We start from the raw sequence: 72,089 nt of genomic DNA on the forward strand, positions 1-72,089 counted from the left end.
CGTACTCTGTTTGGATCAAATGTGAATGTTTAATGAGTATCGGTGTTTCAGATTTGCATCAGTCCTGACAAGGCTGTCATAGTTCCTACATAATATAAGTGAATTAAATGTCCCTGTAATCAGTGAAGTATAGTTTTTATGTTCACTGGCTGCCTGACTTTTTTTTCTCTTTCTCTTTCTCACCCACCCCGCTTGTCGGTATAAATAAAAAGGTGATTTATGCTATATAGAACCTCTTTTTGCAAGGGTTTTAAGTATAAAGGTGTAATCTTGCCGTTATAAATGAAAACCCATGAGTATTTACTGGACAAATTATAAACCTTTCTGTACACAATAAAGAACTTGTTTTGTGTTTGCGTTGATATCGGCATTGCTTTTGCACTCTGAACACAAGAACTGAGGTTTAGACCTGTTTAGTTGTGATCAAATTTCAAGTTGACCTTCTTCCTGATATCGACAGTACTTGCACGTGACAGGTTAAAAGTGGAACTTTGATGTCCGGTATATAGTTCTCATGTGATATAGATTGTGAACAAATTATAGATTTTTGAACTGTAGCATTACTTTGTTGCGTTGCAAGTATGATATCCTTGGGTTGACAAAACTACATGATTTTGGATACTAGAACATGTTTCATTTTATGTTATGGATCCAACTTACAGTCCTTGTAATGTTCCACATTAAATCATAATCGTTTTGCATTGTTTTTCTGATAAGATATAGACTACAAAGCAACAAAGAAGACCAGTCATAATATGTTCAAGCCTTGTGACGCAAGAAACTCAAAATTGAGCACTAAATCCAAAATTGATATTATGCATGGAGGAAATCAACGTCATCGAAATTTTGCGGGCTACTAGACGAACCGAAGTTTAGAAAGGTCCTGAAAGTTCTGCGAGTTTTACTGCATTTTAATCAAAGTTAAAATACATCTAAGTTTTCTGATTCTGAACTTGAACTTCAAACGTTTCAAGAATTTAAGTATGCAATACTTGCAGTCATATTTTAGTAATATGCTATCCAAGAGTAATCTGTAATCTTTCCAGTTCAAATGATTATTGAGTTTCATTTTTTTTTTTGTTCAATGTCAACATATTGTTCAAGTGCAAATCATTTTAATACGTTTGATACATTTCCCATATCCAGCCGTATTTGCAGTTTTGATTAACGTACAAACAAAGTAATTCATTTCAACGTTATATCTGAACTATTGTATAAAACGGGATTGAGCAATATGAAGTGTGTTGTTTCCTCTTCTAGTACTATTAATATGCAAAACATTATATATATTTCCAGAAATTATTTGTTAAGATATAATGTTTAAAATGATCAATTATTATGGTCCTATCTATTGCAAATTAAATATACAACGAATATGTAACGGTAAGCTGGTGTTTCTTTGACTTACTATCTCCGTGTTCGAGCACCTCTGTAAGTGCAGAAATTAATTTTAGCGCACTCTAAATCACCAGTATAAAATGATATTACTTTCGGACCGATGAAATGCGACTCAATGAAATCAATAAACAGGTACAGACAGGTACAGTAATGATTTGGACAAGGAAGACAAAATAAATCCACATTACTCAGCCAGTTTTAAATCAAAAGAGGGCTTGGGTCTTATATTAGAATGTGTGTGTGTGTGTGTGTGTGTGTGTGTGTGTATGTGTGTGTGTGTGTTTTTTTTGCCACACAATTACGGACTGATTTTGTAAACATCGCATCTTTCATTCCAGGAACAAGGTGAAAAGCCCCAATATGCATGAACAGAAAGTGTCAATGAGAACAATGTAAAATATTAACCATGTATATATATTTTTTTCATATCTTCTTAAGACATGGTCTCCATAACAGCCAATGCGTGAACAAAAATGGTATGTGAGATATTAAATCAAACCTCTCATGCCTGTAATATACATCATGCGAACAAAATCATAGTGGGGCAGAATACGGCATTTATTCAGTTTAGTCATTCAATGCGTGTGTGTGTTGGATTGTTAACGTAGTTTTAATAATTCTTTATTCATATCTGCAGTGAAACAACGTCTATCACTTGGGCAACATGCCTCAGATATGTAGCATCATGTCCAACCCAATCACATTATCCATATACTAGACTGGCCATTCCAAACACTAATTTCTTAATGCTGAACGCCAAGCGAGGCTGGCTGCTAGGACCATTTTTAAAGTCATTGCTTTGGTATGACTCGGCCGGGGCTATTAACACTAGTCCACCTTAACGGTCTCATGTAATGTAGAATTGCAAGATATATATATATATATATATATATATATATATATATATATATATATATATATATATATATATATATATAAATGGCATATTACGTATGACATTGAAAATCTGAAATTAATCAAATGTTTATATACGAAATCTATTGGACTGATTGTGGCAGTCAACCCATGCGCTGCATCTTTTCAAAACTGACTAAATATTTAGTTACAGGAAATAATATCTCGAAGGTATAAGCGTTTCCTATAGGGCTTGTTCAAACAGTCACGTTCAGTCAGTGTATATCATTGTTTGAAAGTTGATGACAAAATTTACGAATACATGAAAATATTGCCTCGCGTATATAGAAGAGCGATATTTTTGAAGCCTGTGATTGTTCACAACAAATGAAATATGCGTATGTTTAATCTCTATGTATATAGGTTGTTACTGCCACGTTACTACGAAGACACAAAAGACGATGTCTGCTTGCGTATGCCATTTGGACCGAAATGCCCAGAAACATAGCACGGCTCTTTCCAGCAACATGAAGTGGTTTTTATTCGAGCCAGTTTCAGAAATAAAATGTAGTATATGGGTGCACTGTCTTTATTATTCAAACGCAGTATTTTCTGTCGACTCTTTAGAGAAAAACACTATGGTCAATACAGAATATGCACTGCTCGTCCTCGTATAGTAAAACAAAATTATGAAAATAAGTTAGACCGCCCATTACCACGATACAAAAAATTATTACGTTTTCTGGTTGACTATTTTCTCGTTTCTCTTTAAAAAGTTTTTATGGTATAAATTTATAGTTTTCTCTCCAATTCTGTTTCTGATCAATAGAATCTGACTGGACAATTCCATCAATCACTATTCATTAGTATGTAACTTAAAATATATTGGTAATATGCGCTTTATGTGCAACGTGTATTCTTTATGCAACAAAGGTACAACGGGCAAAATATTCGCCGGGCTAGAAATACATGAATAATAAGACAATTAATGATAACGTACAAATCACAAAGTCATTATTCGGATTATTTGCAAAATTAATAAGTTAGTGGCAATCTAATGAAGGAAGTAACATCACACATTTAAAGAGCATAACAAAACAATTGAGTTAGTCTGAAAGCTAATAGGTTACGGCGTTGCCCTTTCTATTGCATATGCTCAGGCGCTTAAACGCAAAGTCTGACTATTGCAACCCCATACGCAATGCCCAGTGGCGCAATTACCATGTTGGTGGCGAAACACACTATTTTGATTCCGTTCTGACTCATTCGGTGGAGGGTCCAGACATTCTCAGGTTAGAAATTAACTCAGATTGCTAACTTTTTTCAGACAAAACTAGCAAACAAATGAAAATAATAATTAGAACGAACCGTTTGCGTGAAGTAGTCACCAACAACATGAAAATAGAAGACAACTTAAAGTCCTAATTTCACCAAGATCCTCGCTGTTGCTCGAAATTATGGCATAACACAAGTCCCATTTCCCATGAGTATTTTGGATATACACGTTCTATATATATATATATATATATATATATATATATATATATATATATATATATATATATATATATATATATATATATAATTTTCAGCAGTCTAAGAACATGGAAATACCATTGGTAGTAGGAGGTATAATGTTGGACGTGAGCTGCGACCCGTGGAATAGAACCTGCTAGTGGAGTAAAGCGGAGACCCATAAATGGCTCCCCGATGCAATAGACTGCTTTGGTCTTCTATAATCATAAACTAAGTAAGGCCAAGAAGCAAAGCCATACTGTTTTCGAAAGCATATCAAACAATTTTATTATCAATATCATAAAACGAAAATTTAAGAGGAAGTTAATATATTATGAATTGAGTCCAAATAATACAATTAAGGTTCCATTAAGGTCTAAAAGAATGAAAAAGTCCTAATACATTTCAGATCCACGAATATACTGGTTCGCCTACAATCCTGACGTGTCAAAATAGCGTTGCCAAGAACTCTTTTGAATAATTAACAATAGTCCCAGAATAATATTATAATCCAATGAGCGAAAGAATGAGAGCATTGTCCAGTACTAGTAATTTGTATACAGGTTAAAGTTAATCACGCATTATGGCACAGCTCCTACGTGACAAATTGCAAATTTACAACATCACAAAAGAACTTTACAAGATATAACCACTCCAAAAGGAAATAACTTAATTCTTATGTGAGCACACCCGTCCAACCTGTCCAGGTGGGAATGGCCCGAAACGTATATGCACTAATAATTATATTATTATAAGTAACTGTAAACAAGTACTTAAGCATTATTTATAGATCCTACACAAAGTTATGTTCATAATATATTAAAATAGAACCAATACACCTATGAAACTTAAACTAAAGTTAATCACTATAATTTCCGGCCATGAACAAAATGTACAGATATTAGATATATAACACTTCTTCTAGAGGAGAGGTTGTGAATGACCCAGTCTGTATAAACGGTCGGTAAGACCATCACGCTAACTGAGATTTCTGGAAACAAGAAAAGGAAATTCAGAATGTTAAAGAAATCTCAAATATCCCCTTTACAAAGGTCAGAAAGATAGTAAACTCTAAAACATCCCTGCATAGACCAACATTGCCAGGTAAAGTAGAGACCAGTCGAAAGGTAACAAGGGATGCACGAACCCAAACGAGTCAACTTGATGCAGTAATTCCTTCAAATATCCTCTATAATCAACCTTTCAACTCTTTGAAAAACACAATCTCCATACAGACAAAAGTTAATAATACTCCAAATCGGACATCACAAAAGTGCCAAAAGCAAACAGAATACGGACAGGCAGTACAAGGGTTATGATGACCCTACAAAAGTTGCATAACAGTTCTGGTGACTTTGAATACATTATTGCAGAAGAAACTGCTCCAAATATTCAAGGAGGCCCCGGACCCGCAAACAAAGTATTTAACCCCGTACCTCCTCGTAATAAAAAAGCCTATCGTAGTGTTCTGTTCTGAAAGGTCTAAATAATTGCTGCACAATCTCTACTTTAATACATAAGGAAAAACATTACCTAACAGTGGAATTCTCTTAAACTAATTGCAATGATATTTTTCTGTTCTTTTCTTTACATATGCATGATTCTGCAGTTCCGTATCTGCAGGGAACCTTTATAAAAGAAAAAGAAAAATTCATTTTTTTATAGTATCTCCTCTCAAAATGTTTATAACGTACCAGGAGGAGTTTCCGTTGTTGAAAACATTATGGCTCCTCATCATGCTATTCCTTCAAAAACAAATTTACAAGCCATTGCTATAAGCTTCCCTCTTCAATGAGATTTTACATTTTGTTAAATTAATATACCATCAAACACCATATTACAACCAAATTAATAATATAACGTTGATTAATGGCTGCATACTTCATATGTTATATCAACCATCAAAATTATTGGCAGCACTTTGTACGGGCCAGCACTTTCCTGCTGGTATATTTCAGCAGCAAATCAAAAGGCGAATTCACGTACGTTGCAGATACCTACACCGTTTCTTTTCTCCCTATCTGACATTCTCGACGCCGAAGAGGACACACCTACCGGAGCCTGGAAAGGAACATAGTTTACTTTAAGTACATCTTTCATCAGATGACAGTGCCCTAAATTATCTATGCTGCGTTCGATGCTTTTAGCGTGTTTGTGAAAAGGAAAGAGTGTGACCCCACGTACAACGATATCGGTACGAACCCTAGCCATCCTCCCCATGATTTCTACCCAAGTGGTATACAGAGATTGATAGATTGATTGTTTGTTTTTAACGGCGCATCAGCACTTTTAGGCTATTTAGCGTCAAACAAAGTGTTACTTGTATAATCTTTTAAAACTTATAAAAGGTTCTATATCGACCAGCGATATAAAAGAACAAATGGTTGAAATTAAAAACGGTAAGATGGTAACGGTGCAAAATAAAGCTTCCCGATCAACGGGAGATGTAAAAAAGATGAATAGGTATTAAAATGGGACGGTATATATATTGCATAAAACTGCACAAGGTGATAGCATAAAAGTCAGAGTTTAGAGTAAATATTTACGGCTTTCAAGAACTCGATAATACGAGTGATGTTTATATTATCAAAAAGTTCTTTCATGTCATGCACAACGTAATAACGATCGCGCGTAGGTTGTAGGTCAAAGCACTCTATCATAAAGTGCTTGACAGTGAATGGTTCATTGCAAGAAACGCACTCTGGTGGGTCTTCACCTTTTAGTATGTGGGTGTGGGTGATATAAGTATGACCAATTCGGATTCTTGCAATGACTACCTCCTCCCTACGAATGCTTCTGTAGGAAGGAGTCCATTCTCCTAGAGTTGGTTTGATTGCATGAAGTTTGTTATTTACAGCATCATTCCATGATGCCTGCCACTTCTGACGTAAGAACTGTATGATACAAGGTTTAAAATCAGTATATGGTATTTTAAAATCAGATGGTTCTTGAGAAAGGGCCATTTTAGCAGAGCGATCTGCTTTTTCGTTACCTTTAATACCAATGTGGCTAGGTAACCAACAGTATATTATATTGTGGGAGACACTCAGCTCCGTATTTTTTACGAGTATGCTTTTCAATAATGGGTTCTCCAGTTTTCTATTGTGTAGTGAATGGAGTACTGATAGCGAGTCGGAGAAGATAATACTGTTTAAAATACAGTTCTTTTCTATATGTTGCAGAGCAAGGTCTATTGCTCTGATTTCGGCTGTAAAAATTGATGCTCCATTTGGTAAGCGAACTTGCGTTGTGTCATTTCCACAAACAAAGGCTGCAGCAGCCTTTTCCTCATCCTTTGATCCATCAGTGTAAATTCTGGTATAGTTTTTAAATTCGGTGAGGAGTTCATGGTAAGAGTTGTGGAAGATAGAAGGGTTTGTTTCGGACTTTTTCCCATCGTGTAGCGTAAAACGTACTTTTGGTTGTTTAATTAGCCAGGGTGGTGTTTCGGAGATGGATGTTTTCTGAATTTTTGAAAGATCTATATTTGCATTGTCAAGGCTGGATGATATTCTAATGCCAAAGGAAGGTATGGCGTTTGGTTTATTTTCGTATAAAGTTTTGTATTTGGGTTGAAAAACAGCCGAAAAAGCAGGATTCAGAGGGTTTGATTTTAATTTGAGAGCATACTGTGCGGAAAGCATTTCTCTACGATGCGATAACGGTGGTTCATTCGCCTCAGTTAGAAGGCTTTCACAGGGGGATGTTTTAAATGCTCCCAGAGCCAGTCTTATTCCCTGATGATGAATTGGATCAAGCATTTTAAGATACGATTTTCTGGCAGAACCATACACAACGCAACCATAGTCTAGTTTGGAGCGAATAAACGTTCTGTATAAATTTAGGATGACTTTTCTATCAGCACCCCAGTCAGTGTGCGCTACTACTTTAAGTAGGTTAAGTGCTTTGAAGCATTTAGCTTTTAAGTTCTTTAGGTGTGGAATAAAGGTCAGTTTTCTGTCAAAGATTATACCTAAAAATTTGGTTTCCTCAACAACTGGAATAGGTGTTCCATCCAGTGTGAGGTTCGGTTCATCGTGATGTTTTCGTAACTGACAGAAATGCATGCATACCGTTTTTGATTTCGAGAATTTGAAACCGTTTGCATTGGCCCAATTTTGAATTTTGTTTATATTTTGCTGCAGTTGTCTTTCAATTGTATGCATGTGCTTTGACCGATAACATATTAGAAAATCATCAACGTATAACGAACAATCCACACCAGGAGTCAAACACTTGGTGATGCTATTAATTTTGATGTTAAAGAGCGTCACAGATAAAATACTGCCCTGGGGCACACCCATCTCTTGCTCGTGCAGATCTGAGAGGGTAGAGGCCACTCGTACTTTGAATTCTCTGTCGGAGAGAAAGTTGGATATGAAAGAGGGCAGACGGCCTTTTAGACCTAGATCGTTCAGGTCATTTAGTATCCCGTACTTCCATGTCGTGTCATAGGCCTTTTCTAAATCAAAGAAAACCGCTACTAAATGTTCTTTCTTAATAAATGCATCGCGAATGAATGTTTCTAGTCTAACCAGATGATCATTGGTGCTCCGGCCATATCGAAAGCCACTTTGGAAAGGAGATATTAAATTGTTAGTTTCCAAATACCAGACAAGCCGAGAATTGATCATTCGTTCCATTGTTTTGCACACACAGCTTGTGAGTGCAATTGGTCGATAGCTGTTGGGGTCTTCGCTATCTTTACCGGGTTTAGGGACTGGTATTACAGTTGCTTCTTTCCAGATTTTTGGTACATTACCAGTAATCCATAAATCATTGAAGAGTTTCAAAAGAGATGTTAATGATGATTCTGGAAGGTGTTTCAGAAACTGGTAATGTATCTCGTCAGGCCCAGCGGATGTATCATGGGCCTTATCTAAAGCCTCCCTAAGCTCCGATAGTGAGAACAATTGATTATAACTTTCCGAGTTGTTGGATGTGAATTTTAAACGTGACTTTTCTTTTTGAGTTTTAAGTTTTTGGAAGGCTTCTGAATAATTAGATGATGAGGAATTTTTCGAGAAACTGTCAGCAAGAATATTTGCAATGTCACGTTTCGAACTAAAGTTCTTATTGTTCAGTGTCAGATGTCGGAGAGGGTTTTGCTTTCTCTTTCCGTTTATTTTGCGTATAGTGTCCCAAACTTTTTTAACAGAGGAACGAGAGTTTAAAGAAGAAACATACTTCTTCCATGATGCTCTTTTACTTTCTTTGATTATGCGGCGAGCTTTGGCCCGGGTAATGCGATATATATTTAAGTTTTCGGGCGTCGGTTGATTATTAAATTTCCTTAATGCTTCTCGGCGTAGTTTAATGGCTTCCTTACATTCCTTAGTGACCCAAGGTTTTTGGGTTATTTTACAATATGGCGAGGACTTGGGAACGGATTCTTCTGCAATCTCTATTAAAATAGATGTAAAATGCTGAATGGTGTCGTCAACATTGAAAACTGTATCCTCATTCAGCCTAGTTTTACACAGTGTTTCAAACTTGGCCCAGTCGGCCTTCTTTAAATTCCAATGTGGAATTACTTCATCGCCTGTAGAGTTAAGATTTACAAGAAAGATTGGGAAGTGATCGCTGCTGTGAAGGTCATCAGCGACCTTCCATTCATAGTCCAAAAGCAGAGAAGGAGAACAAATTGTCAAATCGATGCTTGTGTATGTACCCGTGCCTGGGTGTAAATATGTAGGTGTTTTGGTATTATATAGACACAGATCGTGTCTAGAAATAAAGTCTTCAACTTTGTGAGCTCTGTCACTTATATGATTTGATCCCCATAAAATGTTATGGGCATTAAAATCCCCGAGTAAAACAAAGGGTGCGGGAAGCTGTTGAACAAGATTGTCGAGTTCGTTTGGTATTAGGTTAGTGTTTGGTGGTAAATAAATAGAGCAAAATGTAATCACTCGATGTAGAGTGACGCTTACAGCAATGGCTTGTAAATTGGTGTTTAAATGAATGAAGCTATGAGGAGCTCTGTTGTTTACAATAACAGAAACTCCTCCTGATGCCCTATCAACATTTGGAGAGCAGGTGTTAAACAGGGAGTAGTTTTTAAATGTGATATTGTCTGTATCTTTCAAGAATGTTTCTTGAAGGCATAGTACCGCAGGATCATGTTCGTTTAAAAGCAGGAGAATATCATTGTAATTTGCTTTAAGTCCTCGACAATTCCATTGTATGATAGTGTTTTTCATTATAAATTTAAATTAAAGATTGTGGAGCTAGGTTAGACCTTTCGCAGAGGGAATTTGTTTTGTTATTTCTCTGGAGGAATTGATTGATTGTTTTTTTTTAACGGCGCATCAGCACTCTTAGGCTATTTAGCGCCAAACAAAGTGTTACTTGTATAATCTTTTCAAACTTATAAAAGGTTCTACATCGACCAGCGATATAAAAGAACAAATGGTTGAAATTAAAAACGGTAAGATGGCAACGGTGCAAAATAAAGCTTCCCGATCAACGGGAGATGTAAAAAAGATGAATAGGTATTAAAATGGGACGGAATGTATATTGCATAAAACTGCACAAGGTGATAGCATAAAAGTCAGAGTTTAGAGTAAATATTTACGGCTTTCAAGAACTCGATAATACGAGTGATGTTTATATTATCAAAAAGTTCTTTCATATCATGCACAACGTAATAACGATCGCGCGTAGGTTGTAGGTCAAAGCACTCTATCATAAAGTGCTTGACAGTGAATGGTTCATTGCAAGAAACGCACTCTGGTGGGTCTTCACCTTTTAGTATGTGGGTGTGGGTGATATAAGTATGACCAATTCGGATTCTTGCAATGACTACCTCCTCCCTACGAATGCTTCTGTAGGAAGGAGTCCATTCTCCTAGAGTTGGTTTGATTGCATGAAGTTTGTTATTTACAGCATCATTCCATGATGCCTGCCACTTCTGACGTAAGAACTGTATGATACAAGGTTTAAAATCAGTATATGGTATTTTAAAATCAGATGGTTCTTGAGAAAGGGCCATTTTAGCAGAGCGATCTGCTTTTTCGTTACCTTTAATACCAATGTGGCTAGGTAACCAACAGTATATTATATTGTGGGAGACACTCAGCTCCGTATTTTTTACGAGTATGCTTTTCAATAATGGGTTCTCCAGTTTTCTATTGTGTAGTGACTGAAGTACTGATAGCGAGTCGGAGAAGATGATACAGTTTGAAATACGATTCTTTTCTATATGTTGCAGAGCAAGGTCTATTGCTCTGATTTCGGCTGTAAAAATTGATGCTCCATTTGGTAAGCGAACTTGCGTTGTGTCATTTCCACAAACAAAGGCTGCAGCAGCCTTTTCCTCATCCTTTGATCCATCAGTGTAAATTCTCGTGTAGTTTTTAAATTCGGTGAGGAGTTCATGGTAAGAGTTGTGGAAGATAGAAGGGTTTGTTTCGGATTTTTTTCCATCGTGTAGCGTAAAACGTACTTTTGGTTGTTTAATTAGCCAGGGTGGTGTTTCGGAGATGGATGTTTTCTGAATTTTTGAAAGATCTATATTTGTAGTGTCAAGGCTGGATGATATTCTAATGCCAAAGGAAGGTATGGCGTTTGGTTTATTTTCGTATAAAGTTTTGTATTTGGGTTGAAAAACAGCCGAAAAAGCAGGATTCAGAGGGTTTGATTTTAATTTGAGAGCATACTGTGCTGAAAGCATTTCTCTACGATGCGATAACGGTGGTTCATCCGCCTCAGCTAGAAGGCTTTCACACGGGGATGTTTTAAATGCTCCCAGAGCCAGTCTTATTCCCTGATGATGAATTGGATCAAGCATTTTAAGATACGATTTTCTGGCAGAACCATACACAACGCAACCATAGTCTAGTTTGGAGCGAATAAACGTTCTATATAAATTCAGGATGACTTTTCTATCAGCACCCCAGTCAGTGTGTGCTACTACTTTAAGTAGGTCAAGTGCTTTTAAGCATTTGGCTTTCAAGTTTTTTAGGTGTGGAATAAAGGTCAGTTTTCTGTCAAAGATAATACCCAAAAATTTTGTTTCCTCAACAACTGGAATAGGTGTTCCGTCCAGCGTGAGTTTAGGTTCATCGTGGTGTCGTCGTAATTGACAGAAATGCATACATACCGTTTTTGATTTCGAGAATTTGAAACCGTTCGTACTAGACCAATTTTGAATCTTGTTGATATTTTGCTGTAGTTGTCTTTCAATTGTATGCATGTGCTTTGACCGATAACATATGAGAAAATCATCAACATATAGTGAGCAATCCACACCAGGAGTCAAACACTTGGTGATGTTATTAATTTTAATATTGAAAAGTGTCACAGATAAAATACTGCCCTGGGGCACACCCATCTCTTGCTCGTGCAAATCTGAGAGAGTACAGCCCACTCGTACCTTGAATTCTCTGTCGGAGAGGAAGTTGGATATGAAAGAGGGCAGACGGCCTTTAAGACCTAGATCGTGCAGGTCTTTTAGTATCCCGTACTTCCATGTTGTGTCATAGGCCTTTTCTAAATCAAAGAAAACCGCTACTAAATGTTCTTTCTTGATAAATGCATCGCGAATTAATGTTTCTAGTCTAACCAGATGATCGTTGGTGCTCCGTCCATAACGAAAGCCACTTTGGAAAGGAGATATTAAATTGTTAGTTTCCAGGTACCATACAAGCCGAGAATTGATCATTCGTTCCATTGTTTTGCACATGCAGCTTGTGAGTGCAATAGGTCGATAGTTGGTAGGATCTTCACTATCTTTACCGGGTTTGGGAAATGGTATTACTGTTGCTTCTTTCCATATTTTAGGTAGGTTACCAGTAATCCATAAATCATTGAAGAGTTTTAAAAGAGATGTTAAAGATGATTCTGGAAGATGTTTTAAAAACTGGTAATGTATTTTGTCAGGCCCAGCGGAAGTATCATGGGCCTTGTCTAAAGCCTCCATAAGTTCTGATAGTGAAAACAGCTGGTTGTAGCTTTCCGAGTTGTTGGATGTGAATTTTAAACGTGACTTTTCTTTTTGAGTTTTCAATTTTTGGAAGGCTTCGGAATAATTAGATGATGACGAATTTTTAGAGAATGTATCAGCAAGAACATTTGCTATGTCACGTTTTGAGCTAAGATTGTTATTGTTCACTTTTAGATGTCGGAAAGAATTGTGTTTTCTCTTTCCGTTTATTTTTCGGATCGTGTCCCAAACTTTCTTAATTGAGGAACGAGAGTTTAAAGAGGAAACATATTTCATCCATGATTCTCGTTTACTTTCTTTGATTGTGCGGCGAGCTTTGGCCCGGAGAATACGATATTTACTTAAATTCTCGGGCGTCGGATGATTGTTAAATTTTTTCAAGGCTTCTCGGCGTTGCCGTATGGCTTCCTTACATTCCTTAGTGAGCCAAGCTTTTAGGGTTCTTTTACAGTTTGCTGAGGACTTGGGGATAGATTCTTCTGCAATGTCGGTTAAAATAGATGTAAAATGCTGAATGGGGTCGTTAACATTGAAAACTGTATCCTCATTCAGCCTGCTTTTACAGAGTGTTTCGAATTTGGCCCAGTCAGCCTTCTTTAAATTCCATTGTGGAATTACTTCATCAATTGTAGAGTTATGATTTACAAGGTTGATTGGGAAGTGATCGCTGCTGTGAAGGTCATCAGCGACCTTCCATTCATAGTCCAAAAGCAGCGAAGGAGAACAAATTGTCAAATCGATGCATGTGTATGTACCCGTGCCTGGGTGTAAATATGTAGGTGTTCTGGTATTATATAGACACAGATCGTGTCTAGAAATAAAGTCTTCAACTTTGTGACCTCTGTCACTTACATGATTCGATCCCCATAAAATGTTATGGGCATTAAAATCCCCGAGTAAAACAAAGGGTGCGGGAAGCTGTTGAACAAGATTATCGAGTTCGTTTGGTACTAGGTTAGTGTTTGGTGGTAAATAAATAGAGCAAAATGTAATCACTCGATGTAGAGTGACGCTTACAGCAATGGCTTGTAAATTGGTGTTTAAAGTAATGAAACTATGAGGAGCTCTGTTGTTCACAATAACAGAAACTCCTCCTGATGCCCTATCAACATTTGGAGAGCAGGTGTTAAACAGGGAGTAGTTTTTAAATGTGATATTGTCTGTATCTTTCAAGAATGTTTCTTGAAGGCATAGTACCGCAGGATCATGTTCGTTTAAAATCAGGAGAATATCATTGTAATTTGCTTTAAGTCCTCGACAATTCCATTGTATGATAGTGTTTTTCATTATAAATTTAAATTAAAGAGTGTGGAGCTAGGTTAGACCTTTCGCAGACGGAATTTGTTTTGTTATTTCTCTGGAGGAAGTACGGGGGTGAATTTTTTGTTTGTAGGTCTGGAGTTCCCTTGGGCGCATGGAGCAGATTCTTCTGCATCCATGCTCTCGATGTCTCCAAACCTGTTATAAAGTTTGATGGGGTCATCTGACCCCTTTTGTTGCCTGTTTCCGTGAGATTTTTTATTCTTTGGTGATTTAGGTTGTTGGGTATTATTAAATGTAGTCTGAGTAGATGCCGTGTTTTTCTGTGCTTGGTAATGGGGGGTGTTTCAATTTGGTGTTGAATCGGGTGCTTCTGTTTGTGTTTGAGCGTCCTTCGTTGTTTTAGGATTGCTCTTCACTACAGTGGAGAAGGATGGGCCAGGATGGGCTGTTTTTGCCTGTACAATTTTTCTGGCTTCTGGATAGGGAATATTATTTGTGTATTTTACCCTCTGAATTTCCTTCTCCTGTTTCCAGGTATCGCAATCCTTGGAATTTGCGTGGTGCTCTTTTCCGCAGTTGACACAATGCGGAGTTGCTCTACAATCAGATTCCTGATGAGCATTGTCTCCGCATCGGCCACATATTTGGCTCTTGGAGCAGCGGTCTTCGTGATGGCCGTATTTTTGACACTTATAACACCGAAGGGGGTTGGGAATGTAAATCTCTACCTTTACTTGCAAAAAGCCAACTTTCACCACTTTGGGTACAGTTGGCCTGTTGAAGGTGAGTACAATGGTGTTGGTGTCCTGCAGATTGTTATTACGTTTAATACGTATTCGTCGGACTGCAGTGACACCTTCATCTTTCATTCCTTCGATGATGTCAGCGTCGGTGACTCCAGCCAAGTCACGGCAGCGAATCACGCCTTTGGACGTATTCAGTGTGGTGTGAGCGAATGAGGTTACTGGGATATCAAAGAACGTTTTCATTTTCCTGATATTGTCTGATTGACCTCGTCGCTCACACTCAATAAGAAGACAACCCGATTTCAACTTTTTAACACTTTTAGGTGTGCCAATCGATCCTGTGATAGTCTTTTCGATGACAAATGGAGATAGTGCGGCAAGCGGTTTCGTGGCATCTTTTGACTGTATGACCATGAAGCGTGGAAATGACTCCACACTAAATGGTTCATCGTCAGACTCTGATAAGGGTTTCGATCTTTTATTTTGATTTTTTTTGGAATTATCCATGATGGCTAGATTAAAAATTCAGCACCCGTGCTCCCCACCCACCAAGGAGCCCAACAAGGGGACACTTTTCAAGTGTCAGGGATACACAGATGCCATACTCAGTTGATAAAATTACCTTTGAATGACCCTGAAGTCGCCAATTTCTAAGGTCGGTAAAATTACCCCCCGATTGACCCGTTAAGCCACCGCCTTCTAAGACTTGGAAAAGGGAAATATAAAGGAAAAGAATATAGGGGCAACGGTGGTATCAAGAGAGATACAAGGAGAGAGAGAAAGAAGGTGAGAAAGTTAATAAAGACCTCCTAGGGCTCGGCGTGACCAGCCGATTTGTCGGAACCGGGCCCATCCCGACCACCCGTCTAAGAGAAGTAGAGGCAAAAGTAGTGTATTGCAGGGAAAGCGACTGCTCAACTACCAGGATCCTTTCCTCCCCCGACACGGGACGCAACCCACGGCAAACAGGTTGCCTCTACTTAGTCGCCTTTTACGACACGTAGCGAGGCACGTCGGGCCAATTCTACAACCCCGGACCCGCAGGTAAGACGCCGTAGTCCAAATGACTAAAAGCCTGGATGAAAAGATGACAAGTCTCTGAGACTGAGAAGGTATTGCTCACCGCCAACACCGCAACCTTTAGAGCGGCTATGTTGTGTCACATCCACCGAAACGACATGGGTGGTGACAAGGTGAGAAATCCATGCGGCGCGGCTGCGTTTATGAGGACCTTTTGACTCATTCTGCCTGCTCCGGCTCGCATATTCCCTGAAGCAGATCATGGGCTCTATACGCGGGACGAGCTGGAATGCCTGCCAACAGGCACGGGACAAGGGTTGTTAACCTCGACCACTCGAAGAAGCCATGGGTTAACTGGATAACGTTCCGAAAACAGCCTATCCGGAAGCTCTACTTTACTCCTATGCCGCCAGAGCTCGTTTAGACACTCAATGGACCCTTTCGGAAACATATTCGATCATCCCTGTCCAGAAAAAATGGTAAAGCATCCATCAAGGTTCTGAAAGCTCTGAATCCTCCGGTTTGCTTAGAAAAAAAAATCAGCTGTAGCCATATGCATCATGCCAGTAGACATCTTAGGTTGTTCACAGATGGACAAAGCGGTATTTTTGGCTCGCGTGAACACCGCCCCGTTTGTCACCAGGGACCACCTGGATATTGCCTATATGAACTGCGATGGCACCTCCGACCACAACGTCCAGATTGTGTCCACTGACAATGTCGGGAACCTGAAAGTCTTCGGCGTGGACCTCTCCTTATTGTTGACTCACCTGGCTATTGTAGAGGTAGCAGACATCCTCATCGACTTCCAGGCCGATGACATGTAGACCGGGGAGGCTGCCATGAGAGCTCTTCGCAACACAGCTGACACATTCGACCCGAAAATATCACCACAAAGCGATATGTCGACCACTAAAGGAATGCAGATGACACGGACATGATTCGAAAACAACACCTCGACGCCAGGATTGCGCGGATGATCAAAATGGCCTCCTGTGGGGCCAAGCATGGTGACACCGGTGATTTAAACGTGGCGGCAAAGAGAATTACAAGCTTAGCCTCCTCTACGAGGAACGAAGACGCAGTGATACAATAGCACATAGGTGCAGCAGATACCAACTTAGAGATTATGCAAGCCTTCAAAAAGAGGGTAAAGTCACCAGCATGACTGGAGGATTGAATATGGGTATATATAAAATTACATCCATAACAGTCCCCTGAGACACACACACAAGACTCGGCAACGAAACTGTACATTGACTATTCCACCAACAATCAGTTTTGTTGTGGATGCACCTATTCAGAGCTTTCTAAACGTTTAATGCGAATAAAATTGTCCTGTTGGCAAATCCACCTGAGGCTAAAGAATCAGCAAATAAAGACTTATTTGTTGTCAAACGCCTGAACTGGTTCTTTCTAAGCTCTCCAAATCTGGCGATATCATGGTGCTCATCTTAAACATAAGCAACAACAAAATCGTTGGTATTGGAGAGCCTTTCAGACCAAAGACGCTGCTACCGTAGCGTATGTTGATAGAGTTGGTGCCCCAATCTCGTTGAATCCTATATTGCCACCCCATATGAAAAGGAATAAAATAGTGGGTGTTTGATTGTCAACCGTTCCTCAAGACGCGCCAAGGAATGCATCGATCGTCGATGTCGATGTACGCCCTACGAACTTCACTATATTTGTAACTTTGGTTTCCGGTTTCACATTGTGTCTGAAGCAATCTGAAGGTGGTAGGCCTCATCCTACTTGTTCTTGCTGGAACCCCAGTATAAAAAAATGTTAATGGTCCCAATGTTCCCTTGCGAGGAGAGAGTGGGGGATGAGGTTGGGTGACTTTGATTCAGGATGGGCTCCTGATAATGAATTTTACATCTCCTCTGTGCGGAGACAAGAGAGTGACGATCCCCGAAAATTTGTAACTCGATTTACTATGAAGCAAAAGCCAGTTATACAGTTCATATGACTGTAACTGAAGCCTCAGGCCCTTCCTAAGTATTTAAACTGGTTATAGAAGAGATCACATAAATGACTTAAACAAGTCAGGTTGTATCTCAGGCTTACATGTATAACTCAAGAAAAGAGTCCGCATACCTTTCGGCTGAAAAAGATTAATCATCGACAGACACTCTGCAAACGTATGGGCGAGCTGTTAACATTTTCTACAGTATGACACTGAAGCCATATGCCTCAGGATCGTTTGTGTGGTGTGGCTCGCTTTTCTGAGATTGCCTCTCTTGCTATAACGCTGTTAGGTGTATTACTCGTGTTTGTACTGCTCCCGCTGGTATGAATGCATACAATCGTACACCTCAGCATCCAGACTCTAAAGCACGATCAAGATTCGGGTTATGGTATATAGAAGCTCACCTCTATAACATAATTAATTTCAAAATTTTCAGAGGCTGACTTTGGAAGAGAAGAACAATTATTTGACCCTGAAGAATGACATAGGTCATCTGTTTGAACTGCCCGTGTCGCGGTAGCCAATATTAATCATGAAAATGCATTATTAGCTCATGAAACTCATATGTGAGGGTGCACCCTAAGGTCCGCCATATATTCTTCCTTTGGCCTATCCGACCTCCCCTAGCAGAGCACTCGTTCGGATTATGAGGCTTAGCTAACCAGGTGGGCGTCTCTTTTGAACTGGATCGATTTATAAGGGTCCTTGAGTCTATCTACATGTTCTCTAAATTCTTCCTCCGGGGCGCCAAAGAAACGTTCATGCAGGGTAGCTATAGGAGGAAGTGTCATGTAATATCCCTACAGAATAAGGTATGTCCATGGGTAAAAAGGTAACGGATAAGATCCATGATACCCGGCGAGAAAGGTTAATTTTGACAGCCATTCAGTACATCTTCTCAAATATGCTGATTGGTTCTATGTAGTCATCAACAGCATCTTCATGACAACAAAATGCAATTTCGTCATCGCTTGCCTCCCTCAATATCTTCCCGCTTACGTTAGAGGCTGTCCTGATTGGTATCCCATAGACACTATACGTCTCTAATTTGTGTGTTATTCATTGTCATTCACCTGTTGCTATGCTACTATAACTGCCAGATGTTCGTCTTAAACCCACCCAACAACATCTTCGGGGGCTTAGTAAACAAGTTGCTGCTCTGTAACTTAGCATACAGTAATGCAAAGAACGCCACATCATTGTTGCCCAACTTTGCTGTTCCTTGTCTTGTATTTTGTTACTACTACAGAATGAATTACAGCAATCCATTAAGGCCATAATTTCATCAATTCATGTTTCAGCTTGGTCGATGAACAATCTCGTTATTATCTTTGTATAAAGTCATTCATATGCAAGGCTTATCGCTTAATATTGATCAAGCACAAATGATGTTTAGATAACTAGTAGCATCAAAATGTTACAGATTTGTATATAGTTATATTGTCCATACAGACCACAGATCGTAGGGAAAAAGAAACAAAAAACAATAACGGAAAGACTACTCCTTTATTAATTAATTCTCATATTAATTAATTCTCAATGACTTTCTTAAAGCAAAAAGAGAGGAAAAGTAAAGCATTTTTCAAGCGCTTAATTTTGATATCACCTGAAACATGGGAACAAATGCCTTGATCGTGAATACATTTGATTGCTTTCTTCTTCAGTGTAAAGTCCAAATCCCTTTTCAAACAGCTGTCACTTCTAATTACCGTACTAAGGGGAAATAGAGTTAAACATTCCACTCAGTGTCCAAGTTTCCTTAGAAAATTTTCGCAGGTGAAAAAACGCTTCATGGTCGATATTCATACATACAAACAACGTGTGTGTGCACACACAAGCACAACCAGGCTCTAAATTTCAAAATCAAATCGACCTGCACAACAAAAGAGTGTTTTTGTGAACGCAGTAGTATCTATGTGTGCGTATGAACGTGAGAAAGAGAGAGAGAGAGAAGAGAAGAAAAGTTAGGCGTTCATGATTGCATGTTTTTGGTTAGGTTAATGGTTGTAATTGCAGAGATAATTGCAAAATCGTATATATATTTACGTAACCGATATATTTCAAAGCATGAAAGCTTTAAATAAATGCTTTTGATTTGATGATTGCGAGTTTACCTATCGGTTATGTGTTCCTGAATTTCTTTATTGTTGCATTCAAACGTTAACCATATTTCCCTTCGGAAGGTCATAGTCTATTTTGATAACAGACGCTGAACCCATATTTTACATGTCACTTCGTTCCGGTTTGTAATCAAGACACGTCTATCACTGATTTATTCATAGTTCACGAACATGATTATGATTGGGATGAGAGTTAACATCGCTACATAAGCAATGTATTACTGTATTTAATGAAGAGCTTTCCTTTTAAATATTTTTACTGTTTGTCGTACAGTGATAGGTACTTTCTTACTGAATACATAAATAAATGCAATATTATAGTCTTCAAGGATTTCAATAGCGGTTCATCCTGAGACAGATAGATATGGGTGAAAGGATTGAATTAGAAACAAAGGCCTAAACATGGAAATACATGTTTGAATAATATACATTATGGTATATATATTTCCTACTAAGAGAAGAAAGTATTTCTAAAGCTGATGTGACCACTTTGTCGATGAAAGAGCTATAGACATTTTACTGATATCAATTTTTCCCACTGACACATTTTAATATCTCATTTTAGAATATTCACTAATGTACTCTACATGACTATGTCGATATTATTTAATAATTTAATGTCCTATTTATAAGTTGTCAATGTATTACAAATGTCTGTCTTTAATCGTATATGCTTGAGAGGACATTGACAATGAAAGGACCGGATGTAATTTTAACATTCATCTTTGTCTCCTCCCAAGGGATCCTGCACCAGATACGTCTCTTCGTCCGATTCGTTACTGTTACCCACGGAGGACAAAATATTGGAGAAAGTCTTGTGTTAGGTTTGAGACAACGCTTTGTAATAATAATAATAATAGTAATAATAGTTATTATTATTACTATGAATACAAATATTTATATTATACCTTTGCTAATATACAATGGTAATTAATGGATTAAATAATGTTCAAATATTGTAGAAACATATAATGCAAGCCATCTCTAAATCCTGTACTGTCTTATATTTATTTCAGAGCAACAGTTTTCCTATTGTTATCTTTGTGTATGTCTTGCAAAACTAAGGCTTAGTAAATACGTGCCATCATATGCTAATACCTTACATGAACTATTAACGGCGAGGAGAACAAGCATAGAGGTTTCTATTCAACTTTTGGTTCTACCTTGTACATATATGAAGAGTCCAAGGATCTGGAACGTAATATGTATACCCAAATAAAATCTTTGAGAAATTAAGCTGTTATTATATAATATGAAACGGATAGTTGCAATCTCGACTTTAAGAACAGTTGTGTCATTTACTTCAGAGTATTTATGTGTTATTTGACATATCAAATCAAAGGACCAATCTGAAAACAACCTAGCCGATGTTATAAGAATTATCATTAACATTAACTGTTTGAATCATTGAATGTTCCCAATGCGTTCCAGGTTTTTGATGCAGCTAATTTTACGATGCAAGATCTACATAGTCGCATAAAATGTTTCTACAGAGAAATTTTAATTAGGCCAAACTCTCGTACACGTTGTTAATCCGTCATCGCTAAACTTTCTTATAATCAACCCTTCTTCTGTGCTTTTACCTTTGCTTTTTTCCTTCGTAATTCGTTTATGTCGTGTTATAGCTGTTTTGACTTCAAAGATGTTAAGTGCAGTTTTCAAAGTTTTTATACCGGACTACGAAATGTGGTCAGGGTTATATATACGTAATCTTCAAACTGTATAGTAACCACTCTATTGGTTGAGCAACTTATGAGATCTCTTTGGTCTATTGATGAATTGTTACTGAGATGCAAACTGCTTAACTAGCAACTTCTTCGCATTTCTTTGCAGCAAACATTTAAGGTTTCTCAGGAATGCAGCTTAGGACAATGTAAGAAAATAAACATTTAAACATGAGTATTATGTAAAACTAGGATTATTTACATTATCTTTCATCAACAGAAAAAAGAAAGAAGGAAATAAAATGCAGACAAATTGTCCAGATTATTTTAATTTATGACAATACTCAATTTCTGTTTTCTAACCTGTTGTGAGAGAAGAGGAATTCATTTTTTCCCCAGATAATTTTCCAGCATCACAAAACACCATATGTTTATAACATGACACTAGGCGGAATATATTAAATTTTCTATATTTTTACTTTGCCTTATGTCACTGTAAACAATTTATTGGGATATTTCAAGACTACTGGCGTCATAGCAAAGTAGCTAGTTTGCAATGAATCTTCTGATCAATATATGCGTCTGACCATCTGTAAAAAGGATAATTAAAATATTCCAGACACTTAACAGATGCCTTAAGGCATCAACATATCCATAGTAACTGGAATATTCCAGACCATAAGTGATTCATACCACAGCATCAGGACAAAATGAATACTCCAACACATAGATACATCGTTAAAAGCACAACCATTAAAAAATGCAAACATAAACAAGAATACAGAATACAATATAACGTGCTAATTGTTGTATGTGTCCAGTTTGTTTCAAAATTTGTGTTACACTTCTAGCTCTAATAGGATATTTAACAATCGGATATAGCGGCGGATGTAGATCACACTCAAATGATAAATGTCCCAAGAGAGTTGGAGTATTAACAACACACATACAATCTGACAGACGTTGTACATGATCTATTGAACACATTTGTCTTCTATTTAGGAATCATGTGTTAATACCTTGCGATATTAAAATTATTTTTTGGGAATTTGTTAGAATTATATTGTTTTAAATATTATACGAAACTTTTTTTCAGGCGTCCTGATATGCGTTTACGACCCAAATTATTGTTTTTTGTATAAGACGATTGATTGATTGATTGATTGATTTATTTTTAACGGCGCATCAGCACTTTTAGGCTATTTAGCGCCAAACAAAGTGTTATTTTGTATAAGACGAAGCAGAGAAGCAAACTTTAACAGTGTCAACGGCACTGGGGTTTCTTTTTGTTCTTGTTTTTTTTTTTTTTTTCCTTCTCTTTCAAAATGAGCTTCGTTTGAAGCAATAATTAAAGTCTAGTGTAAGACATTTTCGCACTATACCTTACACCACTCCTTAAAAAATCCATACAATTATCTGCCCTTTGGCATCGGTACAGATTTGATAATCCCAGGCTGATAGCTGGTATGATATGAAAGCGCTATATTATCCCCTATTGTGGACATTAGGAAATGATTTTGCTGTGTAAAACAGAACGTCCTATGGACACCATTTCTTGCTTTGTTTCTTCGTTTCTCGTGATCTTTTGCGAATATCCGTCTAATGTAGGAACATTTAATGTTTTTATTGTTTCCTTTAACGTCATTGTTTGGTACATGAGACATTATTACGCTAACGAATAATTTCACAGATTTTTACCATTATTTTTATTTATGCAGGCACTATGAATACTGTCTGATACTTTCACACCATTTTCATAACACATTTTACAATGAAAAGGACAATTTTAAAGATATATATACACATAAAAGTTAAGTAACCGCAAAAACCTCAATAAATCCACTTTTATAAACACCAGATTAAAATGTATATACTCATGGAAACAAAATTTACCGTTAGTTATAGTGTATTCTTCAAATTGTCGGTAACCTGTCAAATTTGGTTTCTCTTATTAATGTGTCTAATTATTGAGACACGAATAAAACATTTCAGTAATTATTCCAGTTACGTTGGAGAAGCGTTCACATACCACCATAACTTTAGCTTAATACAGTTTCTGACTCTTTAGCGTTGAAAGCAATGATCTGTGTATACGGTATTTTGATATTTTGTGTAGTCATGAAATCTAATTGAGTTAAGAGCTTTATCACAAGAAGATATAAAGACGATATCACACCAGTGTGGTGTTATTAAGTTAGCAACAAGTTGGTGTAGATGGATGTACCTTGGATTATTGTATCCCTTATTGTAGGGGCGTGCTTGTTGAAAGGATTCCCTGATGCAGAAGGTAAGGTATTCTTGACAAATATGTTAACTGATCAAAATAGAAACGTATTATACAAAGATGGAAGCGAAAAGAGGATAACAACTACTGCTTTGTGTGCAGCGGTGCACGATTGATAAATGGCTGGGCTACACATATATGAAGATAAGTGCTTGAATGGCACCCCCTTCATCATTTTTGTAGCTGAAGCTTGAACGTTTTAAAATGTAAATTGCTATTGTGGAAAATGTAATCAGTATAATAACAAGTTCCTGACTGTAGTTGGGTCAGAGAAAACAAAATAGACAATTTTCATGGTATAAGACACGATAGACTGAAATATATTTATTTACATTTACTCATTAAAAACAAAATAAACTATAGCTAGACAGTGACAATGTCGTAAATTCTCATTTTGTATTATTGTCGTAGCTGCGCAGAACAAAAAAGTGTTTTCAACATAATATATCAGTACATTCGCTTAAATATCTTAATTATTATTATTCAAATGTTTCCACAAGTGTATTTCTAACAAATTAACCATCGGTCCCTTATTTTCATTAGACACAGATTGTACCGATTGTAATATCATGATGAATTTATAAAATACAAATTGAGACATAAACATGATGCTAGTACAGGATGTAGCCATCTTTCCCTTGCAACTCAAATTACATAGTCGGGATCTAATTGTTTGTTTGTTTGTTTGTTTGTTTGTTTGTTTTTTAACGGCGCATCAGCACTTTTAGGCTATCTATCTAATTGTCTCAAACTTATTATTATATCAAAAGAGCAAACTAATATTTCCTTAGAATCAATAAACTTATAAAACATCTCATAAACAGTCATATTAACACCAAAATGTCATGTCACAAGAATTATATGTTGCACTGCGACAACAACACTTAGAAATTATTAAGTAAAAATTTTTGGTACAAACTCTCTGGGATCATAACCTAGGTGACCGATATATATTACTTCAATTTAATATGTTTTACCTCTAAGTATATGATAACATATATACTGCTCTTGTTACCGTCATCTTCATAAAATTATAATTTATTTAAATATTTCCTTTTCGGGGAGGCGGCGGGGCGAAGATCGTTTAAAATATACAAACATTTTTTTAAGAGATTTTTTATTAAATAAAGTATGCATTTTATCTCAGTTTCTTTATATTTGTAACATCTGATTGTATTTTTATAATTTACTAAAAGAACGAGTAAGCAATAGCTTTTACCTTATCATATACCACGCAGGTTATTCATAATATCAGTATATCTCTATTTCACCGTTTTGTTTTAATACCAGAAATGTTTACATATATATCAGTAATTCAAACTCCGTGTAACTAAGTTTGCATAATGTTGTGCATTTGGAGTAGCTCATTTTAATTTTATTATAATGTCAAAGGAAGATACTTGATACTTGATCTTGGTAGATCTTTATTAAAAAAGAATTATAACTTCTTTTAAATCCATAACAACCCTGGGGTTATTATAGTGAATTATTCTTCATTTTTATCAAGGATGACATTGTTTTCGTCAGAGTTTCAAATTTTCGTAAACCATTTGGATGTGAGAGTATGTGAGTCAAATTAGCAGAACTCTCCGTGTGATATCATCATCATAATCCTTCTTCCCTAAACAGATTTGATATACTTTGGTTTATTTGTGTCTTCTAAAGTTTGTCGTCTTATTGGAAAATATTTTTTCTGATCCATTTAATCTCCTGCTTACCGCTATACAATAGTTTAATTAAAGGTTTGAGACGTGGGCAAAAAGCAGAACCTTATACTGTGTATTGCATATGCCTTTCCTTTTAGAGTGTACGGAGAACACCTGTTTCTTTATTTTTACAGGATGCCGTTCTCCTTCAAGAGACGTAATGCTCCTTGTTGATTCATCTGATGCCATCAGATCAAGGTCTTTTAATAGCGAGAAGACGTTCCTTGGTTATATGGTAGATCATCTAATGGATTCCAGCGACAATGTCAGGATTGGCATTGCTACGTTTACCGATACGGCTCACATACAGATTATGATGAATCAGTATCAGTCAAAGTCTGTGTATCTGGAAGACATTAAAGATATGTGGTATAGCATTGGTATGGCTGATTTAGGTACATCTCTTTCAGCTGTACTGGATATCGGATTTGACAATTTGGCTGGATCAAGACCTGGAAACTTGGATGCCATCATAGTAGTAACACATGTTGCGGTCAGCGATGTTCAACTCACAGAAAGCATTAAGCGCCAATTGGCCAATTATCATATAGAGCTTTACGTTATAAGCGTTGGTTCCTTTAACACTCTCTCACAATTTGCTATGTTGACATCTTCCGAAAGGGTACTCAACATCAAAAGCGTCGACGAACTGTCAGTAGTTCAAGACGATCTTATATCGATTATATGTAAAGGTAATATACTTGATTCGAAATATTTAAATTAAATTATATTACTGATCAGGTTACTCGTGTTACACATTATTAAAGGCTATAACCATTATAATGTTACGCATAACCATGCAATATGATTATTGAGTATATTTGACAACTTGTGTTGTTAATATTATGTAAGTTACATTACGTTATTCATGAGATTTATGCTTTCGGCGGATTCTTGATTACAGTTTGAATAATATAGCAGTGCATTATCCTTGTCAAATCTTTCGTTTTTGCTGTAACCTCTACCTTGAAACACGAATTAAGACAAACACAATATCTAATTATGAATGATTGCTCAGGTACAGGAAAAGGCATTCTGGGTCAGTGGGGCCAATGGTCAGCATGTGGAGTGACCTGTGGTCAAGGGTTTCAAGAACGCTACAGAAACTGCACGAAATATCACGCGGACGATGATGACTGCGACGGCCCTATGGTTGGCCGACAACAATGTAAAGAAGCCGACTGTAAAGGTATAATAATTATCATTGACAGTCGTGACACAATTTCAGGGGCCCTCACTATTATTACTAAATATGTGTGTGTGCTATTAGGATTTGTAACGTAGCGTTAACAATTTTTCAGTCATATCGCTACGATGTCTACAGTGTGGCAGTGTATAGTGATGTTTAGCACGGGGGCATCATGACGCAGACATGTAGTATGATGTCCCACCCATTCACATTATCCTAACACCAAGCCGACCAGTCCTAACACTAACCTCTTAATGCTGAGTGCCTAGCGAAGCAGCTGTTAGTACTATTTTTGTAAGTCTTTGATATGACTCGTCCGGGTTCGAACTCACGACCTCCCGCTTCCGAGGCGGACGCTCTTACCACTAAGCCACAAGAGCGGTTAAATGCAAATATTATGACTCCAATGGTAACTTCGGTCAAAAAAGAACCGTATCATTTTTTGATCTATGCAAATAATGAGTGCATATTGTAACTTGACACAGCCAATTTGATGTGTTTCATATTTAAGTTTATCTTATTTTCGCTAACACAACTTAAGGTGATCTTATTTTCGCTAACACAACTTAAGGTGTCAAAAAGGCAACAAAATGAAGATCAACGTTTTTACCGTTCTATACATATCAGAGGATGGCAAACCTAATAAGATAACATATACTGCTCATAATTGAGAGTATGGATACTTTTGTCCACATTACTGCAACATATATATGTTTATGTTTAAATAACTTGTATTATCAAGTAATTATATGAAATATCCTATCATGAAACCATTTATATATTATTCCTACTTTTTCCTACAAGTTTTGCTATCGTTATGTCAGTTTTACTTGAGTTTGATAAATCTTTCCTCCCCAGAGAAAAGGATGAATAATTAATTACCTTCTAACATGAACATCTAGAGTTTGCCGGGATTGTAAATGATAGCGCGTTAGTGGGAATATTTTGAGTTACCTTTAACGCTTCTAAATTAAAGTGTATTGATCCACAAGTATCACGATTTGCTTCTCTATATCCTAAAGTAAAACTGTATGCCTGTCTCTTGTCCATGTGTATATCCATCCATACCGGGATAGCTGGTTATCAATATTGAAAATACGCTGGACTTATAAAAATGAAATTTTTTATACTTGTTTTCGCACATGTAGAAGAAAGATTTTAATAGGTTTTTTTTTTTTTCATTTCATGTAGACAGTGCTATCATTTTTAAATCATTTGTTTCTTCTTTCGGCTTCGATATTTTGGTAACAGTCTTATGAGCAATATTACACTAAAACATTGGGGTAGATAAATGATATGCAGAAAATATATTCCAATTCAAGTGTGTATGACTTGATTAATTTTGGACAAAACAGGAATTATTATTAAACTTTTATAACTGTTTAAGGCAGTTTGAACCACAGGTCCTCTAGATATACGTGTTCTGCGAACACAGTTTGTTGATAGAATCGATATTGCAGGATACATTATTGCTTGGTCTGTAAGACCAGCTTAAGATCTCCAAATTAATTTTATATACTGCAATTGTATTATTAGTATTGTTCCCTCTGGACCAGTTCTGCTCCATTGTCTATCATTGGACTGTTACAAGTTATGTTAGTGTGCGTTGATGCCAAATCAAATGTCATGATTAGCTAAAACAAATCATATCAGAATATGAAAAACATCATAGTACCATTGATCAGGTGAATTTGCCAGTTTATTTATAACAGTAGTTTAATATGCCTGACATCCATAAAAAAATACTAGATCACTGATCAAAACAGATGATTGGGAATTGATACACCAACAACAATATATTCCAGAACCACGTTCTTTGTTTAATATTCAATGCCTCTGATGTACGATCATGCACACAGATTGGTAAAATCAAGCGGGACTTCAGCATATTGTCATGATGCCCTAAAAGCCTTTCTGCATCAACCATTACCAGATTTAATAATCCTTACAAGTTTTAGCTACATCTTTGAAGACTGTTCAGACTGTGTCCAGATATATAGTGTATAATATTAATCCCTGTCAGTACGTGCTAGTGTTTGCATATAACGGGTACCTTATAATTCGAGTATAAGTAATTCAACCCCAAACCATATACATACTATTTGTATTACTCTTCTATATGCATCAACACGTTTAGTGATACAGGTAATAAAAATGAAACATCTTTTACACCTTTAAACGTCAATGGATTTATTGTTACAAAATAAATACCTATTAATGTCTACATTCTTGTCAGTTAGCACATTTAGCAATTAATGTATTTTATTGATATTTCTTAGGAAAGTACTACACTTCGACTTCATGCTTTCAGATGTTATTCGTAGCTAAGGAATGTATTTCGGGGAATAGCTATTAACGCAAGAAAATGATTTCGTTCTCTTTGAAAAGGGATGTTTACTTTAAAGTTGTATATATGTATCCTTCGCTTTGAAATAAAACCACGATACTATTTCATTTTAAAAAGTTAGATCCATTATACATACTGTTGTCTCAGTTCAGTGGTTGCTTTACATAAATAAATAATAGAAATTAAACATCTGTTACACCTTTAAACGTCAATGGATCTATTGTTACAATATAAAAGCATATTAATTTCCACATTCTATTACTTGAACTTCGACTTCGTGCTTTCAGATGTTATTCGTAGCTAAGGAATTTTCGTCGGGGAATACCTAATACATGAGAAAATGAATTCGTTCTGTTTGAAAAGGGATATTTACTTTAAATTTATATATAGTTATACCTCGCTTTAAAAAAAACCAAGTTATTACTTCACTTTAAAAGCCATTTCCATTATCAGTTCAGTGGTTGCTTTCTTTTTTCTTCGTTTTTAGAGAAACGTTTGCGGAATATTTATTACAAGGACAAAATACACCAATGATATATTTGGCAAAGGATATATCAGCATTTTATTACACTTTTTCTGCGTGCCTCCACACAGATCTTCGATCTTCTAAAAGCATGATAACGTTGAAAAATTGTTAAAGTAGTATTCTGTATCTATTAATCACCAATAAATACTCATATTAAAATAGCATGCGTATATTCTCATAACAAGTACTCTAATTTTGTGGATTTATTGATTTGATCTTGAACAAAATAATCTCAGTTTCAATCCATTGTTGCTGAACATAATTAAATATTGTTGACATGCCACTGATCAGGTTTTCGTTTTTATTCTTTTTTGATCAGAGGAAGTTTGAAACTAACTATAGATCTAGTTTCTTCCACGTAATAACATTGCACTTTTAAATATGCGTTTATTCCTTCTGTTGATGGTACTTTTGTTTTCAAAAGTGTGAGATGATAGAGAAGCGCGTGTAACCCTGGTAAATGTTTGCAATGGCAAGCTAAAGCAAAATAATTCTTTCAGAACTTCACGGGCTGTCGAGAGTTCTGCATCCTTAATAATTATAAAGCAAGCGTAAGATGGTTTCTTCGTGGGGTTATTTATTTTTGTTCGAAAGCAGAAAAACTCATTCATAAATATCTTTCATTGATTAAAAATCAGTAATGTAGAACATCTTCAAGTGCTAATTTTTCACGTTTCTTTTTTTTAAAGTATTATTTCTAGAAAAAACAATTCATTGTTTTCGTAACATTCTCTCAAACACAATTCCACCACTTTACGGTTAAAATTAGTGAAGACGTAGATGTCTCAAAATTTCCTGACTGCACTACTTCAAGGACTACAGCTTCGGTTTTGAGCATGAGTGTTTCGTCACTGAAGACCTAGCTGGTGGACTAGTGCTATGACTACACGACCATTTACAGTAAATGTGATGGATATGAATTTCGTGCGCTATACAGTCGCAACATATGGTCAGAAACAGAACTGTGGTTAATGGTTTCCTTGTTTAAAGCTTGACATGAAGAAATATAATAAAAATAGCAACCTACCAGTATGTATGTGGTAAAAAAAGAATAGTATTCTGAAGCTATTGTGTCTTGCCTCTTTCTACAATCATCTTACAAGGAATCAAAGTATCAGAGATAATATTTTGTGGTTATAGTATGTCGGTATGGTGTAATTTGAACCTAAGAATAAAACATGTACCTGATATATATATATATATATATATATATATATATATATATATATATATATATATATATATATATATATATATATATATAAGATGAATAAATACGAAGTCACGTCTATTTTAGTTGATGGACAATGGTCATTTTGGGTTTCTTGGTCGAAATGTTCCGTTTCTTGCGGAGGAGGTGAACAGACGAGAATTCGTCAATGTGATAACCCCTCGCCAAAAAATGGCGGGAACCAATGCGCCGGTGAAATACGTCAAAGCAAACACTGCTCAAACTGGAATTGTCCAGGTATGTCCAATCACATAGGCACTATCTGGTTAAACATTAAATATATGACCACAACATGCAATTTTACAGCAGAGGTAAACTAATTGATATTTGATATGAAGCAAATATCAAACTAATCAACACCAAAGAAAACTAGAATATCAAACGAATCAGACAATCTGTACTTTTCTAAATATGTAAATAAAGAAGAAAGGATGTTGCTATAGCTAATATTATATCCAGCTTACCAGATCAAATCTTTTCATGACGCCTTATTTATAAATGCATGTATGCATAACATTGTTTTGATTGAAGAGATCGTAATCCATTGATTGAAGAGATCGAAAGGTTGCATGGTTTATTACTGTCAATAAAATAATTATTTGAAAAATGTATACGGATACACAGTTTTGCATGCTACTAAAACATAATACCAATACGTCCGATATTCCCCCTTAACTAGGATCCTGGACAATGTTCCATCTCAACCCAAAGAACTTCAGACATTATATTAAGTCCAGATTTCGTTATTTAATGATTAGTGTATGTATGTATGTATGTGTGTATGTATGTATGTATGTATGTATGTATGTAGTGGGGTGGTGGATGGGGTCAGAACTATAAACATCTTGGACCCACCTTTCTCAAAACATTTTAATCAGTAATTCAGAGCAGTGATATCTACAGAACGAAGGTTCTTATCCCAGTAACTATTGCCCAGCTGTTTAATACAAATATCTCTTTAGCCACTACTGTTATAGCAGCGGGATTATCGGATGGGGAGGAAGAGACAAAATATTCATTGGATTTGATTTGATAAAGAGTTACGCGTCGTCGGTGTGTTAGCAATTACATATATAGCAACTTATGTAAATGACTTTATTGTTTGATTTAAACCAAAACGAAAACGAACGAAACTACCTCAGAGGTGGTCACATTTGACGTCGAAACAAAGAGATAAAACTATAGGTAATCGACAAAGAGATAAATTTATACTTATATGTATATATGTTTGTGTGTGTTTGTGTGTGTACAGTGTCTAGTTATATGTTTTTAAATCTGTTTGCCTCTAGGTTAAATATCTTATACGCATCTATGTTTTTTCATCCCCTAATAAACAAGGAATATGTATATTTCAGTTAATCAGCTGGTAAAGAAATAGCGGTATAGAGGTTAAAACTTTGATTGAATATATTTAAATTAAGAGCTATTTGAAGTAGTTATTTCCTGACATGAAATTGTCCATGTGGTACCTGTATCTATCATCAACTGTTCGTGTAGGTGTAACTTTATATATATATATATATCTTCACGGACCAATTATGTCCGACTTGATAGCAATCATAGCACTTTATAAAATCTTTAATCCGCGCCTTCTTATATCTTTTGACCGCCACTATGAGTTAAATGATAATTGGTTCAGGGAACGAATTGTTATCTGAAGAACTTCAATTGCTCATTGTCGTTCTTTTTTGAGCATATTACAAGCCACTGGCGAAATACAGCGACTGCATTTTATGAGCGATGAAGTTTATTCAACATTTGCGGACGTGTATCAAATTCTTTGAAATAAATACTTTTGAGATATTTCATAAATATTTTATATATATATTTTATAAGATTTTTATCGTTAAGATAACTAAAATATAAGCAAATGGAATTACTTTTCTTGTCGCGTTTTGCTTTTTAGACTGGAGTTTTTAAATTCATCAAGAACATTGGTCTACCCTTTGTAAAAGTTACATGTCTATTAATGTTACATATTCTGTTCTCCTTAAACACAAATGGTTGATCAAAAAAGATGACATAAGATCGTTTCATTTCTCATTTTATATCCAACCAATTGGAACTGGTCCATTATTACCATGTTATGTTCTTCTAAATGAACGACAGTACATAATAGGTTATATTTGTTGTAACATATTTCTTGTTTCAGACTGTTCGCGTGTATGCCCACCTGGTAGTCATTTATCCAAACCAAAGTGCGATGTGTGTATTTGTACCAACACAAGAGTGTTTGGCACAGTAGTAGACGAAACGAAGACTCCAATTGATGGTGCTAAGATATATTTGCGTTCCAAAATGTATGAACCTTCAGCCGTCACAGACGATTGGGGAAGATATCAAATATTTGATGTATGCATGGTAGGAGAAACGCTTGAGGCTCATAAAGATGGTTTCTCCAAGGTTTGGGTTGCTGCTGAATATCTGAACAACAGTCATTACCAAGCAATTTTTACATTAAATCATTTAGGTAACTTTCTCTTTTTGAATAATGTACGTTTCCCGTTAATATTTTAACAATAATTATAAGTCCATATTACACGTATCGAAGCTTAGGAAAAAATAAAAATAAAGGTTTTTGTGTCGCTGAAATTGAAATTAATAAATAATCTATCAGTGAACTTTAAGGGTCTGCTGTCATAGGAATTGTTTGAGAAGAATAAATTTGCAAACTAAAAGTACCAAAAGATAACAGTTAAAAAGTAATGTCAAATCTTAGATATTTCACCAACCTTATAGTTATGTTAAAATTACCAATCATAAAAGCTTGTTTTATACAACGATCGCGTTATTGTACACATAGCTAATGTATGCGAAATATTTCCAGTTCCACCAGTATTTGTGATCCATCCAAAGAGCAAGCAGCGTTTTGCCGGTCAAAGTGTAACCCTGTGCTGTCAGGCGATTGGAGATCCAAAACCAATAATATATAAATGGTAAAGCTACATTCCTTGTCTAGTCTTATTTATATCTATCTATACTTTATCGAGAACGGAGTCCGGCTTACGTTGTCAGATAGGCCAACTACAATAACATTGCTGAGATTTCCTTTGCACCATTGACAGGTGTTCGTTAACGTTTTAAATCTAATACAGAAATTCCTATATAGCATCAACTATTCCCCACTTGGGGTCATCCAGGTTTTAAATCCGTTAATGTTTTAATAAGAAGTCTTTGACAGCAAAATAAATATTGCGTAAATTCATTAAATAAATATTGCGTTAAAAAGGTACTTTATTCTTAAGACTATTCGGACTTACCCGTCCCGAGATATTTTAGATACAGAATGGAAACTTTTCACGGAGGATCTGGATAAATGAGTATATCTGTGCAACTATCTCAGATGATTGATGAGTATCATTTGTTAGCGTAAATAGTTTGTATAGCCAGACCGAAAACATGATTGAAAACAAAAAGAAGGCACTGCTTTTGTGTTTTTGACAATATAACTGTGGGTTACTGTGCTAATGCATTTATTCTCAGTGCAACTTACCACACTAAACTTGACATTATTGATTTCTTTTCTTTAGTGTTGCATGGTACATCATTTTAAACCCTGACAACACAACTTTTATCAGACAGGCTGAGACAACATTCAAGTCTGTATTAACCATTTTGTTGCGAGACATTGCAGATACAACTAGTACAATGCTTTTAGTTATAAAGATCCTATGTCTAATTTTGAAATGGACGAGCTCAAAGGAAGGCCGTCAATACTCCTTTCGCTGACTTGAAAGTCAGATGATGTGGCTTTCAACACTGGACTTATTAGATGAGCCGGAAACAAAATATATGCCAGATAGAGATAATGATCCGAAATGTCTACACTGATAGATTTGAATACCATACATTTGCAATAGTTGTTACTATGTCAACATTATATTTTATTATAGGGATTCATTATTAAAGTAATTTGTTGGAATACGGTTTACAGATTTTAAAGTGGCGACATGGCTCAATAATATTAATCACATCCTTGGCTTCATTTGAGAGAGAAATAATGTCATGATAAATGCATATATTCCATTTAATTTAATATTTTGCCTTTCTCATTTAACACTGTATGATAAATAGACGTTTAGGGTCAGTCTTTGGACAGATAGAAACATCTTTCCATAACATAAACATATATTAGGTAATATATAGTATGTTAAGATAAACGTTTAAGTAATTCTGAAAAACAAAAAGGCGATGACGTGAGATGTTATCCCTCTGTTCATTCGTGCATTAGTATAGTTTACTTTTATCGCCAAGTATTAATCTTTCATAAAGTTATGAGACACAATTTCCAAGACGTAGAACAGTATAATTCCGGTTGAAACGCTGTACATTTCTTTAAAATAGTATCCTGTTTGTGGCTCGGCTATGTGCTAAGTCTTCGGACACTTAATATGGTATTAGTGGATAATTGAAGGTACACTGGCATAGTACTGTTTGTTCCTGAACTATGTTCCAGATGTAACTAACATGTTCTTCAACAGTTGTAAATTATTCAGTACGTTGTAGAATATTAAGTGAGTTGTAGAATATTAGGTAACCTAATTATTGTTCGTACTTCCACTCATCTAGCCTTTAGCTAAATAGGCAATCAAAGCAACAAACAAGCTTACTGGTCACTCCATATTATTCTTAAATATAGTTTAATTTAAGTTTTGTAGGGTTACAAGGGGTAGTTTAATAAAAGTGTCATCATATATAATGATATATATATATATATATATATATATATATATATATATATATATATATATATATATATATATATATATATATATATATATATATATAATGGTAATTGATGACATATCCATCATTCATTAAGAAATTGTATTTTCAAAAGCTGAGAATGAGTCTGGGGATAATGTTACATTATTGTTCTGAGAGATACTAGAGTGCAATGAGCCGACTGTCGTGTTATCGCTCAAGTTCCATCTCCTTAATTGTCTGGATAAGCCTTGAACCTTTAATAAATCAATTACGAACCGAATGAAAACAAACTGTACAGGCGGTCAAGGAATCTTGATACTAATCGCAACTATTTAATAAAATCTACATTTTTTAATGCACATTTAAGTGGAAACACCCTGTTACATATTCCAAGAAGCAGACTAGTAAATATAATTGTGCACATGAACTAAAACTCAATACAATATAGAAAAAGCATGATACTTAAACATTTGCTGACGTAATGCCCGCCCTAGGACAATTATTTAAATGACGTTGCCAAAACAAATCAAATAGAATTTTTAGACATAGGCATTGTGGAAAATGTTTTTGGCACGTTACATATTTATTAATGCATAACTATCTACCCGCAACATGTAAAGTTTACCGCAACAAAACATCTTGTATTTGATAATATAAACGACAAGCATATACAATAGCCAATTTTGTTCCCATCAAAGAGATAAAATTTACGCGTATGTCTCATACAAATAGTCACTTTATGCATTCTTCTAGTGCTTTTAGACACAGGTGTTGTTGACATTGTAATTACATTTTGCTAAATCTTACAATTCATTCAGTTGAAGAGACTTGCCACCTTAGTTAGTAAAATAAACCTTGCTGGAAACTATTGTCCCATGCATATCTTCTGAAAGACTACATGAGTCATCATCAAAAGCCTAATGTTAAATGATTGATATATTCTGATGAAGAAAACGAAATAATGTCTCGATTTTCCTACCTCTTAATATTGTTTCATATCCTCCGAATTAATGACAGGAATAGAGACAACTTGTAAACAAGGTCAATTATAATTAGTCTTTATATTTCTTAACACATTAGCATTTCCTATTACTTCATGGAAATATTAATTATATCAGATCAAAAAAGTCCAGCTTTTCGTTCAACTGTACAGAATCAATGACGTTGAAATGTTGAGGAATGAATTAACTGTAACTCAGGATTCAATACAATATCAGTTATTGGGCGCGATAAATCAATTCTAAAGATGAAACACAAATACACACTAGCTAAAATATTGTTTGATATCTCTTTATATGTCCTCTTGCATTTGTTCATGCATATATATATATATATATATATATATATATATATATATATATATATATATATATATGAAATAAACTGACTACGAACAGTGCAAAACTAATATCTAGCTAGCATAAAAGCTTTCGACTCCTAATGAGTCTTTTTCAAAGGAAAATGCAAAACATAGACAAGCCAAACAAATAAAACAGACAAGCCATTGTCTTTGTACAACTTTACATGATTATGACTTGTTACGGATGTTGTAAGATAGTTTATATTGACCTATAAATTGATCAGCCATAGCGCCATCTGTTATTTTATATCAATTTATGTATGCGAAATTATATCCCAGATATTTCATTGTTATATTTGTAATTGTGGGTTATTGGGTGACTAATAAGCTAATTTCGAGAATTATTGAAAAGAGAACATGCCGGCTGCATAAAGGTAATTTGATTTGTGAATGGCTGTCTTTTTCTAATGTTCTCGGTTTGAACCGCTTGGTTCCAATGTTCTAAGGCGGCGTATTCTGTAAGATTCCTTTTCTTTACGAACTCTATTTGGGGTTGTGAGCAATTACTATATATATATATATATATATATATATATATATATATATATATATATATATATATATATATATATATATATATAAGTAAAATATTACGTATTTGCGTGTGTGTTTTATTTATTGTTGCAAAGGCTTAAGGGTAACATTGAAACTGAGAATCGAGGGAGCAACGGGACTCTACGACTAACCTCCCTGCAAATGTCAGACGCAGGAACGTACCGGTGCAGTGTAGAAACTGAGGCAGGAATTTCTTTATCAAATGAAGCAAATATATTTGTTGCAGGTACTACAATGAGTCACTGAGGAAACCATTACGTAAAACTACATAACTATATCAAGACAACATAGAAAACATACATCATAGAAAACATACATCATAAAGGAGACAACAAATAAGTTGTTTCATAAGAGAAATCAATTTTTTATTTTAATCGATGGGCATCGCAGAAATGCTAATATTTATGCATATTCCTCAATATTTGAATTATTATATCTTATCTTTTAAATTGACTGTTATGATAAAGTCGTACTTAAAAGGATATAACGCCAAATTCAAGCTTTGTGTATTAAAAAAAATATCTCTTCAAGATCAACAATCAAACATTCGAATTGATTCTTGTAAAAGAAGACCTAAAGAGAATGGTCATTTTTACTCCATTCACATTAGGAGATCCTCACTAGCTGTATGTCTCCCATTACATTATCTTCTAAATATAACCTTTATAATACATATAAGAAATAACAAACGCATTTTAATTTTCCGTAGCCGATGGTGTGCATGACACTTGTTCCGGTCCATCTTCGAGATTAGAAGACCTTCCCCCAACTTGTTATTATGTCCATGTTGATGGTACAAAACGCACTAGGATTGACATCGGGACATGCGGCAATAGGCCCTGTATTTCGTTAGATCTACTCGATAATGGAACTTGCTCCGAGTGGTGGCCACGTCACTGTTGTGATGTTCAGAGCTTTGACTCCATCGATATAATTTGCGAATCGTTCTCATACAAACTGAACAAAGTTAGATCTTGCCAGTGTCAACTTTGTATTCTTAAAACAACCATAAGCGGAATAGTCAAAGGAAGAACAAATGATTCTGAGGTAGCTGTGAAACTTGCAAGTTTGTACATCTATGGCAAAAAAGTCGCAATGACAAATATGCAAGGCTATTTCTCTTTTGAGGTTCCCGAAGACACGTCCCGTATTGTTGTAACCATTGAAGACGAAATTTACAAAAAATTTTCGACAGCAACTAAAATATTCCATGTTGATGAAGGAGTCTCTTCTTCAGTGACCATATATGTGTCCACCCGCTCTAAGCCTGTCCTTATAAATGCTGCGACCGGTGGCAACATTCCTCTTGGTTCATCAAATTTACCGACAGCAGCAATTCTTTCTATACCGCCAGATTCAGTAATCACAGCTGATGGTCAACCATTCCATGGAACAGTTCATACGGCAATTAACTTTATAGATCCGAGAAAAATCGAAGACATACAATGCTCTAATGGTGAATTTGTAACTGAAGGACCAAATGGGGATGCAAATCCTTTAGAAACATTTGGTATGTTTGATTTATCTCTATCAGATGGACATGATCAACCATTGAGACTGAAGAATCAGTTAAATATATCGCTCGATCCAAACTTATTCCATATTTCAACGAAAGTTGACGGTGATCCGGACGTTGCTGTCTGGGGTTACGATAAAAATAAAGGCATCTGGTTTAAAGTTTCAGACATGAAATTTAGTTCTCCTTTGTCAGGTACAAACCGCAAACTCCTCGACACATTGGTAGTAGCCTCATTTACCTTACCTAATATACCACCAATTAGCCTGACAAAGGAAACAAGTTATTCAGTCTCAGAAACATTTGAATACTACGTTAGAAATGTAAATTGGTGGGGAGTTGTTAATATTGATAGAAGAGTTGGAACAAGAACCGTCACGAGAAGAGGAGCAGATGTAGTAATAGATGGTGCTTGTCTTTTAAGTGTTACTGTATACAAGGACCTTAACCTAACCGAACCCCTACCAGGTGTAAATGTAGTCTCCGCAACAAGAGACAGGATATTTGATAATTTCAAAGGTTATGACAGGCAAACATCTGACCGCCAAGGACACGTCTGCTTAAAGATTTTCTGCGATTCTCTAATATTCTTATACGTAGAAGATACGTCCATTAATCAGCGCCTTTTTTCATCACTAACGCATGACCTTCCACCGGGATATGATTTTAAATCGAAGGATAATGGTACACTCGTTGAGTTTGAAGCACAAAATAGAGAATGGATAGAAATTGCTGGGCAACGTAGATACAGCCCAGTCCTCGACTTTAATGACGAGGGCAGAAACCTGTGCAAGAATAGTCATCAAGAAAACTATAAGTTTCAGTTCGCTCCAGCCACTAAAGAGCCGACATTGAGCGCCATAGTAAATGACAACAGTAAGAAGTTGTCATGGTATCCAATTGCAGCTGACAAGCCAGGACGTAAAGCTTGCTTCATTAAAGTCTTGGTTAAGGTCAGTATGTCCTTTCATTTCTATAGCATTTTGTCAAATCGAAAATATACGGTACAATAAATGAATTAACACATTAAATAGTATGGATGCTGAAGGTGTTGCCTCAAGTACAAATATGAATTATCATGTTCGTTGGCAATGTTATGCAAATTTATCAAGAAATACTGGTTTATACTGTTATTTCTTCCAATCGTTCTAGGTTTATATTAATCCTATTGTTATCTAGATATATTCACTAATTTTCTTCTTTCGAATAAAACTATAAAAGTCAGATTGGCATAATATCAAGATAATATTCTCTTATTCACTCTTGGTAATGCGAATACTTAACATCACTCAAAACAAAAAGCCTTAGCATCGCAATGTTTCTCTTAGTGTAAACGATTTCGTTTGTTTTGTTTATTTTAAGTTTTATAGAAAGGATAGTCCCCTCTGCATAATGGTATGTTTACGCTATATAAACAAGCACAATGTGGCTATTATACTAGCAAAGTTTCGATACAGACGTTTGAAACCAATTACATTTCATGGATTTTATTCATATGATTTACTAAACCTCAACGTGAGAGAGTGGGGAGTATGCAATTGACATTTTTAGCACTCATTTTCAGATACCAACGTTTGATTCACGAATAATCGCGACAAGCTATCAAAATAACTCTACTCCAGAAAATGCTTATGGAACATACAATGTAGGTCCCATTTTTGATCCAGCGAGCGGCAACCGGGATATCAAAGCTGCTTGTGTTGAATTTCGCTGTCCTGGATTGGTAAAGGACGAAGGCATGAATTTATTTGATGTTCCTACTACAGTCGATGTAAACATTGCTACTACAAGGAACTGCACCATCAGGTAGGAGAACATATCAAAACACAATGCCATCAATTCTATTGGTAGTGAAAATATAAAACCGAAATTAATTGAATACAGTTTGACAGCGAATCATGAAAAATTCCGTGAACCCAAATTTTATGTTCGATTTGTCGGTCATTTCGAGTTTTTCGAGGTCGAAGATAAGAAAATACTTTGTAGAGGGACAGCGCAAACCCTTCATTAGATATCCAATATTTGATTGATGTTAGAGTTCTCGAAATTTTACTGTCTTGACAATTTTATACAAGAGAAAAGATATAAATGATATCATGATAATATTGTCCAAAGCCTCTATAGGTACCCATGCAGTCATGAAACCATATTTTATGGTGCATTTTAAGTCAGTATGCATAATGATAAATTACACTTCGGCCGTTTTACATTAAGTACTTGGATAATTATTATTCATTAATATATTTTAGTCACTTTTTAACGCGCCGATTTAGGAATGGGAAGGAACCAACTCACGAAAAGATGTGGAATAGGTGTAAATGTAATTCATGCTTGTGTTTTCTGGTTGGTATCTTTTTCTAAAATACTTAGTATATGCCTAAGTTGTACCTCCCTTCTTTCCAGCACAAAATCAAATAGTCTGACCACGATTACACCAGTTGCTGGAGGAAGGCGATTCATATTTCTTGCGGAAGCTGGCTTTAACTATGGTCCAATTTATGGAGTATATATTAATAATGGAGACGCAGATAAAGTGAAACACTTCTGCATGAGTGGAACCGATTCTGGGTCTGTGGGAATCATCATGAAACCAACATTTTATCCCGCAGTTGAGTTTAATTGTATGTAATCAACAAGACTATTTTCCCGGACGTATTAGACTTGTTTGAAAATGTTCAGCTCTTTAACCTTGATTTTATTTATGTGAAGAAACCGTTGCCCAATATCATTTTAATTAATAAAATTTCAGTCGCAAAATGTCAAGCTTGTTCAGTACATATTAATACTTAACATAAAGAAGTGAGCAAGTGGATGATGAAACTGGTTTTCTAAATTATGTCTTACATCTTGACATTTTTGAAAGACCGGAATGTTAAAGATTTAATTCTGTCCTCAGTAATTGTTTTCCAATTGACATTATTTAAATACATTTTGCTTACTAAAACAAATGTTAACTTTCCTTTCTAAATAATGTTCCATGTTTGATTTGTCGCAATCATCTTTCATCTTTAGATTATTTTCTCTACATCCTTTGAAAACATTAACTCAATGACGCCATAAAGGTAACTTTATTTGTATAGGTATAGGACCCGAGTTTTTTAAATATATCATAATCAGGTTTACTTAGCCATGTGTAACATTTATTTTGACAATTGCTTCAATTTGGTTTAAGAATTATGTTTTGAATATGATGCATTTTGATATCAAATTACCAAACACTGTGTTATTTCAATCGAAAACCAGTATTTAGCTTTCGTAAAGTATACATGAACTTATTAATGCAGTTTATTGTGTGTGTGTGTGTGTGTGTGTGATTTATATTAGTAAAAGATAAATTCGCTTGTCCTGTTCACCCAAATATACAACGCCAAATGCTTTTGCGCTAAAATTCTCTCTACAAATATCTAAACATTATCTCATCCATCAAACATACAATATCGATGTTAGAAGTTAAGTCAAACCTTTGATACAAAGACAAACTCCTTCATCTTATGTCATATGAAAATTCAGATCGACTAAATGCTATGCATGAAATAGTAAACAATTTATGATGATTTTTCATGAATTGTTAACCTGTTTGATGTAATTCCAGAAATAAACTTTCTCGCTTGGTATCTTTCTGTGATGTGTTTGTTGTCCCACAGAGTATCAATGATATATAAACTGTTCTGTAATAGATTATTATCCATTAATTATTATGCAACTACAAGGTCATTGAAAACAAAATGGGCTTTATATTTGTAGTCATTAATTTGAAGGACAATGGATTCCATATTTATTTAGACCCCTAGAAACAAATCAAGAAGGCAGAACATATCCACAAGTGTTGCAAATATTACATAACTCATTCAGTACTACAAGGCCACATCATCGTACAAAGAAACCATTGACAAACTCGCAAAACACATTATTTACATGGGTATGCAACTGTCAACCAAATCTGACAAGTCCAATTTGAGCTAGTGTTTCTGTGCGCCGCTACACATGGTATAAGAGAAAAGGGAGATACGAACGATGAGACCTTTACAGAGACTGCAGAATCAATCTACGCATGCATGAGAAATTTAATGCTAATAATATGAAATAAAGTGCGGAAACTTAATGAAAGATCTATTTATACTAAATATTCCCAGGATGAGTTGAAAACTAAATCTGAATTGCTGGCAAATCCGAATATGGTCCTGTGCATGAATATTAAGAATATAACGGTGAATGAGCAAACATTTGAGAAAACGAGGCCCATTCCGGTAGAGGAAATTTAGTTTTGTATTGTCTTTCTGAAATCTGCTAAGAGAAAAAGGATGATACAGACAATCTAGTTATTGTGTATATGAGAGACGTACTTGGATTTGATTCTAAGAGGATATAAGTTTAAAGGGCCCTTCGGCGGAGATTAAAGGAATAAACCCAAAGAACAGTGATTGTCAAATTTCCCAAATATACAGACAATGAGAAAGTGTTGAGCCAAAATAGGGAGACAAGGAAAGAAGCCCGTGAAGCAGCCACCAAGACCATGGCTGAGAATGAACATATTGCTGCAGCTTCTGGACCATTTAACATGTGTGTAGCTAGGGCTTTTCCATTCAGATTTAAAAAAGCTCGTGCCAGCCTCTACCCGGTATTGAAAAGAGCGATAAACAAGGCACGAAACCTTATTGCAGATGAGTGCAGTTAATAATAGACGGTAACACCTGTGTATTTGAAGCGGCTATATATGATGCTGTTCTTGTAGACCAAAGATATGAATATATAAAATTGTGGATAATTTTAATGACTATAAGTGTACTGAGACAGATTTTATCAAATATGATAGTGTGTGGAACCTACTTTAACTTCTAAAGGTCAATCTTGGATTGACAAAGATTGCATAGCTGCTAAGAGCAAAAGCATTGAGGTAAATAAGACAGATCATATTAAAAGGCACAATTTTTGCACTGAACGATTATAACTCTGCTATACATATGCATAAATTTCAATATGATTTAAAACAAAAATACCCTTCTATCTGTATTATACTCTAAAAAATGCACATCCTTCCTGGCGCCATCTACAGAATCCGAGTTTTGGTGTACAAATCAGTGTGATGTCTGCAAATTGGTTTCACTATTTTTTCTAGTTCTGTTGCTCTGATACAGGAAACGGAAAATATTAAATTAGTTCATACTCTAGATAGGATAGTCACTGAAGTTGCGGTTCGTCTAGCATTTTGTAAACTAAAACATGACAAATATGAGGGTGTAGATGCTTTATTCATTATTCTTTATATGCTTGGGCAACATAATTGCACCAATATTTACAATATTATGTAATAAACTATTCAGTGTTAGATATTACCCAATTGGTCAATGGCTATCATAATATCACTTATGAAGAAAGGGAATGCAGCCGAACCCTCCCATTTAAGAAGCATTAGTCTACTACCTGTGATACGCAATTTGTGGACAACAATTTTAAATAAAGGGGTAAATAAATGGGTGGTCAAAAGCGACTTACTGAACGAATAGCACGCCGGATTGAAGAGCAGGCTATTCTACCGCAGATTCTATATTTATATTACATAATTAATTGTAAATATTTAGGAAACGTTGTGGTAGATTCTATGAAAAATTTCCAGACTATGAAAAAAAAACTTGTGTTGTGTAGAGAGATGTTTACGGTACCAAAAGCTAGTTAGTGAAAACATTAGTGGAAAAATGTTAAGAATCATTACATACAATAACGAAATAGCATGTCCTAAGTAGAACAATTTTATTATTAATATGTACTATTTTCCTATTTACGTAGGCCAAGCTTTTGTTTTATCGCCTTTTCTCTTTTCTTTCGTTTTAAACTATCGAACACCCGTTTTAGCTGAAGGAAAATGAGGTTTCGGTGGAAAAGTTCGAACTATACGATTTAATTGTCTTTCTTGACTCTGCCCATCGGTAACAAACTGTGCTCAATAGGTTGTATACACATTGCCTTGAGTAGAATTTGAAAGTGAATATGGAAAAACTAGAGTGACTGTCTCAGAAGTTACGAAACGTGGTACTATGACCCTACAGAGGTAAATATTGAATCTTATTATAAGTATCTAGGATGTATATTTGCTCCAAGGGACTCCTTTCTAACGTGCCAGACAAACCTGTCTTTGCAAACGTTGAAGGCATTTTTTGAAGCAAAGTGTTTCAAATTTGTGGCGAAATTACCTGTAACTTAATTGTTTCGTCTGCGTGACTCGAAGATATGTCCTATTTTTAAATATGAGGCTGACCTTTGGGGTGATAATGAAAAGGTTAATTTGTCATTGTGTAAATATATTCGTGGTAAGTCTACGTGACTCCAAAATTGATTCGCCTATAATGAATTAGGATGAATGAGTATGCAGAGTATAAGATTAAATTTATTTTAAGATGTCGGCTTAGAATTGTCAGAAGACAGATATTCTCAACAACGCTAAATTTAACAGCTTGTATTTATGTTTGCTTTTGCATTTGGCAATGTTTGGCGTATGTAGAGTGTCATTGATGAAAATGCATGTTTTTTAGATTGTTTGATCAGAGATGAGAAGATATTTTAGACAAAATATGCGGGATGAGACTGCATCAGTAGAAAGTCTGCGTCCCTATAGGTTACTGAAAATAGAATTCACTTGTCAAATGTATTTAAAATTGTTAGGAGAGAGCTATTTTTGTTATATAAACATTATGCTTAGAGTAGGGAAATTGCAGATTAGATGTAACACGAACGGATACACAAATATTATGTATGAAGAAAGACTGTATTTGTAATGTTAATATCGAAAATGAATACCATTTTGTTACTGCTTGTCCGCTAGATGGAGAATTAAGAAGTAAATATTTACCCACCTTTGTATATAAAACTCCAGCTTTAGACTAATTTAAGCCTTTTATCAAAATAGTACTATAAAGGCTTTCATTACTAATTTAGCATTATTTACTATAAAAGCCTGAAAGACCAGAGACGTCTTCCTATCATCAGCTGCTGCTACATATCCACCAGATTAATATTAGAAAACATCAGTTTGCTCCATGCAAGCATATGGTTCTCTTTAATCTATACCTTGTGATTAATGTGCAAAATGCATTTGCATTTAACCTACATATCAACAATAGATAATAATTGATTCCTTGATTATATAATATTACCAATGAATAAGTTTTTTTTAATGTTACATATTCAAACATCGTTTTATACCGCATGATGTATGGATACATATCATGAGCAAATGGCCCGTATTATAATTAAACAATATTGTATATTATTACTAGACCACGTTTTATCACAAATGTCAATATAGGTAGCTCTAATAATGGTTCGTTTAAGCATACCCATCTACACTTTTGTTAACTGTGTCCTCACGATGTTGTTCATGCATATTATACTGCAATACTAACCGTTAAAATTTAGTACATTAAATCACCTCAACATTCTAATTACCTCTAATATTTCGCTCGCTCTGATATTCTAAAATATGTCGCATATCACAATGTGTGTTCACTGGAAAATTTTGACGAATTTGATAATAGGAGTTATTGTTTTCCTCCATCCCTTTTTATAGTTTATTATTTATAATAAAACAGTCGGGAGACAGATTTAGAATTTCTTCGTCGCAGCTTGTAATAAATAAATGCTATAAATTCTCATCGTGTTATTTGTGGTTGATGTAGAGTTCAACAACAAAAATCATTAAATCTGTATCTGAAGTGATTCGTAGTTTATAATTAATAAATATATCATCATTGTATTCTCCATGATGGTTCGGTGCAAAATATTGTTTTTAATTGTAGTGTTCCATATTCAGTAACTTGTTCATCCTAGTACGGTTTCGTCAGCTATTTGTAGGTGCGTTCCATAGAAAGTAATCGTTCGTATCTTCAGCAAGTAATGGTATTAATGTACATGATGAATGTAATATCATTCTAAAACTATGAATTTACAAATAAATAAAATATGTAGCCTCTCATTATTTCCAAAGCAATCTACTTGTCGTATGTCATGACGTTTTCTTATAAATGTAGTGAAAAACGTTTGTGACCACTGTAGACAAATGCATGTAACTCATACCGTTATATTTCTAATCTTTGAAACATGCTACTAAGATGCAACAAATTGCAATAATGATCATCTTGCTAGTGTTTATGATTACTCACTATTCCATTATATTTTAGATTATGTTTTCTAATGAGAATACAGAATTGTTAAACAAACGTTTTTTTTACAATAGTACACACAAAGAAACATTTTGCACAATAAAAAAAATTAAAAAATTGAATGTAAATATTTCAAACAAAATTAAAACATTTAAATTGAATACAAACTTGAAATGTAAATATTACAGAAAATAAAACATATCCAATCTGCATCTCTGAGTCTTTGCATTTGTGTGTATGAAGGTATATTTTTGTGTATTTGTGTTTTTATATACTATTGCTTGTTGCACTTCTTATGTCACGTGTTTAGGCTCGAATAAACAGTAAAACAAGAAAGAGTGAAAACAACAAACTTTGAAACAATACAATAATGTATTCCCTGGAATAATTCTGTAAAAAATAAAAAAATGAACTTAAGGTTTTATAGAATCAAATCCAAAACTAATCCAAGAATAATCCAAGAATACAATTTTTGAGATCCTAGTAACAAACTTTTCTGATTTCAAGTACGAATCCCGGCGAAGAATCCGAGATGGAAGACCATGACGTATGCTGAAATCTGTAATGTTGAAGTCTACAGTTCCTTGTATAAACAAGAATTATCACTCCGATTTCTGATAGCTGAATAAATATTTATATAAAAGATTTCGCTTTTTCAACAATTTTACATGAACACACGTATTTTCCAGAAAAATAACAGAAGTAATCCTTTGAATCGAAGTAATTTGAAACATTTCTTATCCAAGCATTTTGAAATAACTCCAAACAGCACATCATACAACTTCCAGTGTAACAGCCCAGCTTCTACTGAGAATAATTCTCCAAAAAAGAGGTCATATGGTCTTCTAAAATGTAAACAAGGGGGTCAAGTGATCATGTTCAAGAAGCTCATATAAATTAAATACTTGTTAAAGATCACGTCTGCCCAGTGTGGCCCTGACGAAAATCAATCATTGTACTCTAAGAAATAAAAAAAATTTAAAAGAATTGTTTGCACCTAAAACATGACCTCGACAACAACAAATCATTTTAAAATAAAGTAAAACTTGTGTAGGTGGTTGCTACAAATTTTGAAACAAGACCAAGATTTAGATCAACACCTGATGTTTATAAACTTACAGTCACGGTCAAATTATTTTCTAAAATAGTATCATATCTAGGTAATAAATTCACATTAAAATATCATGTAATGAAAAATAAAATAAAAATTAAAATTAAATTGAAATATATATATATATATATATATATATATATATATATATATATATATATATATATACACATACATATATATATATTAAATCAGATATAATCAAATCAAATATACATAACAACACTAATAATAATAATGATAAAATGATGATAATAATAATAATAATAATAATAATAATAATAATAATAATAATAATAATAATAATAATAATAAACGTTCCAGATATATAATTACAGTTGCTAAGGTACATTAATGTGAAATTGTAATCAAAATGAAATTTCAATCATTTCACTAGATATCTAATTATTTTGACAATTTATCAGACGCAATGCTGATTCTTTTCATAAATTTACTATTTTGCCTGTTTTTACTCTTTCTTTAGTTTCCTTGTACGTTCTAGACACACTGAAGAGACCTGGTCTTCCGCGTGAGATCAACAAACAAAATTAGAAAAACAACACAAACAAGAGCAACAGACAAGCAGGAAATTTTCTTTTAACAAAACCCAAATAAAATGTTTTGTTGGACGTCGCGTATATTCTAATTACTTTCCCTCAATCTATCACCAGAAGTGTAATACTTCTGCGATTCTTCCATCTTGACAGGTGGAAAGTCTAGTTGAAACGTTATTATTATTGTAAGTATTTATATAATGCTATCAGCACGACGCAAGGATGGAAAACATTATCTACAAAAATGGACGACTGGTGTTATTGTGTGTGTTTGTTTGTGTGTGTATGTCATAATTCTCGTCATAAAACATTTATTGATTTATATTCTCATATTAGGGCTACAAACGCATATCACACAAAAACCTGGGTTTATCATTGGTTTACATAATCGATGTTTGGATTCTACCGCAACACGTAAGAAAGAATTAATCAGATTTCTTGATCCCGCATTAGGTGGCCACTTGGACGCAAAATTCACTCATTGAAACTAAATTAAAAAATAATAACTATTAATAAAAGACAGACATTGTTCGTGAGCATAGTTTATCCAAAATATATTACAGTCCTCGAGATTATAGAAAAATGTTAATCTGCCGCTGAAAAATTAGCAAGCTCGGCAAAAGTCACCTATGGAGCTTCTCTTGCATGGTTGGTGAAACAAGCGTTCTGTTAATTTTACCTACACGTAGGAAGAAAGATTTCATGTGGATGGTTTGATGTACGAATACATAACAAGGATTATCAGGATGGCCAGTTTTGTCTTCAACATGAACGTGTACTTGATGTACAGGGTGGATTGAAGACCTACATGTACCCATTTTAATTTGGTGCCTGTGGTCAAACAGTCAGGAAAGCCGAGTGAGTTTCTTCCACCTCCAGACAAGACATTTGTACGAGGGGAATTGCAAGTCGTTCCTGCGAATACGGACTTACCACCAAGATCTATTTATTGACAAGGTGACTTGGGGACGTCCTTGTACAGCAATTGCATGATCTCCAAACCCGTAAGTGGTACTTCCTTCTGGAAAAATCCATCCCCTGTTATCAAGTAGTGGCAACCTCACTTTGACGCATCGGTAAGCATCATATTTGCTGTATGTATGAATTAACTTCGCTCTGGAAGGCAGTCCACATACATAGTATGCCTAAGATGATTTTGCACAATAACCCTGGAACGCATTTCACATTTTAAATAATATTGCTGGCTTGACAAATTATTACCACAGTGTAATACATTTTGGGTAAAGATACCACATATTCATTGATTGGTTTACCAGAGAATTCGTCTTTGAATTTTCCAACATCCTTTTATTGGTATTACTAAATAATTATTGTTCATTCTGATAATCGCTTCCGTTATATTCATTCGCGAATATACTTCATGCGACATATGAATAAACATCATAGGCATTTATAAGCATTAGCAAAGAATCGATGTGGATATAAAGCATATTTACAGGATCTTGTTGAAATGGTTTGATGTTGACTCATATCATAAACAGCTTCCTGAAGTCAGGCATTGACGAGCCAACATACAAAGTTTTCGTTTTGTTTTCTTAATATGTAAGGCAGTAAGTCCACCATCAACGATCTCTCGAGATTCAAATGCCTGGGCTGCAAAAAGCCTTTGAAGCTTATAGTGTTCACAATCACAAACAAGGTCGCAAATTTGCAATAGTTTCGCCACATGCGAAAATAATCATGATCTTAAAGAAATCTTTTGTTAAAATAGATTGTGGCCTTTCTTCACAGACACGTATTGATTTGAATGACTAAATCCAAACGCCCGATATACACTTTGCTTACACTCAAACCTAATCGCAAATACAACTGCATATTTTGCACATGCAAAATATGATTGTATTTGATTATGATATTTGAATATGCTTGGTGTATCCAGTAAATTTACGTCCTAATTCGTCTCCTCGGTGACACTTATAATTGGAGAACCACTTGTCCTGCAATGACAAAGCTTGTAGTGCTAAAGGATAATCGTTTTGGGTGAGATGAATTTCTTTACGGAAAAAGGGAAAAATCATTTGGGCCTAACAGATGTCTTACTTAGAGACCAGTTGGCAACCACTTGTACTAAAGAGTTGTACTAATTTTCACAAAACTAGGAGAGGTACCCAGAATGTTATTTTGAATGACAATATGTTAGTTAAGCAGTCTACAGATCGGACACCGGGGCACTCAAGGAAACTAAAGGTTACAGTTTAAATTCTGACAAGGATGATGGCCGCTGTAAAAAATAGTGTTACATAAGAAATGGTGACACATCTCGTCTGATTGTTCTAAACAAAACGCGGTTGTCAAAAGTGTAGTGGATCCCATTAAAGCGGCCTGCTGTTGTAAGAGATGATAAACGTGATGATTTTCAGCATCTTAATTTGGGAACAAATATGTCTAGTTCGTTTGGCGAGATTGGTCCAGATTCGCTATACGTGTGTGCCAACAGCTAGTGGTATCGCCAAGGTTCGTGTGGCAAACGTCTTGCACGAAAAGTGGTGTATGCGAGTCGTGCTAAAGCGATGAGCAAATTATTGATTGAAAATCCTTTGTTATTGTATTAAATATCACGAGTGATCACTTTCCCGTCAATACATTAGAAATCGAGATGCCTTTCATGACAGGAACAGTCGAAGATCTGCGTATGGACAATTCCATATCTGAAATAACGAAATACAATATCTAGGGTTCTAGACTTAAAACAATGTCAGATTTTATTTTCCCATTGCACAAGCCGTCAAAACAATGTGACGGGTGTGGCTGGGTAAGCAGTCACTGCTCAAATTGAAACGTTCAAGAGGCTGTGACCGTTATCTCGTGAGATGCTTATATGAGGGAACATGAGCATGAAACTTCCTTGAGCGTGACCGCAGAGGAACCTGTCTGGTACAGATAAACACCGTAAAAGCGTGGGATGTTCGAACAAAGCAAGTAATCCCAAAAATGGTTAAACAATATCCCTATTATTGATGTGTAACAATCAACAAAAATTATTGTTGTTATTCGTCCTTAGAGTTCGAAGGTAACCAATACATCTCCAATTGGTTTGGTTTCTGTGAGTGCTCGAATGACTGATCAGGCCAATTAAGAAGTTGGAAATGTCTGTGGTACAGTTGATGCGAGATGCCGATAGATGGAGCGATCCTGTGTGAGATCTTCCCAAGACTCATGGCCAATGTATTTTAAGGAAGACTTGATGGAATCTTTAAAGTTTTTCTTCAGGCCACTTTGAGCTCGCTTTTCCTCCTTCAGTTCGCCGTATTAGCAACACATTGCCTTTGTAGTTTCATCATTGTGGTGAACTGCACGTGACGTATGTTGCCGAGATTGTCAACTTTCTCGACGGTTTGACCACTTAAGGCAATGGAAGGGTACAAACAAGGCTTTCATGGTACAGGATGGTGCATCACCTCTGTCGTCTTGGTACTAATTATGAGACCAAAAGTGTCAAAAGTAAAGTGAAATTATCCATATGGTGTGACTTGTCATACTCAGATTTGGCATTCGTGGAACAGTCGTCAGCAAATAGGAGATCATGAACAGTCCCTTTCTATGACTTTTTCCTTGCCTGAAGTTTTCTCTGATACAAGCTTGCATTCAGTCTGGGTTCTGATGTCATTTCCAATATCACAGTCACGGAAGGCATCAGTAAGCATGGCGGAGAACACCATAGAGGAGAGGTAAGTGGCCAACACATAGCATTGTTTGACTCCACTGGTGACTGGAAATGGTTGAGATGACATAATAGATTTTCAAAGCATCGCAATGAATTTACCTGATTGATGTAATGCGCAAGACGATCCACTATCGTTCTGGCAAGGATTTTGCTGGCAAGGATTTTGCTGGTATGGAATCAAATCCATCTGCTTTGCCATTTGACATCATGATTCCCCAGTGCTAGGCATCACTATAAACTGCCACACTGCAGACATCGTAGCGATATGATTGAAAGATTGTGAAAGCTACGTTTAAAATCCAAATCACACACACACACACACTTATTTGGATTGCATTCACATTTCCAGTCATTTAACATCTCTAAAGGATAATTAAGGGATTGCCCCTTCTGTACAAACTTAACACGATACGCTTTTATAATCCCTATATAACTGCCAGTGAAGTGAAAGGATATTTTTTTAAAAAAAAGATAGAAATATACAAAATATACATTCAAACAAACTTTCATTAATATAATACATTGAGTAAAATAGAATACGTATAAGAGTGCTTTCACCTTTACAGAAACATAACGTCCTATGGACACTAAGCACGATGGGAAGAACATACCAAAGGACAGGCATTGTCTTTATTAGTTTCTCTCTTGTCTCATAATCTAGACGTTTTCTTTGACATTGCGGACATTACGGATCCCAATGGCCTTATTTAACAGACATAACAGGTATCTCGACTTTAATCTCCGGAGGAATAGAATGGAATCTTCAAATAAATCTGCAAATCTTTGACCATTACTGTGATATGTCGTGGCTCTTCCATCATTACATTTTGCAAGTGAAAACTGAACGAGTGCATTCAGATATGTAGCGTGGTCTTACGTCATTTCGTCTATATGAAGCTAGTTCAGACGACGACTTTATGTCGCCTCTAGCTATACGTGAAGTGTATGTATAAGCTCACCTTTGCGCTTTTAAAGAGGACGTGCGTGCATCAAGATCAAGCAAGAGAGAGACTTTTGGTACCCGATGAAGATTATTTACATATATGAACAACTCATTGTTTTTCAGAACATGTAAATAATTAATAAAATGCAATATACTGACTTTTAAAATGCCACATTTCTTTGTTAAGTGTACATCAAGGACAATATATTATTTTATCATTCCAATAAGTGTAAAATAAAAGGCAAAACGTTATACTAAAATTTGGTTTTCATTAAAACTAGAATCATTCAAAACAATAATAATGATAATAATAAAAGATGATATAATTGTTATCATTGTGTATTTACTGAAAATAAAGACAAAAATGATATTAGTATCAGCAGTATTAGCAATAGTAGAATTACTACTATTATTTGTCGTTCGCTTAATAATCGAAAGGAATCGGAATTGTCCACGTAAATAATATACATACTCTTACTTATTTGGCGCGAGATTGGATATACTCTAGTATTGTTCTATAATGTCATGTATGAAATGAAAAGTTGGCGGTTATGAGGTTTTTATTGCCCTTAAACAGTCTGTTTGATAGCACCCGTGGCATCGCGGATCCGTCTGCATATTCCGGAATGGGTCTTGAAATTCGATTAATTTGTGAATATTTTACAATATCTCGTGACAGAGGGCTGGAAACAAACTATCACTCTTCCCATCGAAACGTGGCTTCCCCGAAAAGTGACCACCGAAACGTGGCTTCACATTAACAGGGCTGGACCAACGTTGCAATTAGATCGAGACAGCTAGGCTGATCTATTCGAATTAGCTATAACATTTGCTGTCTATTACAGAATGCGCGACGTTACCGTCAACCAATAAACAAAATTAAGAAGCCTAGCTCAGGTTGAATCATTGTTCAGATATACTCGTGACTTTTGGTGGACATGTATCGCCTTGACACATGATTTATTATTATTATTATTATTATTATTATTATTATTATTATTATTATTATTATTATTATTATTATTATCATCATCATCATCATCATTATTATTATTTAAGTTAGGAGAAAACTGATATTTAATCATTTGGAATCCAGACCGAGGAACAGCCCGAGTATCGTGAGCAGCGAAGGAGGGCACTTTACGGACAATGGAAATCTCACTCAAAGAGAGAGTGGGCACTTTAACGGACAAGATTTATACGGACAAAAGATTGGGTCTGTTTACGAACAAGATTTATAGGGACAAAAGGTCGGGCCTGTATACGGACAAGGGAAATTGTGTTTTTGTATAGGGCTAATAGGAATGGAACAGGTGAGGTGACGTCACAGTACTGGACATTGGCGCTACCCTAGGTAGAGACGAATACAGTAGAGACATAGACATGTATAACATATACATAGATTTATGAACATAAATCTATCTATCACACATAAAATATATAAACAACTAAAATATTTAGGCAATGGAGAATAAATATCTTTTCGAGGCAATGGAGTTGCCTTTGGGTTTTTTAACATCATTCCGTTAACATAGAGAGCATCGCATAGGTCTTGTTATCTTTCTCAAACTTCTGACTTCTGGACCGTAGATGATAATTCGCTTCAGACAGCCTTGTCTCTCCACATAGATTCTTTTTTCACAAACGGTTGTATCGGTGCTCTTGTTGAATGTCCATGTTGATTTGACATACATGGGTAAGTCTATGCAGAAGGTAAATGATTTAACATTTGTCCATATCTTCTGACGAGAACAGGTGAAGGGAATGAAGTGAACTGCGATTATTTATAGTGGAAGAGCGGGTCGAAACGGATTGAGTTCTTTCACCAATCCTAACACGCATTACAAAGAGAGCTACCTGTGACATCACATTCCCTATATAGGTGGGCTAGAGTCTGTGCATGACGGAGACTAAGAAGACGATGAATTAGGTGCACCGGCCATGGAGACGTGACGTGATGGGATAGCAGCGGCTACCAAAATCAACACGGTCCTACTTCCAGAAGAGACCAATTTTAATAGGGAATTAGTGGATTTTGTCTCTTCTTCGCAAGAATTTGTTCTGGTACCAGCACCATCGCCACCTTCTCTTTCCTTACCACACGTCAAGGATTTTAAACAGAGACAGAAAGAAGAATTTGAGACATTTGTACAGCAGCAAAAGAAGCTGAACAAGGCTTTCTCCTTCAACAGCAATAGCGAGAAGTAGAAGCAAGAAGAAGGAAACGACAGGAAGAAGAAGAAGAAGCAGATAAGAAACAAGGTCTAGGAGAAAAGGAATGCAGTGAGAGTCAAACGGTGACGGTACTCTTAGACATTTGGCAGATTTAAGGAGACTAAAACAAATGTATCAGACTTTTGTATTACGGCCCAAGAGAAAATAACCTTCCCGAGCCAAACATCCCAACCCTGTTACTACGCCTGAGATACCAGCCCTAGTGATTTCTATAAAATCATCGACAGGAGCTGGTCCAGAAGTAAACCTTGGCCGTTGCAAAGGCTTAAGACAGTCAAAGCTGATTGTTTTCCGTTCCTGAGTTTGTTTTTTTATTTTTTTTAAAAAAACATACACCCAAAAGTCCTTTATAGGACCACCCATTTCTCTCGTAAAGAGATAGCATTCATTTTGACAAAATCAATTGAAACTTAAAATTGGTTTTTTTTTGCCCCATGATCTGTGTATATGAATGAGAGTGTGCGTGCAGGTCCATATTCTACATTAAAATCAAAACCAAAAGACACTTACGTTTTCTGTCTGGTCTATTCCTGTACAAATTTTCAATCCAATTCACAACACAACACTTTGAAAAAGGTCATAGACTTCTTTTGTGTCTTTTCACGCTCCCCTTTTTGTTTATATTACTGTCACATGTTTCTTTTCATCCCTACTTTCGCCTCGTCTTCTTTTCTTATAATTCTGTACTTGTCCGGGTTCTTCCTATTTCGAGGGACCTCTTCTTTCTGTTTGGAAACCATCTCTTCCTCTTGCTCCTTTTGTTTCTTAGGGCAGCCTGATGAGCAATCTCCTCTCTCTTTACAGTGATAACAGGTATCTTGAAATGTTAAAGTATTGTCGTTCCGCCCTGGACATTGTACGGCGTTGCGGTGGAAACGTTTGAAAAATGTTCATGGCGCACGGAAGGATCGCTCCTTTGAAATAATCCTGCACCATTGACAAAAAGTGTTCCTTAGTGTACCGTCAACGATTCATGCACAAAAAAATACTGCATGCCATTAGCCCTCAAAAGACCATATTTGTCAAACGCCAACACTCGGTCAGAGCCCTACGCTGGTTACATTAATTGTGCGACAAGGAAGACAAATGGATCTAACACGCACCAGCGGAAGAGATGAAAAGACCTTTGGCACGTATTCACTAGATGACTTGGACTTAGAAAAACCTAAGGTCGTATACAAGTTTAACGGTTGCTTATGTCATGGATGTCCCAACTGCAACCCTCAATGTAACACCAAATATCAGCTTTTTCCTTGGACCATGGAAGACTTGCACCAGGCCACCTGTCAGCGGCGCTTGCTTGAAGTTAAAACAGCAAGGATACCAAGTGGTGAAATATTGGATCATGAGTACGATCACCGTATAATAATAATAATAATAATAATAATAATAATGAGGACATTATATAGCGCCTAATCTTTAGAAGCTCTATGCACCTTACAACATTAGACAACACCTATAAGATAAAAAACATATATAATGATATGATTGCAAACACAAACACCATGAAATTAGAAAACATTAAAAAACATGCTGAGAATATTTAAGGTAGGAAACATTATTAGGTCTTTAAGTTTGTTCTTGTAGTCGAAATAAGTGAGTTTTCAGAGCACTCTTAAATGTGATCACTGTGTCTTTGTGTCCAAGTTCAGTGGGCAATTCATTTCACGTTGCTGGGCCCTGGTATGCAAAATAACGCTGTCCGTATAATTTGTTTTCATAGTGGGAATAATGAGTATACGATTGTCAGAAGAGGAGCGTAAGTATCTTGCTGGTGTGTACACATGGGTGAGGTCGGATAGGTATGTTGGTCTAGAGTCCGTCAGTGAAACGTAGCACACAGAACAAATTTTGTGTTTGATTATGGATCGAATGGATAGCCAGTGTAGGTTACAGAGCAACGGGGAGGTGTGCTCTGATCGTGATACTCTAAGGGTTTTGAACATTTGAAGTTTCTGAAGTAGATATTGAGATGAACCAGACAGAATTGAGTTACAATAGTCCAGTCTTGAAAGTACTAATGGACACACAAATGTTTCAGTGGCATCAACTGAAAGATATTTGTGAATGGAGCTGATTTGTCTCAGCTCAATATATGCAGCCTTGCATATGTTCATGACATGTTGGTGCAATGTGAGAGTACTGTCCAGAGTAAAACCTAGGTTTCGTACTGATTTTGTGAATTTAATGTTGGTGTTGCTGGTATTTATTGTTGGATGTAAAGGATGTGAATGAGAAAGTCTTTGTGTTGTAATCAGAATGGACTCAGTTTTATAATCATTCATCTGCAGCTTAATATAATGTCATCCATAATTTCACATCAGAAATGCACCTCTCTACACCTTGGATGATTGCATCAACTTCAGTTGGGTGGCTAGATTTGTTTATTTGGGTGTCATCAGCGTACAATTGATGAGACACTGGATGATGATCTATGACACTTGAGAGCGGCTGAGTGTATAGAATGAAGACAACAGGTCCAACAACAGACCCGTGTGGAACACCACACCATTGATCAACTGGGCTAGAGTGTATTCCATTTGCAAATACAATTTGTGTCCTGTTGACCAAGTAGTACTTGAACCACAGTAAGGCTGTATCATGAATGCCAAATACATGCTGGAGACGGTGAAGTAATATATCATGGTATATTATGTCAAAAACTGCAGACAAATCAAGGAGAGTGAGGACTGTAATCTGTCCGCAATTCAAAGCAGAGAGAATGTCATTAACTACTTTTAGAAGAGTAGTTTCACTACTGTGGCAAGGGCGATATGCAGATTGTACATTGCTAAAAAGACTGTTTGAATTCAGATGAGATACAAGCTGGGATAGAACAACCCTTTCTAAGATTTTTTATATGAATGGAAGATTATAAACTAGGCGGTAGTTCTTTAAATCGTTATGGTCTAGTGTTGGCTTCTTCAGCAGAGGCTTTACAATGGCAGTTTTGAAAAATGATGGGAATTCCCCGGATGAGAGAGAGGTATTATTAACATCAGTTAGTGAAGGCACTACTGGATCTAAGCACTCAAGCAGCAGTGATGTTGGAATAGGATCAAGTTCACATGACTTTGGTGCACTCTTCATCACGATTGTACGTACGAAATCCATAGAGACAGGTTCAAATGCTGCTAATGGTTGCCGCTCAAATTCTGTATCCCAACTGTATGGTGACGACGAGTCAATTGAAATTGTGATGTCAAGCTTATCTCTAATAGTTTGTACTTTGTAATGGAAGAAATTTGCAAACAATTCCGGACGGTCGACTGGACAGAAGCTTGATGGAAGTGGTATAGATTTGTTCCTTGACATTAGCTTGTTAGTAATCTCGAAGAGCTCTTTGCAGCTGAAACTTTCCGCGATCTTACTAGTGTAGTGGTCTGATTTCGCTACATGGACTATATCTGTGACATTCTTTTTAGCGGCTTCATAGATTTGCTTGTGAATAGTGAGTCTGGTGGAAAGTGGCCAAAGCCTTGCAGCTTTAAGACGGTCTCTTGTAGCAGTGGTCCATAAAACTGCTATACCATGGAGAACACTTTTGAATTGATACTCTGCACTGAACGCAGGCAGTTATCGAGTTGTTCTGCTGTAGGAGGTAAGCAAGTAGTTAGATTTGCTTGGATGTCATGCATTAGTTTGGTTTCTATTTATCATACAGAGGTTTCTCTTTGTAGCAGATAAAGGTGCAGGGTTATGGACTGATACGTCAAGATGGCAAATAATGCAGAGGTGATCTGATGCAAGGTCTTGGGATACCAGGGAGGACCATAGAATGTAATCATCATGTCTATGAAGAATCGAGTCTAAAATGTGACCATGTTTATGGGTGGGTTGGTTAACTGACTGTTTGAGGTTGAAAACATTAATGGAATCTAGGAGTTTTGATGTGATTTGGTTTCTGGGACAGTCAAAGTGAAAGTTGAAATCTCCAGGAATAATCAGGTTACCACCTATCGAATTTCCATAGTCCAGGAGATTCGGAAATTGCTCCAAAAGGATAGATTCAGTCAGCTTGTTTGAAAGTTAATCCCGAATATAAACGCATCGTTGAAAGTTAGAAGCTGGCGGACCTACTGAACCTTCGGGACAGTTTGTACAGAGGACGAACGAATACCACCTATTTGCTGTACCACGTCGACGAGGAGAAAGTAGAAATCAGATACTTGGACATGCGTTGGCTGTATCCTTACGTGTACAAATATTCCCACTTTTCCGCAGAATACCCGCAATTGCTGACGAAACACATCGACCTTGATATCATTCGACAATACGAAGAATTGATTAAAAGCAAAGTCTTGCCTTTCACGAACATATATCACCCCGTTTTACCTCACCATTGCCAAGGAAAACGGTCGTACTTGTGACGAAACGTGTAACCAAGACCGACCGTGCCACCACACACGGGAAGAACGTGCCTTGACGGGAACGTGGGTCAGCGTAGATTTGTTTAAAGCTCTGTACCTGGGATGCCAATTGTTTGACGTGTACGACATTTACCTCTTTCCCAAGAAAGAACAATACCACAAGCGCGACCATTTTCAGAATGGCATGTTCGCAGACTACGTGGATCTTTTAAAAAAAAATGAAACAAAGAAGACATCGGCTATCCTTCCTGGTGACAGACCCCCGAAGACAAAAAGAACTACTAGGAGCAGGTAGGCATCACTTGAGACCAGGTGGAGAAAAACGAAGGAAGTCGATCGTTTGCCAAAGTGATGTTGAAATGTTTGTGGGGCACACTGGCTTAACGGCCGTGTTTACCCAAGTAGAGTATTTGTCCGATTCTTGCCGCTATGTCCAGATAATTCACGACAAAACAAAAGCCATGAAACACTTGGAAGTCCTTCGTGAGGTCTTGATCTTAGTCGATTACGAAGAATAACCCGAGTTTGAAGAGGCAAACGAATTCGCAAATGTCATTATTGCTGCTTACGTGACAGCACATGCACTCTTAAAATTGTACGAAGCGTTACACCAATTAACAGCTTGTGTGCCTTATTTTGATACGGATAGTGGCATCTACATCGTTCAACTGGGTCAACGTAACTCTGTCATCGAAAGAGACCGTTTATGAGCCTGGACGGATGAGCACCCAACGACAAGATTCTAAATTTTGTTTGCTAGTGTCGGTTCTAAAATTACGGCGACGAATACCGGGACCCACAAGGAGAAGTGCACTGAGTGTAAAGTCAAATGATTGACTCTGAAGTATCGCACCAGTCAAGCGGTGAAAAAGGGGGTATTGAAAGATACCTTGCAGTCTGGAGAGGAGCAAGAATTTAGAATGACCTCCTACCAACCTTACAAGATTGTACGTTTAGGCATACACCACGTTATCAGTCGACCCTTGAAAAATGTGTATCAAATCTTTTACCAAAAGCGAGTACAGATTTCACCGTACCCTCATCGAAATGAGCCTGTTAAAGACGAATATTCGTTCCCAGTGTGTGTGCCTGAATAATTCGATTTTGAAAGTCAATTCCAAACCTTCCGAGGAAAGTGGCCTAAATATCTGGGAGGACCTACCTCCGAAGAATTAGCAAGAGCCCGACTTATCTACCTGGGCGAAATGGATAAAGTCAAGTGCTTCATTTGCGGTGTGCAACTTCACGAGTGGGAACAGAAAGATTCGGCTTAACTGGAACAAGCTCGATGGTCTCAGGATTGCCACTACCTACCTTTAGTAGGACGATCTCAGTAATCTCTGGATGGATACTTTACAAGAGAACATTCGCGGTTTTCCTGTGGAGTTGAGAGAACGCATTTACATAGAGTTGGTCAAAACACAAGTGAAACGGAAAGAATGATTGCTTCCGCTACGTCAACAAGGTTGCTACCACTGGTACCTGAAAACTATCAGGACTAATTCATCTGAAAGCGTTCCAATAGTCAGACATTGTTCAACTGGATGAGGTCAAGAAGACTTTGGTGGCTACTCCTCCTCTACTTACAATATGTCCATGCTACAACGAATTCTAGAGGAAGATCTAAAGGATTACCAAATGTTTTTACCCTATCTAATTTTGTCTGTACAGAACAATTCTGTAACGTATGTAGTGTGTGAACTAGTGACTAAGAATTTGGAATCTCTACCCGAGTACGATCAGTTCTGTGGAAAACTTACACTTATTACCTCCTACAAAAAATAAGACATTGCTGTGAATTTCTAGCTTAGAAGAGTGCATTCAGAATCTACCTCTGGGATTGTGAGAAAGGATTTACCGAGAATTAGTCAAAATATAAATCCAACGCATACAACAATTGCATCCGTTACGTCAGCGTTGTTGGAATCACTGTTACCTGGATGGTATATGAGGACTGATTTTAAATTGTTCCATTGGTTAATTGCGTGAGATTCATATAGTTTTGGATGCCACTTATTCTACTTCCAATGTGATCCTAGTACACCAAATTACATCGGAAGAGTTAGAGGATTACCAAACTCTTTTTTTACACCAACAAATATTGGTTCAAGAGGAAACTTCTGTACCACGTGTGGTGTGTGAGTTAGTGACTAAACAATTTTGTAAATGTACTAAAACAAACACGATGCAGTTCGTTCAAAATATACACTTATTACCTTACACCAAAGAGGATTTAAAAATGGTCTACTATGTCACGATTTTTATCATTCGTGATACACAGATTACCATGGAAGGAAATCAATAGCAGTATTCGGTCGGTGGTGGATTAACATCTCTTTATACGAGCACTGAGTCCCATGAATTTGGGTCGTCGTATAGTGTCTTAGTGACTGGCTTTATGGGATGTCGTTTAGCAGCCGATTCCTTGTGGGCTCTGTACGATTTGTACAGTGGGATACCGCCAAAGGAAACATGAAAGTGGTACCTTTAAATGTCCACGAGAAACTCATTCTGTTAAAAGCCTTGCGCGTTCATCTGGGTACTTCTCGACCTGTTCGGGAAAATAAGATCCGTTTTATTCACCCAGGATGTGTACGACAATGTGTGTGTAGCTTGTCACTTACGCCCTCACTGGAAGGTTGTAACTGACTGGAAACTTTTGGGCTTTGAGGATTGCACAAAATAAGTGGCTGACTATGAGCAAGAGGTGTGATCCTGACTTCCAACATTCAGTGAAAAAGTAACTTTTAAACCTGTGTTACCTGCAGTGCCAGAACAAGAACCCGTCACCGAGGAAAAATACTCCTTTCAGAACAGGACTGTCATCGACATGCTCAAAAGGCCATTCCGGGACGACCCCTGTGTGACTGTGCCAAGTGTAGAGACTCTAAGAGCATTACAAACTGCCCCTAGGACACCACACCTTCATCAAAACAAATGTTGTACAGTGACTTGTTTATATTCCACTTCGCTCGTTTTGATGAGTATTTTATCCATGTACTTCACCATTTGGCATTATGTATTTTGGTCTTTTGTGTTATTACATTTTAATAAAATAAATAAACGTGTCCTGAAAAGGTATATGAACTCTTGTCCTGTCTATTTTTGTGTCATTCCCTTAACATTGGTTACTTTTTCTGGCAAACGATTGGGATCAGGGATTTTGTGCTCCAAAACGCCCAAAGATTCCCCTCAAATAAGTGCACGTCGTTACCATCGTCATTCATCTGTCCAAATAGGAAGAGGAAAAAGTGAATGTCTTGCCATTAGCAAGCATCGACGTCTACCCCTAAAAAGACAAACTTGTTCAAAACAGAAGAGGAGCAACCAAAGGGGGGTATTGTTTAGCGATTTTGGGAAAGGTCGAAACCTTTTTCACGAAGCGATATCCCTAACAAAACGTAAAAGGGCGTGTGCCAAGTCATCGACGTCAGTGTAATTTGTGTGTGCCCCGGATTATACAAACAAACAAAAAATATGTCACCCACCAAAAGCCATCCTTTTTCTATCCCGAAAGGAACGAAGAGGACTGCCTTCTCACTTAGCCAAATATTGGGACGTGTTGTCCGTCCCAAAGATCCTCCACCCATGCGAAAACAAAAGATTCAACGCGTCTCCAAAACCATCGTCGACACCGTGTGAGAATCTTGCCTGAATGTCTTGAAAGACATGATATATTTGTCTCCGCATCAAAAAAATGATTAGCAAAGCATCGACCTGTTCTTCGCCAAAAGATCCAGAAGAAAATACCCATTCGTCAAAAGAAAAAGGTGTTATTGCAACGTGGAGGATTTTTCACCTGTTGTTAGCACCAATACTAAAAGCAACATTGTTACCAGCTATTACAGGACTCGTGAGAGCTTCTGCTTCCCAATGGATAGGCAAAACAATTTAAGAACAAGAAGATAAAAGGGACCTCTAATGTCAAAAGATCTCAGACGATAGCATTGGAATCGAATGGAAGGAAGAAAACTGACTTTATTGCCTTGCAAACGATTGATGAAATTCCATCGTTGGCAAGAATAACAAACAACTCATTTAAATTCCCATCCGAATTTAACACAGATTTCCCAGTTACAACGCGAATTGCAATCATTGATGGTTTTCAACGATTTGTCAGAAACGGAAAATTCGGAACGATACGATCAACTGTTGCAACGACTGCAACTCCTTCAGCAGACAGGTTTAGACGAAACAGCCGCAGCGACTCTGAAAGATTTTAAGTCCCTGATGAAAAGTCCATCACCATCACCCACAGTGATCAACACAGATGCAGCCCCACATATGCGTGAGGACGAAGAGGCATGAGAAGTCTTTCAAACACAGTTAGCAGATATCATCCTTCCACGTCCGTCCTTGTTGATTACTTCCCCCATCTCCCCAACGGGAAGACCTTAAAACTTGGGTTAAACGGATGATGTAAACTCCTCTTTAGACAGAAGTGAAAAAGGAAAAAAGGGAAACCAGAAGTGAAAAATGAAAGAAGACCAAAGCCACCCCATTACCACTTCATCACCACCACTGCCCTCGACATCTACTCCCGTGGCAGGTCAGACACGTAAAACCGTTTCCAAACCACCATCTCGCCTCATCCAAAGTAGCATCAGTGAGGAGTGAGTGACGTATTAAAAAATAAATGGAGAATGTGTTAGCCAGCAGTTAATACGATCCATCTCATGCTGTGGGTTACGGAGGAGTTCAAAAATTGTATCGTGCTGATAAAACCCGACTGAATAGTGCCCATTTACCTTACGTGCAACGATGGCTACAAGAATAAGCCACGTACACCTTACATAAACCCATTCGACGAAATTTTTACTGACGTCGCACCCGTGTGAAGGGCATCTAATCATCATGCCAAGCCGATTGAGCCGATGTCTCTCATTATGGCCAACTACAATCGTGCCTACAAATATTTGCTTTGTGTCACCGACATCTTTTCTAAATTTGCCTAGTGGTGCCATTGACTTCCAAATCGAGCGCTGAGTTAGTGCCAGGCCTAAAACTAGTGTTAAAACAAAGCAGTGGTCCCCCTCTTCTATGGCAAACCGACAAAGGCACCGAATTTCTTAACCAAGTTTTCCAAAACGAATAAATTAAACGTGATATTCACTTTTCCACTACCGAGGATCTCAAAACAAAAGCCAACATCGTGTCATCGTGTAACACTTTCAACGCACATTTAAAGGACGCGTGTGGTAATATTATACGCACCAAGACAATCTCGTTAACATCGACTTCGTACCGCACCTGGTTCAAGCGTAAAACCAATTTTACCATCTGAGCAGCAGATGTGCTCCCCAAGAAGTGACTCCCGACAACGAAGTGACTGTTTTTGGGCGCCTGGTTGGTACGTCCCAGATTGTGGCTTTCCCCAAGAAAGGTGGAGTGTTGTCAGCAAGAGATTGGGTGCGCATTCGCAAAACTAAACTCACTTTCGACAAAGGTTACTTAACCAGGTGGACCACCTAATTGTTTCGAGTCCCTGGAAGAGTGCGTGGCATCATCATGTCGTCTATAAACAAGAAGACATGAGCGGGGAAGTGTTAAACGGAAAGTATTACTTGCCCGAGTTTCATCGTGTAACACGAAAGAATACATAGTGTACGACATCGGAAGCATTCTCGATCAAAGAACCTGTAAAGTGGGAAAACGACGTGTCAAAGAAGTCAAAGTACCAAAGAAGTCAAAGTACACTGGAAAGGATATCCTCCCAGCTTTGACTCACTTAGTCGACGCTTCGCAAGTTATCGACTATAAAAATAAATAACCATTCATGCCGTTAAACACAACCTCAAGCACTGCCATAGTGACAACCCCTTCACCCAGTTCTTCTTTGCAAGATCGGCAAAAGCAACCCTTGGGGTGTAGTATGGAGAACGTGTGCCTAAACGGCAAATCGTCTTTTTCTGCCAAATCTTTGTGGTGTATTGTGTGATCGGTGCTGCCATTGCCAATTTGAGTTTGCAACAAGGAGACAAACAATTGACCATTTTACTGAGCTGTTGCATCGGTTACCTTCTTCTCAATCCTTCAACGAAATTCTCCTCTTATTTTACTAACGGAAGTCTCGCGACCAACGTAAGTCAATCCTCCCAACAGTCACCACCCAAACATTTGGATCCCGGTAGAACTGAACGCAGGACTATATTTGACTTTTGTTTACTCCAAAGTGGATTCTGCCATGACCACTGACGAGTTTCACCGCAAATTTGTGCATCCTCAATATTTACCCGTCAGTACATCTTATTTTCACAATGCTGAATATTTTGCCCCAAATCTCCAATAATTGGAGATTTGGGGCAAAATATTCCATTCATCAAAGGGAAAGTCACAGTGAAACTCCATTTTCAAAAACGGTTCTCTAACCACCCGTAAGTCATGTATCCAGTGTACTGAGGAGTCGCTCGACTACGAGGACATGGTTTAGGAGATATGCTGAAATCGGCGTTTAGTTCGGTGGCCCCCGTTTTGAAACCGATGATCACACGAGCAGTGCACGATTTAAAAGATTCTGCTTTGACGCAAGGCAAAGAATTTCTCCAAAATGTCACCATCGACAAACAAAATTCCGAAGAACCCTTCTTGAGAGCAATCAAAAATGTCTTGCTTCAAACTGGCAAAGACGTTTTGGGCCAACGAGAAACTAATATAAATGCCCTGGACGTTGTCATATCAGGCATTCTACTTCCCTAGTGCTACAGCATGGACAAGGCAGAAAGAGACGACGAAGACATCCCTCCAGACGACTGTACACACTCAGAACTATAAAGGCTAATAAAAGAAGAATCATCCGCGACTTAGACGTTTTTGATTATTAAACCACACAGACTAACGGATTATGCACCGAGAGTATTGCGCATGTTTCAAGTCGGAACTGAATCATTTTACCTATAGTGGGAAACGACATCAGTCAGACCTTGTACAGAACGATCGCCAAGTATCCGATGCGACGCGTGGAAGATAAATCCTTCACCATTCCCGCTAACCAGATATCCATGATCGAAGATCACCTGTTCCAAGGACAGTTACCCAAGAGTTTAGTCAATATTATCGTTTAGAATTCAGCCTTCAAATGTGCTTACAATGATACCATTTCGAGTTTCGAGTCGCAATGGCAAAACTCAGATTGCCAGGATATTCAACCCTACCTTTGACGAGAAGAATTACTTGGGTACTTGTCCCTGTACGAAGCCACCCGACAGTTAGGAACCAACACCAGTCACGTTATTTCGTACGACGGTTACGCAGGAGGTTACGCGTTGTGGGATTTTGATTTCACTCCAGACCAAGGCAGCGACGATGGACATTTCCACCGTATTGCATCCGGCCAGATTAGTGTGGAACTTCATTTCAAAGGACCGCTGAAGGAGACAATGGACGTCATCTTCTATGCAGAATTTGATAATACCATAGAAATCAACCGTTTTGAGAGAAGTGAGTCTAGACTATTAGAAGCTATGGAAAAAAATTAGCCCTCTTTGAATGATGGAGACTCTTTGGAAAAATGAAATGAAATGGGAGGATATCGTAGAAGCCGTGGAAAAGGAAGAGGGTATAGTGATGATGTCGAGATGGGCAGAACAAGAACAACAATTCGTCTCCTGAACCTCAAGACCATCAAGCTTATGTCATCAACACGGACGACAGCCGTCTTCCAAGAACCAATTGGATAGCGGTCTGCTTCCCTAAAAAGATGTGTGGAGTATTTTGTTTCGTACGGATTACCACCTTTGAATTATGATATTATCGACTTTACGAGAAGAAATGCCTAGACGACACGATTCAATAATGTGAAATTACAAGGCACATATTCCATGGTGTATGGACAATATTGTGTGTCTTTTCTTCATCAACGCAGTCTTAGATATCCCTCAGAACATTTAGTGTTTTATTTTGATCGTAACTCTTCAAGAAACGATGACAAAGTAGATCGATGCTTTTGTGACCATTAAGGTTATAAATTGTCCTTAGCATTTAAACGTAGTGTACATCAATGGCCCAATGACTTCCTTTCGTGGAAATCTAACTTCACCTCTCGACGTTGTAAACCTTGTCAAAAATGGTTTGTTTGTTTTAGTGTTAATTGTTGGTTGTTTCTTTTTTGAATATAAAATGTTGTGTTTTGAAACATTGTGTCTGTCGTTTTCTTTTTTTCAAAACATTTTGTGACTATACATGCTCTATCACTCACCATAAAGATAAGCTCTATAGTGTTCCAACCTAACAAAAATCGTAGGAATGTTTTATATCGCGTCCGCGCTTAAGCCATATAAAGCAAGGCGGTCTCCAGTCTGACCATCCATTGTTGACTCATCCTTCTATGAAGATGTATTCAAGACTAGCCAAGCTGAACCAAGCTTACGTGAATTTAAATCGTGTCAGGCAAAGCCTGATACCGAAGCATGAAAAGATAGAGAATGTCAGGATGTTGAAAGTGACCGAAGATAGAAGAGCTCTTAAGAGAGGAAATCAAGAAGGAACAGGAAATGTAGATGGAGAAATAGAGACGTCAGAAGCAGCAGAGAGAACAGCAGCATCAGCAGCAACGACAGCATGAACCAGGTAAAGGATTTGTAGACTACTGTATATACGGGAAAGAGTTCTCTTTCCAAAGAAGCATACCCTATCCTGTGGGAAAGCCTGCAGCCAGACAATAAAATATTTACATAACCCCGTCAACACAACAGCCCTTTTCAGGGCTAACCCAACCATCTAGAAAATATATACAAGTCAAACTAGCAAAATTTGTATTTGTAGTTTTTAAAAATATAAGTGTGTCTATAAACACTTTCTTTCTTTGTTTTAGCGAAATCAAATAGGAGTGTGCCTATCAACACTTCATTTTTATGTCTTGTCAGATGGTGTTGATATAGATATTGTGATATTTGGTGTAAGGGATGGTTTCTTTCAAGTCCGCGATTCAGACATATACCGCTCAGATGGCAACTGTCGCTTAACCGGCTTGAAGCAGCTGTTCCGTTTTTAAGTGTCCGTTTACATGATATTTGTGCTTGTTGCCTGTTTTCATCTTTCTTATTGTGTTCATTATGTATTGGCTGTTAAATGCATATGTGTTTCTTCATCTCCTTGTTTTTGGAAATGGAAACAATTAGACTTTTTCTCAGCTGTCTTGCTGCACTGTTTTTGAACAAACCGCTATATGTGATACTCGCCAGTCAATCCGTTTATGCTACGATGGACCCTCATTAATTGCTTTAAATGATCACTTCTTGACTCTCCACACTACATTATGCTCGAGACTAAACGAACTGGGACTACATTCATCATTACCTAAATGTAAACAGAAGCGAAAAAAGATACGTTATTTCAAAGATGGCCGGCGTAGAACAGGAAGAAGAATTCCAGGTATCTCCCTTATGTCGGCTCAACAATTTAAAAAAATTAAAATCAGTAGGACCACCGGAAAAGCGCACAGAAATAGTTAATTTTATCAACGACTAGAATATTGACGTATTTTTCCTGACAGAAACATGGCTAAAAACATCAAGCGATGAGCCCAAGTATGCAGATCTAACACCCACTGGTTACTCTATCAAGTCGTTCCCCCGTAATTCTCGCGGAGGTGGAATTGCTGTCATCACAAAGAACTCCTTAACCACACCATGTATTTGGCATTCATGATACAGCCACACTGTGGTTCAAGTCCTACTTGGTCAACAGGACACAAATTCTGTCTGCAAATGGAATACACTCTAGCCCAGTTGATCTATGTTGTGGTGTTCCACAAGGGTCTGTCCTTGGACCTGTCAATTGTCATAGATCATCATCCAGTGTCTCACCAATTGTACGCTGATGACACCCAATAGACAAATCTAGCCACCCAACTGAAGTTGATGCTACCATCCAAGGTGTAGAGAGGTGCATTTCTGATGTGAAATTATGGATGACATGTATTAAACTGCACATGAATGATGATAAAACTGAGGCCATTCTGATCACAACACAAAGACTTTCTCATTCACATCCTTTACCTCAAACAATAAATATCAGCAACACCAACATTAAATTCACATAATCAGTACGAAACCTAGGTTTTACTCAGGACAGTACTCTCACTTTGCACCAACATGTCATGAACACATGCAAGGCTGCACATCTTGAGCTGAGACGCATCAGCACCACTCACACATATTTTTCAGTTGATGACACTAAAACACTTGTGTGTTCATTAGTACTTTCAAGACGAGACTATTGTAATTCAGTTCTGTCTGGTTCATCTCAATATCTGCTCCAAAAACTTCAAACAGTTCAAAACACAGCTGCTCGGATCATACTTATAGTACCACGATCAGAGCACATTCAAGAGGGCTCTCAAAACTCACTTATTTCGACTGCAAGAACAAACTTAAATATTCTCAGCATGTTTTTATAACGTTTTCTAATTTGATGGTGTTTGATTTTGTAATCATATTGTATGTTTTTTGTCATATAGGTGTTGTCCAATGTTGTAAAACGCTTAGAGCTTCTAAAGATCAGGCCTTATACAAAAACCTCATTATTAATATTATTATTATTATTATTATTATTATTATTATTATTATTATTATTATTATTATTATTATTATTATTATTAAAGTCGATCTGGCTACACAGCATTCACTCGTTAACATGAGTAAAGAATTGCTAAATTGTTGAAACTCCAAGTGCACATGGAGAATGCCAAGCGTTTATTGGATGAGCTGGCCATGGAGGAGATTGCAGAAAATGCGTGAATAGAAGAAGAGGAGAGGAGAAAGAAGAAAGAGAATGAAGAAAGAATCCTGCCTGACCTCATGCTAAGGCCTCTGTGTGAGGTCAAGCCGGATGTGTGGATACCTCCAAGGCCAGTACCAGTACCACAACCAATATCAGCACCACAGCCACTACCAGTACTGCAGCTGTACCAGCACCACAGCCAGTACCAGAACAGTTGTGTGCGCATGATATAAGTAGGTTACACCACCCACGAGTGTGTAATAAAAGAAGAATGAGGGAAGTCCTGACTATCCCTGAAAGTGAAGACTGGGAAAGTGAAGCCAGTTAACCACCTCTGCGTTACCAGCCACAATCTTAAATTGGGAGCAGAACTGGAGTCAGCGATGGGTCTGTGGTACTAGGCCTGGGAGATGTCACGTTTAGCCAGGTGTATTTGGAGATAGAAAAACAGCCCTTCTGAAGGCTAAACAGATCTCTAGAAAAAAAGTACTATTCAAATTACCAAATGGTGTGAATGTGCATTTGTGTGACTATAAACATTACCTCCTTTACTGATGTGTGTGTGTGTTTTTGTGTGTCTGTGTGTTTTGGTTGTATGCGTTCGCGTAATTTTGTCGGTTGATAGTAGATTTTGGATTTGTATGCTTTCGCGTACGTATGTAGCAGGTATATAATGGTTTTCTATTCTCTTCTATGTGGATAGTAGATATTGGTGTAGATAGTATATAATGGGTTTTTCTTCCTTTATGTAGGGATAGTAGATAATGATGTGGATAGTATATAATGTTTTCTTTTCTTCCCCTTTTGTGTTGATAGTAGACCGAGTGTGTTTGCATGCGTTCGCGTACATTTATGTGTTTATATTAGATATTGGGTTTGTATCCTTCCTTTCTGTGTGGATAGTAGATATTGGTGTCGATATTATCTAATGCTTTTTTCTTTCCCTTTTGTGTGGATAGAAGATGTTATGTGATGCTATTGTAAGGGATGTTTCCGTTCACGTACGTGCTTGGGACATATAAAGTCGAGCGTTTGTCATTAGCGCCATTCAACATTGAATACAAAATGGCTTCGAACCACCTTCACAAAATGAAGACGTTGCAAGAAGCAGTAGACGATCGGAGTGTTGCTCACACTAAACGATGATTACTAATAGAGTCCCCACCGTCTGAAAATGGAAATCAACAACGTAAAGAAGACGAAGGAAAGAATAAGAGAGTTATTGAAACAAGAAAAGGAGGACAATGATGACGAAGAAGATAGAATAAGAATGAGAGCATGGAATGAAAAAATAGAAAAAGACGATGAGAACGAGAAAAGAAACAAAAGAGGAGGAGAAGCAGAAACAGGAGAAGAAAAAGAAGAACGTATGAGAGAAAATAAGAAGTTGGTGGGGTA

At 36.7% G+C, this 72,089-nt stretch overlaps 1 protein-coding gene across 1 annotated transcript; it reads left to right on the top strand.

Annotated features, from left to right (window-relative positions):
• The first annotated feature begins 23,655 nt into the window (after positions 1-23,655).
• Positions 23,656-42,534, top strand: LOC149793605 (cartilage intermediate layer protein 1-like). The gene is made up of 10 exons (XM_089967567.1): positions 23,656-23,787; positions 25,625-26,182; positions 26,509-26,679; positions 30,850-31,020; positions 32,936-33,253; positions 33,611-33,719; positions 37,480-37,631; positions 38,115-39,874; positions 40,486-40,727; positions 41,325-42,534. The coding sequence occupies exons 1-10, from the start codon at positions 23,715-23,717 to the stop codon at positions 41,548-41,550; spliced, it is 3,780 nt and encodes a 1,259-aa protein (XP_089823693.1). The 5' UTR covers positions 23,656-23,714; the 3' UTR covers positions 41,551-42,534.
• The last annotated feature ends 29,555 nt before the right edge of the window (positions 42,535-72,089 follow it).

Source organism: Sinohyriopsis cumingii, chromosome 8 (genome assembly GCF_028554795.1).
Source record: "Sinohyriopsis cumingii isolate HCF-2022 chromosome 8, ASM2855479v2, whole genome shotgun sequence".
In the NCBI taxonomy this organism is placed as follows: domain Eukaryota; kingdom Metazoa; phylum Mollusca; class Bivalvia; order Unionida; family Unionidae; genus Sinohyriopsis; species Sinohyriopsis cumingii.

Bases quoted from the DNA above. Each gene is read 5' to 3' on its own strand.
- LOC149793605 (XM_089967567.1), top strand. From the start codon at position 23,715: ATGGATGTACCTTGGATTATTGTATCCCTTATTGTAGGGGCGTGCTTG. The intron at 23,788-25,624 runs GTAAGGTATTCT...TTATTTTTACAG, and splicing joins AGGATTCCCTGATGCAGAAG to GATGCCGTTCTCCTTCAAGA. The intron at 39,875-40,485 runs GTCAGTATGTCC...ACTCATTTTCAG, and splicing joins TCATTAAAGTCTTGGTTAAG to ATACCAACGTTTGATTCACG.